Source organism: Neophocaena asiaeorientalis, unplaced genomic scaffold (genome assembly GCF_003031525.2).
Source record: "Neophocaena asiaeorientalis asiaeorientalis breed wild unplaced genomic scaffold, Neophocaena_asiaeorientalis_V1.1 scaffold116, whole genome shotgun sequence".
NCBI lineage: Eukaryota > Metazoa > Chordata > Mammalia > Artiodactyla > Phocoenidae > Neophocaena > Neophocaena asiaeorientalis.
In genome coordinates, this window is record NW_020174561.1 from 11,025,852 (window position 1) to 11,097,940 (window position 72,089).

The window sequence follows — 72,089 nt, forward strand, 5'->3', positions numbered from 1 at the left end:
CAAGCTGATTCCACTTAAAAGAAAATATATTTCTCACTTCCTTATATGTTTGACAACTTTTAGTTACATAATTTAAAATATATACATTAAACTACTGAGTTAAGCAATACATTAAATTACGCCTAGATTTTTTTAATATTCTTAACAAAAACCTAAAATAATCTAGTGACAGTTGACTGCTCTATTGGTCAAAGATGTTTTGCCATGGGAAAATTTAGGATGTTGCTAACTATATCTATTCACTGTACCAGGACTGCCTTATGAAAAATTAAGCAAGTTCTATTTATTGCTCACCTAAATAGTCAGATTAGATACGCATAATGTGTGTATGTGTTGATATAAACACCATCGTGTATTTTTCACACTACATAGCAAAGAGATATTTATATTGGATACTGATTCAGTTTGGGCTGAACTTTAGGTGCATGAAAGGCAGAGACTGGCACATATTCTACTTTTAATTCATAGGACCAACTCCTCCTGGTTGTCAAATAATTATTTGCAGATATCAATAATTCTTAAATTTTTTGGTTCAGGACCTGGAATAAAAATTGTGTATGGTCAACACAGTAAAATGTAGACATAAATAAATTTAAAATATAATTTTAGAGACTTTTCACCCTTTGTTTTCTACCCACATATCTGGCAGTGTCCTGTACACATATATCACAGGTCCTGGCCTGGTTAACTAAAATAATGTATAGTTGGCACAAACACTGACAATGTTGCTGGCTTTGTTATAATATTAAACACTATTAGGCATCCTACCCTGCATGGTAAATTCAGTTTGAGATTCTTTAAGTTGTTGTGGAAGCATTAAGTATTTATCATCACCCAAAATTGCGCCAAGCATTGGATAAAGCATTTACCTGTCTTTGAAATTTTCAGAGAAATCCACAGTTAATTCTGAATTTTTGCCTATATTAACCAACTCAAATGACATAAGACATAAAAATGTAAGTCACATATATTACAATACTACCCTGTAAGTAGACTGGAAAAAAATGTAGTTACCTACATGCTTACTTCTGTAGCTCCCATAGTAAAAGCCCAGAAACTCTTAATTTCCTTCCATGCCCTATGTTGTTTCATTCTATCTTAAACAATTTATTGAATTCAATGACTACAAGGAAGGACTAGTATGAAGTGGAGAAGAAGGCAAAAGTCTTCTAGTGGTTTGAACCTATGGTGACTCAGTGGAAAGAAAATATATACCTCTAAAATAATGTAGTAGAAAATGAATCTGAAACAACTAATGCAATTCTTTCTTCTGCTTTTATCTGGATGTGCACATAATAAAACGTCACCAACCGCATCGCATGCATTGGTATTTACATTCTGTTTACTATGGGAAGTATCCAGCCTGAACAAAGAATAGAGTACTCTGCTTAACAAATTATTTTGGCAGATGGAGAACTGCCACGTATTCCACATATGAATAATTATTTTTAATAATTTAGAAGTTACTTCAGGATCTTACATTATAAACATTGATTTTTACTATATTGCAAAAGTACAGAAATAGTAATAAAAGGTATACTTGAATTCCAGGAAGATGATGGCTTATGTTGAAGTCATTCATTCTGCCTACCACTCATCCACCCATCCATCCAGCTATCCATCTATCTTTCTATCCATCCATGCATACACCCACTCATCCATTTTACATAATATGGGATATATGGAAATACAGTGGTACACAAAATGGATAATTTTTCTCATGAAACTGTCATGAATAAAAATGTAAGGAAAATACACAATGACTATACTAGATGATTGGATTTTTAAAAATTTAGTGAGATATAATTGACATACAACATTGTTCAAGTTTAAGGTGTACATGTTGATTTGATAAATTTATATTTTGCAATATGATTACCACCATAGCGTTAGCTAACACTTATATCATGTCACATAATTTAGATGATGAGATTTCAAGTGACCTTTTTCCTTGTAAATTTTAACCACCATAATTGTATATTTTTTATTGCGTCATAAGCGTTCCATTCATTAACTATTTGATCCTTGTAACAACTCTTGGAGGTAGGAACTATTAGTATTACTTATTGCACAGATGCAGAAATAAAAGCACAGAAAGGTAAATAATTACCTAAAGTCACTCAGCTAATAAATAGAAGCAGGATTTGAACATATGCAGTGCATCTCCATACACTGTGTTCTCAAATCCCACAGGTGTATTATCTCTCAAGAATGGAGGTATGTTAATATGATCAACAATATTGCAATATTAGCATCAGCAAGAATAACAATAATGATATACACAATTTTTATTGTTTTATAGACTTGTCACTGTTGACAACTGCTTAGACACAAGTTCTAGTTTAATCTTTACAACAACCCAATGACTTAAGCGTTATTGTGCTCCATTCATAGAATGAAAAATGAGGCACAGAGTAGTTAAACATCCTGCCCCAAAGCAAAAAGCTTATAAGAAAAACAGCAGGCATTTGAACCAGGTTTGTTTGACTCCAAAACTTACTCTTAACCACTTTATTAAACTTCCACCATTAAATATGTTTAATGAAATAAACATTTGTGTCTGAAAAATACGACAAACGTGTCAGAGTGAATCTAGATAAACATTATCTAAAATTTAACTACTAGAATTTATAATTTTAAGTATTAGGTTAATATTTAAAATAATTTTTGATAATTCATATTAATATAATTAGGGGGAAAAAACCCTTGAATTTGCTTTTCTTAATTGTGTAAAGCAGCAATTCTAGGCTAGGGCTATCTATATCATACCAAGGGATATTGCGCTCTCAGGTGGACTCCTAAGTATTTCTTAGCTGATTCCCTCACCTACAGGAAAAATGTGGGGTGAAAATTGAGCAGAGCAGGTTTGGTTAACATTCTAACACTAGAGTCTCTGAAAAAATAGTCAATAAAATTAACAAAGTAAATAGCAGCCACAAGAATCAGTATTTTGTAGGATGTGGAGTCTAAACTTCTTTTAAAAAAGGGATAGATCGGTCCTGGCTGCAGATGAAAGAATTTAAAAACCTGTCTACGAGACAAGAGTCCAATTCTAACACAATATACTTCTAACACAATAAAGAGAAGAATATTGTAAGCCAAGTTCCCCAAATTTTCCAATCAATGACTAAGGATGTTAGGGCAAGAAAGTGAGCTATATTATGATGAAGGGTATCTATTGTTGCCTATCTCTCCACCAGATGCTAGGCTATTGAGAAAAGATTGCATATTTTATATTTAACTTTGTAGCCTTAGGTTCTAGCACAGTATGTGGCACAGAGAAGGAAGTCAGTGTATGTTTGTTTCACATACAAATGGCAACTTGCAAAATAAAAGGCTCAAGGGTTTGCAGATGCCCAAGTTTTGAGGAGATCTTAAATAAATGTCCAGGTATTTATACAAAGCAGGTAAATAATTTCCAATGTTATACAATTTCCTAGTGATAAACGTGACTCCAGAATTCAGGCCTACTTAATCCTAGTGCAGTGTGCCTAGCTGTACTTTTTAATATCAAAACACATACACTATGAGCATGCTTTTTATGGGTCAATCAGCAATTTACTAAGATATTATCAGATGGTATCTGTCTTTCAGAAGTTTACAATATGATTTCCTTCTAAGGTTAATGCTGAAATCACCCACAACCCAAGGTAAGAATCCAGTTGACCACTTAGATTTCAATTTTCTTATATGTAAAATGAAGGGGGTAGCCCTGATGCTTGCTTGCTAACTGTCCTTAAAACTCTAGATTTCTATAACTACTCTATACTTACATGCCTTTATTTTGATCAAAGGAGGTTAAAGCATATTATACAATACATATAAAATAAGCACTTGGTGCTTGAGTATGTTACTAGTTTTTCTTTTATAAATTAAGCTAAAGAATCTAGATGCTGCCTTTGGTGGCAAACCCTTCTGTTGTAACATGATCAATTACGTATACTGAATTATTCACCTCTCCACGGAATAAATGACACACCCCTTTAAACATTTACCTTCATATGGCAAAGTTTTCATTTTCTGCTGACTTATCTGGGTATGCTTTATTGGTAGATGTGTACATTTTCAAAGGATTTTTTTTCCAGTGACTGGGATCTGATGAACAAATCTGCGTCTCAAGCTATGTTTGAAGTAGGACCCTTTAACAGTCCTTTAAAATAATAAATATCAATATTAGTTCTAAAGGGATCATATAATTCATTTTTATAACTGAGACCAGTAATTACCAAATAGGAGTACAGCAAAGTCTCTGAGGGAGCAAGAGAAAACAGTGTAAGATATTATATTTACCAAAGGAGCATAGGTTAAAAAAGGTTGAGAGACTCTGCCACAAATAAAAACTATCTGGACACCTCTAGAGATATTTCAACAAATGGAAAAAAGAAAGTTCACAAAAGTTAATTGATTAAAAAAATAAACTAGATCTAGAACAAAACAAATTTTAATGACTATTTTTCAAAGAATGATTAATTTGTTAATTATGAATTGGTGTATGGATGGTATAATGTGGAGAATACAGGACTGAAAGCAAGAGAGAGCTGAGTTCAAGTCCCAGCTCTGTTATCAAATGATGGGGTCCTTCATTGCTCTGGATTTCAGTTTCCTTATGTGAAAATGAAGGGACTAGACTAGATGATTGATAAATGCCTTAAAGTTCTGATACTCTGAAACTCAACTAAATTTTTATGTCATTTTTTTTGTAAAAGTATTTTATAGCCTCTGTATTAAAAAAAGCATGTGGTACTTGAGGTATGATAGCTACATCTCTTTCTAACTAGAACCTAAGTCCTGGACCCTATGGGGACCATGCCTTGTAACCAGTCTGTATACCAGAATCACTTGTGGGGCATCATCAACCTGGAAGCTCACATTCAGTAGACCTGATAGTGCACCTGAGCCTGTGGAGTCTGAACATCTCACTCAGTGATTTTTACTATGTAACTCTTGTTAAGAATCACTGTTCCAGGTTCTCTTTTGACAAAATTTTCTTGAGTTTAGGTTGCAGACAAAGACATGCTAACAAGGGAAACAAATGCAACGTTATAATTAAACTCAAAAAGATCATTTCTTTCTTAGTCATCCATGGATAAGCTCAATACTTCTTATGTGGCTTCCACTGGATCAGAGCTTAAAGATCTTAGATATTTGAACTTTTTTTGCTCGGATAATAAAAGATCAGATAATAGAAACTCAGTTGGCATTGAGATGGAATATGTATGAAGAAAGAGCAACACATACATATGCTTAAATATTACGTATAAGCAGATAAAGATAAGTAAATACAAAATCTTGGTCTCCAGTATCTTTTGTTTGCTCTTCCAAACCCACTCACCACTTTTTTCACCCTTTTCCACCCTGCTCTCTGCTCTGGGAGACTGACCTGAATGAACTGTAATAGAACCCATAGCCTCTGGCCAATGGGTAGCCCAGGCAGGATAGTGTAGGAAAGAAGAGTGAATTCAGTGTATTTTTGCCCATGGATCACTCCTGGCAAGGTCATCTTCAGCTGGCTGTGTCCCTTGACCAAAGATCACTGATCCCCTTCAGGCTGGTATATAGTTTATGGCACTCTGTGCTTTCAAGTTTTGATGATTGTCCCCTTTCCTCTTCCCTTGAGGAATGTAACAGCTCTGATGAGATTGGCCCCAGTTTACTGCACTAACCCTTGTGGCTTTTCTGCATTTACACGTTATAAATAGACCCTTGTAAATAAGCCCTCCTGGAATTATCTTATTTTGAGCATGACATCTACTTCCTGTTTACAGGGATCCTTATTGAAAGAGCCTTTTATGTTAAAGGTAACGTTGAGAATGTTTGATTAATACAAAGGAAGTGGAATGTGTGGAAACTTGAGCTGCCGTTTGGTAAATGAACAAATAAATAAATTTTTTAAAAAGTCATAACTCTGATAAAACCGGTATACCTAAGGTATTGAGGAAGAGTGTGGTAAAAGTCACGTTAAAACTGAGGTAGTAGTGAGTATGAGAAAATGAGATGTTGGTTTGATCTATGATATGGAAAAAAAGCAAGGAGATGTGAATTTTAACTGATACAAACACCAAATCACAAGGCTGAAATTGGCAGAGTTTCTTTACATGCCCCAGAGACACTCGATCTGTGCTACTGCATTCATCTGGGGGCAGCTCATTAACAGAAAAATATAGGCAAGCTGGAAGGAGTTCACAGAGGAGTAACAAAACGATAAGAAGTGCCAAAGGACTGACATGTGAGAAGAGACTGAAAAGATGAAATCACTCTGCTTTAGCTAAGTGGTGACTGAGGGGGAACATGTCAACCGTCTACAATTACGCAAAGGTTATACACTCCAAAAGATAGGCAGTGATTATTACAAATCAAGGGAGTATTGCTCTGTGGGAAGAGAAATTAAGAACAGGAAAGTTAAGCTCAAATACAGGATCATTTTCTAATGTAGAGCTATTTTATGTCTTGTAAAGCTAAATGTTATATACTATAGCCTTTAAAAAAAGACAAAAATGACGCAAATGATAAACCATTACTTAATATTGTATAGGTAGATTCTCTATGTCTGTCCGTCTATCTATCTATCTATCTATCTATCTGATCTACCGGTGTATCTTAAAATCAACCTTTCACAAACATACATAGAAATAAAAATAATGATTGCTTCTATTACTATAAGTTTTGTGCTAAACATTTTAGCAAGCATCTCATTTAATTGTTAACATTGCATTTTAGCAATCAGGGAAACTTAGGGTAAGAAAATTTGAGCAACATTTGAAGGTCACCCAGCTAGTAAGTGTCACAGCCAGTGTACAAACCCAGGGGTCTTTATCTCCATGTCTTTGCTTATAATCCCTGGATGTACTACTTTAGTACATTATTCTATCTGCAAAAATTTTATTATTCTATTGTTTATATGACTGTATGGATTATTTACAAATTCTATGGAGTGCTTTGTTATGAATTTCCTTGACTAGCTAATGATATATTTTAGGTACCTTGGAATATGGCTACTCATGGCTCATGGTCATTACATTTGCAAGGGACAGTCATTTCCACAGCCATTTTCCATTCTTGAACAATCCACGTGGTCATCACCCATTCTAGCTATGTGGTAAAGCCTAAATAATTTTATTCCCTCATCCTAGACACTACTTATTTTTAATTTCAAAAATAATTTCTTGATCCACTACTGTATCCAATTCAAACTATTCAGTAAGTTATAATGTATTTATAAAGCTGTAATTTTAAAGAAATTATGCTATTGAGTTCTCTTTTTTTAAAAAAATAATCATCTCACACTTATTAATTTGAGTTGAAGATATATTGAAAGAAAACCTTTCTCATGGCTAATATTTCAAACAGTACAGAGACCATAAACTGAAATGAATGAGTCCTTTTCCCTTAGGACCTTCAACCTCTGTGGTTAGAGATAACCACTGCTAATAGTTTCTTTTGTGTCTTTCCAGAAATTTTCTATGCACATATTTGTTCACACTTTCCTTTCTTCACTTAGCCATTTATTTTGGTTGCCTTTCCATATCAACACATAAAGTGGTACTTTATCCTTTGTAGTGACTATAAAACATTCTACTGAATGGGTGTAACATTATTTGTTCATTTCCCTGTTGATGGATAATTTAGATAGTTTCTAGAATTTTAAAAATAATCCAATCCTATTATGAACATATATCTACATTTATCTTTGCATACTTATCCCTACTGATAGGGCAAATTCATAGCTGGAGCATTTTCTGGGTCAAAGCATATGTATGTTTAAATCTTTTAAGGTTTTTCCCAATTGCCAATTCTAAAGTGGGTTTTACATTAATACAAAAAAATATGAGAGTCTAAACAGGCTGCTCACACTTTAAAACTCACACAGAACCCCAACATGTCATGGTATTAACTTCTGCTCTGTGGGCATAAAATGGCAATTTGCCAAAGAAGAACATTTTATTCTACATAAATATTTTACTCCTGGGCCAGGTTTACCATTGCCCACTTATATTTTCAAGTTAATTAAACATTACTTGTTTGTATTTTTCCATGGCTTAATTGAAAGAAACAATAATGTTTAAAATAACAGATTTGACTAATTATTTGTTCTAGGCCTTGGCTTAGGCTATTTCTTCCACCTGGAAAATCCACCTCATTCCAACCCTGGATGTATATATTCTACCTGCCCTTCATGGTTTATTTCAAATGATACCTTCTCCACCTAAATCATGTTTATTTCCTCAGAACTCCCAGCACCTCTATTTAACCTTTTAGAGTTCACATTATATATAAGTCCATGATAAATGGTAGCTATCATTATTATTAGACACTGGATCTTTCCAGGTCTATAAATGTTCTCATTCTCTCCTGTCTTCCCTTGCCTGCTCCAATGGATGGATTTAGCTCAAACTACATATTTAGTATTGTGATACTAATTTTATTGTCTTTTAAAATAAATGGTTCAAGTTTTCATTTTTAATATCAACTGGTTAAAATAATATTTTTATTCTAAAGTTTCAGATTGTTGAACACAGCAGAAAATGATTTAACATGTCTCTTTGGAACTCATAAACATATGCAACTTTAAAAACAGAGAGTTAAACCTGAAACATGCTGGTGAGAGTAACATGGATGCTATCATATTAAAGGCCTTTGGAGGCAAGTGAGCATAGTTTACACGCCATCAGACCTATTTATAGAGCTGACTCCTTTCTGCAATGTCAACTGTAACCTTATACTTATTTTAAGCCTCAGTGTCTCAAGTATCAGCCTCTACTAGTTGTACAGTTCGCTCTTATTTGATATCAGAGAGCCCAATGGAGCCTTCTGAAGAACCTAGTCAGATTAGCAAAGATAACTTTTTAGAAGTTCCTAATTTATCTGATTCTCTTTCTGAAGATGAAGAAGTTAAAGCTACCTTCAGACCTGGTTTCTCCCCTCAACCTAGCAGACGAGGTTCTGATTCATCTGAAGACATTGACCTGGACAATCCACCTTCAGGTGCAAGAAGAGTTTCATTTGCTGACAACTTTGGGTTCAATCTTGTGTCTGTTAAAGAATTTGATTCCTGGGAATTTCCGAGTGGTTCAACTGATTTTGACTTAATGAAGGACATTTTCCACACAGAAGAATATGTTTTATCTCCACTATTTGACTTGCCTTCTTCAAAAGAAGACCTTATGCAACAACTTCAAGTACAGAAAGCAATACTGGAATCAACTGAGTATCTTCATGGATCTACAAGTATGAAGGGCATTATTCGAGTTTTGAATATTTCTTTTGAGAAGTTAGTATATGTGAGAATGTCCTTAGATGACTGGCAGACATATTATGACATATTAGCAGAATATGTCCCAAATTCATGTGATGGTGAAACTGACCAATTCTCCTTTAAAATTTTATTGGTTCCTCCTTATCAAAAAGATGGCAGTAAAGTTGAGTTTTGTATACGTTATGAAACTTCTGTTGGTACATTTTGGTCAAATAATAATGGCACAAATTATATACTGGTTTGTCAAAAGAAAGAACAAGAGCTGGAGCCTGGAAAACTACAGGAAGAAGTTCCTAACAGACAAATAAAAGGCTGCTTAAAGGTAAAATCAAGGTGAGGATATATCTTACATTCCTTACTTTTTTATAATCTTAAGGTTATTTAAGGTCATTCTTTATTTCACTGGTTGTAAGAAATAGCCATTCTGTTTAAAAATATATTTTTGTTATGTATAAAACAATGGTGCTAGGCTTTAATAAGGTCAGTGCTATTCAAATAAAAGCACTGTGTTATCTATCCTCCAAATGTAAGGAAAATATGGGTATAATGTAACAGATGGCAGGGGGACTGCAATGTGTATGTTGCCTACCTAGCGAGTTATAAATTGCTTAAATTCAAACCACAGAGTCTAGATTCTTAACATATAAAAAAAAAAAAAAAAACATATAAAACTATTTATTTTGTCATTTAATGTATATTTATTTTCAGTGGTTTTTAAGTACTTTTGCCGTACTTCAAAACATTTCTGATTAACATAAAACTGTATTTCAGTATGTATCTAGTGCTCAGAAATTCACAGACTTCCCCCCAAAGCTGTAACGAACTTTTTAACGACTGATTGAGTCATACAGGGATGTTTGGAGTGATACAAATTAAGTTAATTCGGAAGAGCTATGACTTTAATGATAAGCTAAGAGAAAGACAGAAGTATATGAGTGATGGATGAATTACACATAAAAGTTTATAATTATAACCAAATGTAACATTATAGAACACAAAGTAGTATAATTTAGTAAAAGTAAATGGAGCAGAATAAAAAAATGACCCAAATAGAAATAAGGATATTAGCTTTATAGATTAGAGATTTGGGATTTGACCCCTCATTAGTAACCTTGCTCTCTTGTTAATGTAAAAAATAAAGAAAACTGAGTCTTCAATTCTATCTCTTGTAGAGTTGGCTAATTTCCATGACAGTAGGCGAGTAGATAAAACATCCAAGAGGAGACAGATGTCTCCTGTTCCTCCGAATCCACATGCTCTACCAGCCACAGGCAAATGTTTGATTATCCTCTGGATGGTCCACCATAACTGTCACTGGACCCAAGGACTCTAGTAACTGCACCAGAAATAGTGTAAGATGATGAAAAGGGAACTGTATTAAGAATCAAGACACCCAGATTCTAAGTGGAATTAAATAAAAACATAAAGAATTACATTGGGAAGGTTCTAACCTCTTATGCTTTAATGCCTTGATCTCTTATACAGCAATAAATAATAACTACTAAATGTGTTATTCTAATGCATTAATGAACTAAATATAATGTAGGTGAAGCAATTCAATCATATAAAATATTTCTGTTTTCATTATCCTCTAAAGTCATTTGAAAGATTGGTTTATCTGACTTTGTGAGATATGCTACATTTCTTAGTCCAAACAAAAGTTTCCCAGTTTTAACTGATGCTATTGAGAGATAATATAATCATAATCTCTATGTGCTAAAGTAATAGTTTATTAGTTTATGAAATTATTCAGCAACATGTTAGCTATATAGATAAAATAAGTTCAACACTATTTAATAAACTATTTATATACATAAACATACACATATTAAATACTTTACAAATAAGATCATCATCTGTGAATATCTAATATACATGCTGCAAGTTGCCCTATATATTAGAGAAAAGTGAAACTTAAAAAAGGCGTAGCCTTATTGTCAAAGACCTCATAAAAGAAGCAGCATTTAACTCTGGATTTTTCTGCAAGTTAAGAAATGCAGCTTTAAAATTACAAGCATTACATGCTGAACTATGGTAAAGATAGAGGATTCCTTTGATAGAGCAAACTTGACTTGATAGCAAGAACAAAAAAAGGATAACTGCTAGGCCTAATCTATCCCAGTCATGATATTATTGAAACTTCTCCTAGTCTAAGATATGTATAACTGGATATATATCAATACCCACATTTGTATTCAGAACAGTAACCATTGGATTCATAGCGGACACCATTCAAGTTTTAATATTGCTTTGGGGAAAAACTTGAGAAGAGCTAAACCACAAAATGGTCTAAAGGCCTGTAAAGTTTCCTAATGAGTTATAAAAATGGAAAAAATCTCTCTCCTTCAAAACCACAAATACATTTTCTGCACTTCTATAACTTAAAAATGACCAACATAATTCAAACCACATTTTGAAAACAAGCATTTGCCTCTGGAGGAGGCCTTTTGTGCTGAATTTCAGTCCAACGTGAATTTTTACATCTGATTTATATACCACTCAAAATGGAGTGTATAAAGGAAATCCTGACAGATCCTTAGAACAGCATGTGCCATAATAGAATATTTATACAGCTTTTCCATGATATAATTTATATGCAATGGGGTTTCAAATATTCCTAAAACTCACACAAGAGAGCATTATCAAATTTCTAAATGAATATTGCAGTTGGATTTCATTGTGAAGAATTTGGTTAGGGAAAAACGGCACACCTTATTAGTGTTCTTTTACAAAATGTGTACTTGGCTAAAGCAAAAATGGACTAATACTTATTTGATCAAAAAGTTATAGCTTCTAAAATATCTTCCTCCCATCAAAAGTTACAGAATCTAAATGGGTCTGTTTTGAGCATTTCCACACTTCCTATGTAACTTAATTTGGAGGTCACTTCTTTGAGAAGGTAAATGCAGAAGAGAAATGTATGTGAATTTTTACTTCATACATGCAAGTAGATTAATAGTAGTGTGTAACAAAAGTCAGAGTTAAACTGAAAATAAGTCTGTCTTAATGTAGAGAGTAACAACTAACTTGAATTCCTCTTGATACCAAAGTTAATTTGCTATCAGGGTCTCAGAGATTGTATCTTCTAGAAGTGTCAATAATCCCTTCTAATAAGTACAGAATGAACTGTGGGAACACACTGAGTGAGGTAGGATTTCTGTTATGTTTTCTCTATGGAGATTTTTTTTCAGGTCAGAGTTTGCAAACCTCCACATCGATGTAGTTGTCTGTTTTCTTTGATTCTTATTCATCTATCCACTTTGGACAGAAAGAAATATCTAGAGGGAGAGGGAAACAGTTTGTAACACATAGGCATATGACTGAGAGTGACCCAAAGGTATTTAATTGCACTGAAAGGCATGCATCATGAAATACTTGGTAAGTGTCACCACATATGTGGCACTGGTGTATGTGTTAGCAAACAAACTAAGTAGATTTCTGATCTACATCTCAGGGCCATCATTTCAAAATAAACGACCAGGGGCTTCCCTGGTGGCGCGGTGGTTGGGAGTCCGCCTGCCGATGCAGGGGACACGCGTTCATGCCCCGGTCCGGGGGGATCCCACATGCCGCGGAGCGGCTGGGCCCGTGAGCCATGGTCGCTGAGCCTGCGCGTCTGGAGCCTGTGCTCCGCGACGGGAGAGGCCACAGCAGTGAGAGGGCTGCGTACCAAAAAAAAAAAAAAAAAGGACCAAAAGAATTAAATGACATTGATATAAATAATATTAAATGTACATAGATAAATAAACTAAAAATAGCATGCATACGTAGTATAACTTCAAAGTTAAAATTTGGGGCTTCAGAATTAAACATGTCTGGGTTTGAGTCCAAGATGCACCACATGCTAGCTGTGTGACTTTATGCAAGTTAAACTTGGTACTCCTTCTGTTAATTGTGAATAACAATAGTACTATCTCATAGACATTGTTAGAGATTTCCATAAAATAATACATATAAAGTTTTGGCATAGTGTCTGGAACATAGTAAGTTATCAGTAAATAATAACTCCTGCAAAAAGACAAGGCTAACTCTAGCTTTAGGTGGATCTGAAAAACCCTAGAAAAGCCCAAACTGCCCCAAAGTTCCTTTTCTCTTTCCTCTCACGGGTTCTAAATTTTTACCTTTAGAGAGCCATTTCTTTGTCTTTTGCAGGATTTTAATCAACAAGGGAAACTCACTGAATTCTAAATTCTCTTGAGATGTAGTCACCTGATATCTAGAACATCTTAAAGTTGGAAGAGATCTTAATGACTATTAAAATTTCCATGTTCAATAGATGAAAAAATGGAGGACCAGATCAAAAGGGTTAAAAAAGGCATTGATTATGGCATTGAACAGACACATATATTAATCCCAGGTAATATACATTTAACTATGTGGCCATGGACATATTACTTTACATCTCAAAGCCTCAGTTTATTCATATGTAAATAGGGGTAATAGTGCCTGCCTAATGTTGTGATGATTAAGCTAAAATAAAATGAGATTATATTTTAAAAACTTCTAGTAAAGTGTTGGGCACATATAAAGTAGTCATTAAAACCCAAATACAATTGCCGTCATTATTATCAAATTGTGTTCAGCTAACTAATTTCTTGGTTCTTGGGCTTGTGTTTTTTCTCCTGACATCATAGTCTTCCTTGTTCAGGTTTCAAAATTCATTCCAAAGGTGTTTATTAAGGGCCTGTGTGTCAGGTACTGTGTTGTTAGGCATATGGCTGGAAACATGACCCCGTGAAGACCAGAGGCCCCAAGGGAACAGGGCTCACAGGGGCTGAGGGCAGTTGGGGTGGGGGGGAAAGAACACCAAAACAAAGCTCAGATTCTTTGGGTATACCAGGGAAGCCATGGATGAAAAAGAACTACTTACATTACATTTCAGGTGTTCTTGGATCTGTGATCTATAACTGATCTTGTGTTCTGGACAGCGGACTGACCTTTTCAGCATCTCTTTTTTCCTCCCAACAGCTGCTAAATGTTCCTAACCATTGGGTACACAGACTGACTTCATATGGCTTTGTATTTTGTTAAGTGAAATCAACTTATTATTTTAAGTAATGAAATGGCATGATATAGGTGTTGGATGGTATTTATAACTTGGCCAAGTGAATGCAAATAAATGCCCGAAAGATTTCAATGCCAAAGGAAAAAAATTGATCAGTCTTCAATTTTTGTCCTTGAGGAACAGAACCAGGTACATTCAAGAATGGGAAAGAGAGAGATACTTTCTAAAGCATGACTTTAAGATTAGAGAGAGTTTATCTTTCAGGGTGGGAAAATCATTAAAATGAAGCCAAGAAAAGCACTGGAAAATGGTGCCTAAGACATGGTCCTGTTGCATGTTCCAGTCAGAGCTTTAGGATTGTGAGACTTCCTCAGTTTTCACTTACAGTATAACCTGGGGTCCTGGAAGTAGTGCAAAGAAGTGTCAATAGCCCCATGAGGCCTTTAGGACTTAATGTATTCCATAACTAACCTGTTTTGAGTGCACGCTAATTGTGGAAGCCGGGTCTGTTTAAGGGAGGGACCTCTGGCAGGGCCATATGGAAACCCAGAACACAGCTGCACAGGACCCATCAGGAGGACTGTTTGGAAGCTGCCAGATGGTTGACAGCAAGGAACCAACTAGTTTAGAGTTTCCTTGGAGATCTACCAGGGCTTTGTGGCTTCCTGGTCTTGTGGGAAATCCATACCCCTATAAGCCTAGACTTTCCCTAGAGTAGTTTTGAATCTTTTCTGAGAGCAGAGGAAGAAGAGGGTCTCACCACTCAGGGTTTCTCTCAAGCCCTAGCTGAAGGGAATCACTATGGATGCCAGGCCTCACATGGATCCTCTGGGATCTCTACAAGCCTAACTTCCCACCTGAAGCCCATGTGCAGCCTGTAAAAATGGAGCAGGGCCCAAGAACTCTGAGCCAATAATGCTCCAGGCAAAAGATGACTGTGAAGTGGGACACTTAAGTGTTTCACCTTCTTCCAATTCTGCTCACTGTGACTCTTGTCCTTGTTCCAAGGTTTTACCCCAGCACCCCAACAGGAATAGTATAAAAGAAGTAACCTCAGGGGCAGTCACCTGAAGTGGGCCTGATTGTCTACTGCATTGTCAGACTTAAAAGATCATACATACATAAGTGTGTGTGTGTGTGTGTGTGTGTGTGTTTATATGTGTAAGCACATATTTATATAATACACACACACATAAAAATTCCTTTCCTTAAATGCAGACCTCTAGGCTGGCAGGGACTATCTCTATCTTACATCCAATTAACGTCAGCTGCACAAATGGGCTTTGAGTTTGGATTGAGACAGTGGAAATGGATAATTTTAGAGCTGGGAGCACTATGGGGTACAAGGCAGATTTGAATACAGAGTTTTGGTAGGAGATCCACAAAAGCAGGAGGACCCTGGGGGTCTGGAGTGTGTGTGTGTATTTGGGAGGGAAGGAGGATTCCAAAAACAACAAGGCATATTGGAAACAGCATGGGCTTTAAAGTAGGGCAGATTTGGGCTTTCATTCTAACTAATTAGTAGCTGTATGAACTTGGATAAATTACGCTTTGTATCCATTTTATTCAGGTATAAAATAGGGATAATAATCTCCACTTGGAAGAGTTGCTATGACAAATACATTAGCTAACATATATAAACATCTATCCCAGTTGCTGACACTTAGTAGATACTCAAAATGGCATTGGTGATAAATTCCATATTTTAAAATCTTGTACATGGGCTAGTCCTATGCCCAAGATTAACGGAGAGATGATTTTTCCCCTCAGTATCATTCCTGCTGCCTGGATCCACGTTAGTACAAATACATAGTTTCAAAATTATGGGTTCAATAAGCTTTTGGGCACTAACCAGGGAAGCTAATATTTTATGGTATTGCTACTATGGGGAAAAATGATTCCTAAATTCCAGCAACTTCTGGGTTACAAAAAAATTTTGAAACATCGACTGGATTTTTTAGGTATTTTTTTAATGAAGTACAACATTTTTTTTCTTAAGGTAGTTCTTCTTAAGATGGTTCTTTTGGAGTAAAAAACTGAGTTGGCTATACACAGTTTCACCTTATCATCCCTGTATACATATGAATAGAAATTGAATTTTTTTATTATATCTCTATTGGAGTATAATTACTGTACAATGTTGTGTTAGTTACTGCTGTGTAACAAAGTAAATCAGCTATAAGTATACATATATGCCCATATCCCCTCCATCTTGAGCCTCCCTCCCACCCTCCATACCCCACCCCTCTAGGTCGTCACAAAGCATTGAGCTGATCTCCCTGTGCTATGCAGCAACTTCCCACTAGCCATCCATTTTACATTTGGTAGTGCATATATGTCAATGCTACACTCTTACTTCGTCTCAGCTTCCCCTTCCCCTTCTGTGTCCTCAAGTCCGTTCTCTACGTCTGTGTCTTTATTCCTGCCCTGCCCCTAGGTTCATCAGTACTGATTGTTTAGATTCCATATATGTGTGTTAGCATATAGTATTTGTTTTTCTCTTTCTGGCTTACTTCACTCTGTATGACAGACTCTAAGTCCACCTACCTCATTACAAATAACTGAGTTAATGAAACTGAATTTGATATAATTATTTCCTCTAAGAAGATCTATTATACACCATTGAATTTTGGTCATTTCTCTGCTTTTGAAGCATTTTCTGTACCCCACCACTATATAAAAAGAAAAAACTCCTCAGGGCATAACTCTCAAATCTTTTCTGGTTTTTATTCTGCTTCCCTAATAGCTTTACTTGGGTAACTGGCATGGTAGTGTTATTATCTATTATATAAATAATAACTGGTTTTTAACCTCAGTTTATAACCTCAGTCATACTATCCTGCTGTTTAGAGATTTTATGACAAAGAGAAATAGATTGCCAAATTGGACTGTTATACAGCATTGTTTAGTGACAGAGACCAATTGTACATTAAACAAACCTGTTCTAGGAAATTTTACTGTTCCCTCCCCCTCTAGTTATTCTGAAAATGGTCTGTCTGTGCTGTACATCAGTGTTATTCAAGTCACAACTACAAATGGGATTCTAATATCATAAGACAATGATTGTCCTGGGTGCGGTTGTAGATTTGAATTTCATTCACCCCTTTTGAAGTTTGCAGTAGTAAAAAAGATCAAAATATTCCCCAAATTTAAATCTGTAAAGCATGCCAAATTGTAGATGCTTTTCCTAATTATGTGAAACAGATTTTATACCCATTTAACACTGATGGTACTCTGCTTGTTTTACAGAATTAAACCATGATACAAAGCTAACCTATTGACTCTAAAGCTGTGATAAAAACCCTAAGCTGATTTTCATTCTTAAAAATTACTGTGGATGTATTCACACAATTACAAATTACACAGAACTGCTCAGGTAACTTTCAGCTTCATAAGCCACATATGATATAAAGCTGAGTATTTTCACATTTTACTAATATCTCCTTCTGAGGATTAATGTTTATAAATAATTTTATAATAATATATTGTTACAACTTAAATCTCTTGAGTATTTGCCAATGGAAAAATCTCACCGAATTTTAAAATCACATTCAGGTACAAGCAGAAGAAAATATGATCTTCCCATATAATCTTGAGTAAGTGTATAAGACTACTGTGCTTAGTGTAAATAAAGTTATAATCATTTTTTTCCAATGCTAATACAGCACTTGATTTCTGAACAATCTTCCTTGAATTGTATTGTAGGAGAGACCATCTAATTCTATCCTTTGCTTTCAGGCAGAATTATTCTGAAAACTACCCAAGCCAAATGCTTATAATATTCTCTTTTTAAACATCTCCTGGGAAGACTGTGTTCTTTAGTAAAGTATTCGATCAGGAACGTCTATGTTTTTCATGTAGCCATTCATGTTGTTATATACCTTTAATCTTGTCATTTGTTTACGCCGATTCTCAACTGAATTAAATGTTGGAGTTCCTATACTTATACTTTAAAATTAAAGTATTTAATTTCTATTTTCCATATCAAATAAGCTCAACAACATTAGATTTCCCCCCTGAGTTCCTAATGATCAAACTAATAAACTAGTTTGTAGTATTTCAATGCAAAAGTCAGAGAAGAAAAAAACCATCAACAACCAGTGAATGAAGCACTGTTACAAGGACCGTGCACTGCCGGAACCAAGGTATCAGGGCAGCTGGATAGGTTAATAGGCTAGCTAAGAAGCTTTCCCAATCCTGCCCTCTTTAGCTCTGAGTCCTGAGTATTGGACTCCTGTGGGAGTCAGAGAAGGGAAAGAGGCTTTATTTTACTAAATCACAAAATTAAAAGTACTTCAGAAGATCATGTCATTTATTTCTCAATCCTACCTAAAAAGATAGCTGCATTAGAATTGTTGAAACTCTCTTAGACAAATAATGAATAATTTTGAATGATGGCTACACCCTTTTCTAGAAATCTCATTTTTAATACAATTTCATTCAATAATATAATTTTATAAGTACATTGAAAAGAAATTTTGAATAGATTTGTAAAAACCAAATGTAACACTGACCAGCTGAAATTTAAACTGTTGTAAGTGTACCTTTTTGTAGAAAGGTTAATACTGTGTTCACAAGCAGAAGTCATTTGAATATATGTTAAAATTATTGATTCTGTGTGTATGCGTCTATGTGTGTGTACAATTTTAACTAAAAGGCATTGTTTGAAGCAATGAATATGTACAGAGGACCGGTACAGTCAATCGAGCTGATAATTTATTTAGTAAATTGAACATAGGGAGCAGTATAAGTAATATTGCCCACCTCCATTCAAGTTATCCTTGATGCATTGCTTTTTTGTGCGGAAAGCACATACGCATATGTATATATAAGCTTTTCGCTTTTCACAAAGATAGTTCATAATTTTCTAGTATTTTATATTGTTTGTATTAGTAATACCTCATTCAAAGTTACCTTTGGCAAACCAAGTTAAGCTTTAGACAATGGCAGTTATGTGAACATTCAAGGCATTTGTTTACAAATCTCATAAAACTCGTGTAGTTCACCAGGGCTACTCCTACTGTCGATTTATCCATGTTATGGAACTTGCTTTTGCCCTTTCATAGCTTCACTATACTGCCTTAAAATTACCAGTTTCCGGCAATATTTTCCCATGGAGTAGCTACTCCTATGATGCAAAATAAAACAACTTTCCTTAAATAAAAGGCCTGCTGTTTGCCATGCTTGCATCTGATGCAATTTATAGGCAAAGAAATTAACGTTCAGTGAAACTTACTGTTTATCAGATCTTTTTATTTGGAAGAAGAGGACTTTTGTCATATGTCCCTCTATATCTGTTTAGCCAGAATTCTTCCAATGGTGGCCTTTCAAATGGTGGCCTTTTCCTGCACTTTTAAAAACTTTTATGTGTGTGCCATCTTCTCAAATGGATTGCAAGATCCTTGAGGTCAGCAGTGGTATATTAGTTTAAGCATTACTCCCCACTGTGACTAACAAAGGGTTTTGTGTGGAAAAGCTCTGAAAAAATATTGATTAAACCTGATAAGCGTAGAGCCTGGTAAAATCCTAAAGTATCCATTCTGAATACTTAAAGAATGAATTATACTTTTTATAATTTTAATGATGAGTGCTTTTATTGTTTTCACAATCTTTAAAAATCAGGGTCCTACTGGTCATCTCCATCTGGATATCCATGTGGCAAATTAATTCCCTTACATCCCAAACCAAAGTTACATTTCCCTTTCAATCCTAATCCTTCTTCCTCTATCCTGTACTTTGTTTAAAGTCATAATCATCATTCCAGTCATGCAAATAAGAAACGTCAACATAAGAACTTATTTCTCTTTTGCCAACTCCTATTAATTCTACACTCATATTCGATTCCATTGCCACATAAGTAATGATTGTTCATTTGAATAAAAATAAACATTGTTTCTGGGGCTTCCCTGCTGGCGCAGTGGTTAAGAATCCACCTGCCAATGAAGGGGACATGGGTTCGAGCCCTGGTCCAGGAAGATCCCACATGCCACAGAGCAACTGAGCCCTTGTGCCACAACTACTGAGCCTGCGTTCCAGAGCCCTCGAGCCACAACTACTGAGCCCGCATGCCACAACTACTGAAGCCCGCGTGCCTAGAGCCCATCTCCTGCAACAAGAGAAGCCACCACAATGAGAAGTCCATGCACCGCAACAAAGAGTAGCCCCTGCTCGCTGCAACTAGAGAAAGCCCGCACGTAGCAAGGAAGACCCAACGTAGCCAAAAATAAATAAGTTAAATAAAAAAATTTATTTTAAAAAACACATTATTTTAAAAATAAAGAACAGAGTATACAAAAAACATACTTACACATTATAAAATCAACAGCTAAGAGGGAAATTTATTTCTTCAATAACCACATATTTGTTGTCTAAATTGACTCAAAATTAAATATAGAATTGAACATATTAACCATATTAACATCTTGTAGTAGTCTAAATTTACTTGCAGTTACCAGGGTATCAAAGAAAGATCAAATTGAGAAATAAGTTAATATAGTCTACTATAGGACACTTTATTTAGTCTTTCCTTCTTTCCTGTCTTCTAAAGAGCTGATTCATTGAGTCAGTACAATGTTACTATTCTGTAATGTCAAGTAATCTTAACATCCCAAATAAAAGAAATACTCATTGGTCAGCTTTTGGCTTCCTTCATATCACAATCCAGACCAGTGGGACAAGAGAAAAATCCAACAGGCTGAATAATAAAAGACCAAAGGCAGATATTGAATGTCCACTGATCAGAATTGAGTCATTCATTCTTTCTCTTTGCCAGGGCCAGGACCAGGGCCAGTACTCATGTTAGTTCTGCTGCCGCTGCTTGTGGCACTCACTGATTCTGACACCTGTGGATTCTGGGTCTGGCTGTTGTTCTGCCTGCTTTTCTTTACCTTAATGACTTCCTTTGACTGGGCCTTTTGCCTCTACCAGATTCCTCCCCTGTACCTAAAGCTAAACACCTAAACCACGTCCTCTCTGTCTTGAGATTGCAGATTCTTCACCTTTGCTTATATGAAACCATAAAAACAAAAACAATTAAAGAGAAAAAATGCAGTGCATGTAAATGTTTAACCTTAAAACCTACAAAAAGGTAGTATGATGAATCTGCTACATTCTGTTGAGTACTTTTTAAAAAATATATTTCTTTATTTAGCTGTGCTGGGTCTTAGTTGTGGCATGTGGGATCTAGTTCCCTGACCAGGGATTGAACCTGGGCCCCCTGCATTGGGAGCGCAGAGTCCTAGCCACTGCAGGGAACTCCCTATTGAGTACTTTTTTAAAAAATTACTTTAATATAATTTTAGATTTTAAAAAAATTATAGGAATAATATGAAGACTTCCCATATTCTTGTATATAAATGTTTTAAAACTATATAAGAGGAGTCCAGTTACATTGATTCTTATAGGCAAAAGCTTTTACCTTTGAAAACCATAAGCAATGGTGACTTTCTAGTTTGTAGCTAACTGCTGATTTTTGCAGAATATAAACTACAATTAAAATGTTTTGTGAAAATATTAACAAACTCAGATGGAAATAGTACTGTTATTATATTATAATGCTTTAATTTTAAAATTATATTTTTCTTTTTATGATATAAGAATTGGGAAACAAATATATGTTTTAGGAAATTAGCATAAATAATTATATATTTTATATGGCAAATAATAATATACCCTGTCTATAATGACACATCAATTAACTCTTACATCACTACCCTCAACTATCATCTCATAGTTTTCATTAAGAGTTTTACTGTAATTTTCCTAATATCCTAAAGAGCTTTATTGTATAAAACCTGAAGTTTCCACCCAAAGTATAAATGTATTATTGAGGTAGGTAATGCATAGCATTTGTAAATAGTTATGTTTCACTTTCTCAGAAGATGTGTTTTAATGAAACTTGCTGAAAATTAAAGTTTTATCATTTACGTTTGTTGTTGTCCAATTAACTTTTAGTATACAAATATGGATGGGTTCCTATGGAAAATGGCATTTTTGAGACTGAGTTAAACAATTTCTGGGGAAAGCTTAGCTGTTGACTGAGCATCCTGGAGGGGTATTCTTATTAGTACAACAGAATACTCCTGTCTGTGACTAATTGAGGCAATTATTTTTTTTGAAAACCCTCAAAATTATGTTGGTGTGATTATAAGATTCTTTTTTTTCTGTGTTATTCTTCAATTCCTGGGGAATTCCTTGACCACTTATGGTAATTTTGGACCAGTTTGCTTTCATTCTTTTAATTTTTATCTGAGCATCTGTAACATTTATCAGAACTTGTCTACAAAACCAGGTGGGACTCTCATCTTGTGCATGGATTGTAGTCCACTGACAACTTTAAATTTATGATATTTTACTGCTTCAACAAGTTATCTTGTTCTTTGGTTTAGAAATTTCTAATTATATAAACTTAAGGAATACATACTTTAAATGTCTCTATCATTATTTCTTAAGTGATATAAAATTACCTCCTACTAGATCACTTTTATACATTGTAGTCAACAGGCCAGTCCTATTTACATAAGAAGAAATTTAGGCAAAAGGGATTTATTTGATCAAGACCAGGAAATATATAAGAGGAAAAGCTCTTTTTGTGATTTAAGATCTCTAATTCCCTGTGGCTTTGAACCATAGTGCCCCAATCAGCCAATTAACCATAAAGAAATTACAGAGTCCTTAATTTATGTAGGATTCTTCTAGTTAGCTTCTATTTTCAAGCATTAATTTGATAAATGGATAACATTTATGCACATGAGAAGTTAGTTATCAACATAAGTGGAATGACACAGACTTAGAGGAGAGCATAGGAGATGCAGGGCAACAGGCTTTAGAGAAATGATTTACTGCAGGCGGACCTGATCAGAAACAGCATCACAGAGGAATTGAACTTGATCTGGAAATGGTAAAACTTGGGTAGGTGGAGAAGAGTTAGGAGACTGTTTACATAGAATAAAAAATACTTGTGGACACGGCAGCAAAAAAGATAAGTCGGAGATTTTGTTGTCAATTTGACTGCCTGGAATGGAAAGAATTGTGAGAGTCAAACTTGAAGAAAAAGGTTGAAAAAGAATTGCACAGTCTTGCTAGACCAAGGATTTTGAACTTTAGTTCCTATGCTCAAGGATAAAGTATTATTTTAGTTATATCAATCCAGAAAGCATATGCAGAATAGAGTGAAAAGTATGAACTAGGTCACTGTCCATAAGAAGGGATATTGATTTTCTATGTTCATAACTGTTTTTTACTTACTGTTTCTGTATGTTAGAATGTTTAAAACATAGGTTTTACCCTTTTCTCATTATCAATATTAACTGAATTCTGCTATAGGTCATCTTTAACGTAAATAAACACATATATATATTATGGCACTAATTTTTAGGTATTTCTATACTATTTCATGGGTGATTTATTTTACTACTCTGGTGACACTTAGGGGAAATTTATTTCTATAATTGTTTCTCACCCAAATTCTTCCTTCAAAATCTAAGGTTTATGTTTTAATTTAGTGAAAAAGATTAGTCCAGGCATCTCAGTCTTTATCTTCTTGGATGGATACATGGAAATTACACCAGTATATTTTTTTCTATAGTACCAATGACCTCAAGATTAAGAGGGTATGAATCTTGGTTCACATGAAAAAAAATAATCAAAATATTAGTATCAAAGTTCTAACTATGCTTTTCAGCTTGTGTATTAAAAGAGAGTAAAAAAAAAGATCGATGACTAGAAGAAATGAATACAGGATCTTCATACATTCAACAAATCTTTGTTGAACACATACTATGTGTCAGGTACTGTTCTCAGTACTAGAGATACATCATGAAAGAAATGACAATCCCTGTCCTCATGTAGCTTACATTCTAATGGAAGGAAAACTAATAAGTAATAAACATAAAGAATAAGTAAGTTATTTTAGAAGATGACATATGCAATTGAGAATATAAAAAACAGAGCAGCATAAAAAGAATAAGGAATAAAGACTACTTCATTGAGAAGATGACAATTGATCAGAGACTTGAAGAAAGTCAGTCATGAAGAAATCTGGGGGAAGCGAGTTCCATGCAGAGCAAAGCAACCAGTGCAAATATTCTAAGCAAGTTCAAGTGATGGATCTCCCCTTCTGTTTACATTAGGTTCTCATGCTCTTTAGGTCGCCTGTACATTCTTGGGCTTATTTCCCAAAGGACCCATCACTACCCACAGGGTCTCTGAGAGAAAGGGGCAGGGTAGCAAAGGTACAGATGAAAATATGTCAGCAGCAGTTTGTCTTTGACTCTAAAGTCTTTTAGGGTCCCTTTCTGCTTTCTCTGGCTGCCCAAATCCCTATATCCAATCTTTTAGATTCATCTTTGCAACTGAAGGACTGAGTTGCAATTTTGTCTTGGTGAAGGTGCAGTTGTGTTACAGGTAATCTAATCAAAGAAGAAATTCCACATTTGAGTTATCTTAAAAAGCACTGAAAAATTCTATCTATTATTATTTTATTTCAAATTTTTTCGATTATCCTGACAATAGACTATAAGTATTGTAGATACTGGATAAGTTTATGTAAATTGATACCTGTAAGAAGAAAACATTTTTCATAAATTAACACTGTATATGTATAATAAATCAAGCAAACCATTGTAAAATGATGATTTGGAAAGAGCAAGTGTAATCTTGCAAGTGCCTTTACTTATGTAGCAAATGAGGAAAAAAGAAGACCGGAATATAAGCAGTTTTCAACTTTTTATATGAAACATTATTTTACGTATTATAAACTCCAAACACATTAAACTATCAGCATTATCCACAACTTACATTTAAGCCACTACATTGCGTGTTCTGCTTTTTTAATAACTGTCACCTCATTGCTACCATTTTCATCTCAAGACTAATTGTCTCTTTTATGGGATCTAACCAACTAGTGTCCTTGGCAGTACACTTTACGGTGCTTGCATTTACAATAATTGTTTGGGCAATTTGCCATAGTACAACTGGAAAACATTTTACCATCCCAGGTCTAAATCTTAACAAACATGATCAGTGTTAGGGTAGAAAAGATTAATGTCTCTTACCCTAAACAGCATCTAGATTTCATTTCAGTTAAAAAAAATCAGTAAATTTAAATTCACTGTTGTATGGATTGGTAATTCCCATGATGAATAAAAATTAATTGTGGGCTTCCCTAGTGGCTCAGTGGTTGAGAGTCCACCTGCTGATGCAGGGGACACAGGTTTGTGCCCTGGTCCGGGAAGATCCCACATGCCGTGGAGCGGCTAGGCCCCTGAGCCATGGCCACTGAGCCTGCACGTCCGGAGCCTGTGCTCCACAACGGGAGAGGCCACAACAGTGAGAGGCCCGCGTATGGCAAAAAAAAAAAAAAAAAAAAAAATTAATTGTTTAATAGACCTAACAGTAGCAGAAGTAAAATCCCTAAAGAATTTACGTTATTGCTAACCTGCTTGATTATGTATACCCTCTCCTCCCACCCCACAGAAAATCTTAAGAGCAGAGTATTTTCACTGAAGGATTTATTTTCCCACTAACCATACTTTGATATAGTAAAAGCCAGGGTAGAATAGTAGTGTAAACCAGTGTTTCTTAAACTTGGGTGCACATAGGAAGGGGAAAAATAAGGCACCCACACCTAGATCCTCCTATAAGACCCCAATTTCATTGGTTAGGGGCAGGTTGCAGGCACTGGTATTTTTAAAAAGCTTCCCAGCTGATTCTGATATGCACCAAGGTTGAGAATGATCTAAACAAAAGACTAAACACATGTGTTTTGAGTTGTAACTTTTTTTTAAATTTGAAAATCAATTAGTCTCAGTATCCACTAAAAGAATAATGCTATTAAACAAAGAAAAATTAGCAAATAAAATAATGCTTTTGCAAATATGGCCTGAGGGATTTTTAAGCATTAATAGCAACATTAAGTACTGTGGGAATTACGATACAAAAGATAAGCTTTTTAAATAGGGCATCTATTAAAGAAATTTTGCCCCATCATTTGTGATGACTTGGGGAAGGCGAAAAAGACACTTTAAATAGCATGGTAAAGTTAATTTCCATTTAGAATGAAGTAAACTTTCAGAAAGTATTTACTTTTCTTTTTGAAAAGTATATACTTTACAGTTCAGAAAAGTCAAACTTTTAAATATGATTTGTAATCACATTAAAGGATATGATCTTCCTTCAGTCTTCTCTCTTTACAAGCCCATGTATATACACAGTTGCTACTGCCTTCCCTGAGTTTGACTTATGGATTTTATTACAATTGACCCTGTATGGATCCTGTATGGACCCTGTTATGGATCTTATTACAACGGGGATATCAGGGGTGCTGACCCTCTTTGTAGTTGAAAATCTGAGTATAACTTATAGTTGGTCCTCCATATACTCAGTTCCTCTGTATCCATGGTTCTGCATCATCAGATTTAACCAACTGCAGGCCACGTAGTACTGTGGCATTTACTATTGAAAAAAAATCTGCATATAAGTGGACCCACACAGTTCAAACCTGTGTTTTTCAAGAGTCGACTGTATTTTCTTCTATAGCACTCCATGCTTCCCCAATCATGAAATGTACAGCTGTGATTTTATACTGCCAGTTTTCATTTATCATTCTTTAGACTGTAAGCTCTATGAAGTCAGAGTTGGTTCAATCTCAGCTTGTGCTAGTAGTTTAACGTCTAGCATGACGCCTGGCACAGATTAACTACTTGCTGAATGAATACATACTAAATTTTGTCCAACGTTATTCTGACTTAGCATGATGTCCAGTAGAAGGACTGAATCATTTTAAAGCCACTTGATAGCTGTATTCTTCAGAATGTTGACTGTAAAGTCTTGTGCTGCCTTGTTAAAAGTGTGGCAGAGATCCCCATCTATGGCAACATAACTGCATCCCTTCAGGATTCAGCCCTTGCATTTGACTCGTTCAGCAATCCCAGCCTGTGGCCCAACTTCTTCAGTCGCTTGTTCCTTGCCTTTTAGTTCATACTGGTTCTCAACTTGTCCTTCCCAGCATCGTATTGCTCTTCTATTAATCTCTAACCATAGTCTGTCTTAGTGAGACCTTCACACTTCATCTTCTTAGGTTTGCTGGCAATGAATTTTGCTTTACTTAATCAGGGATCCAAAAGCCTTCAACTGGGAGAGCCATCTTGGCAGTGATGAGCTCCTCCTACCTATTCCATCTCTTCCAGTGAAAGGCACCAACCAGAGGAGTAAGGTGGTGTTTGTACTGTAAGCTTCTTAAATCAGTTAGACTTCTTTTCTTGACTCTGTAGGTTCATTTTCATCATCCCTGAATCTGCTTACATCTTCTCCAGTCTAGAACTTGGCTAGGACCAATAACTGGTGGACATTTTCTAGCATTTTAGTATTGAAATTAACATGAGCAAGAATATGAAATGTAGTTGGTTGCATGTGATAACTACACTAATAAAGATTATTTATATTAAAAATAATATTGCCTCTTATTTAAAGAGTTTTAATCAAATAGATTCTATGAAGGATCTCTGCAAGTTAGCAAAGACCTTAAAGCTAATTTAAAAATTCTATTACTTGGACATCATCCAGATTAAGAACTCTTGCACTCAAAGACACAGTCAAGACAGTGAAAATGGGAGAAAACATTTACAAATATATCTAATAAGTGACTAATCCAGAAGAACTCTTACAACTCAATAATAAAAAGACAGCCTAATTTTAAAATGAGCAAAGGATTTAAATAGATATTTCTCCAGAGAAGATATATTAATGACCAATAAGCACGTGAAGAAGTATTCAATATCATTAGTTACTATGAAAATGCTAATCAAAACCACAATGTGATGTCACTTCACACCCACTATAATGACAACAATCAATAAGACAGATAATAACAAGTGTCGGTGAGGATGTGGAGAAACAAATTATAGGATTATCATAAACCCAGCAATTTCACTTCTAGGTATCTACCCAGGGGAAATGAAAACATGTCCACGCAAACACTGGTATGTAAATGTTCACAGAAGCACTGTCCACAAGAGCCAAAAGGTGGAAACAACTCAAATACCCATCAACTGGGAAATGTGTAAAGTGAGTGCATCTATACAATGGAATACTATTCATCAATAAAAATGAAATATTGATACATCCTACAACACTGATGAACCTCAGAAACATTTTCCTCCATGAAAGAGGCCAGACACAAAGAATGCATATTGTGTGATTCTCCTAATATGAAATATCTAGAATAGGCAAATATCTCAAAACAGAAAGAAGATTAGTGGTTGCCTAGGACTGGGGATGGGAGTAAAGAGTGACTCTAACAGGCTTATTCTTTTGGGGGTGCTGGAAATGTTCTAAAATTAGATTTGGTGATAATTGAACAACTCTGTAATTATGTTAAATATACTAAATGTCACTGAATTGAACACTTAAAATGGGTGGATTTTGTGGTATGTAAATGATACCTCAGTAAAGCTGTTAACTTAAAAAATTATTTTACTAGTTTTGTATGGGGATACTAATATTTTATGATAAACAGATATAGATTTCTATAGACGGACTGTAGAATTTAGGGTTTATAAGTTTAGAAATAAGGGTCTGAAATTTCTCCTGAAATTTAGTAGAGAAATAGTAGTAAAAGATTGTTTTGTATTTTAGATGAGGCTAGAATAAAATGGCAAGAAAATGAATATAGGTTGCATACATAGTCCCAGATGAAAAATTATATTTCCCATACATGGTATGTGTATAAGCTTTGAAAGATACTTGAGTACCTTTCCATGAATTCTGTAGATAATTCTGCTGCAGGAATAAGGACTATAAGTTTGATCCCCTTCTTCAGAGTATGTTAATTCAAGGACTGAACAACTTTCACTCCATAACATTTTTCTTATTGTTTCAACAGGGAATGTGGATATTAATTTTATCTTTTTGCAAAGTGTCGATGTAATAATAATAGGTAATGTTTATTGATTGCTTGCTGTATGCCAGACACTGAGCAGTTTAAATCCATTTCCTCATTTAATGTGTTACATTGGTACGAACACTTACTCTTCTTAGTTTAATTGCACTTTTCTTTCTTGTGTCCTCTTTCATGGCCTTTCTCTGCTCTCATTTTCTTTTTTCTATTCCACTACTCTTTCCCTACCCACCTTCAGAGCAAATTATTCAACTGCTGGTTACACTATTCATGTTTCAGAATCTCATTTTTTAAAAACAAGTGATTCGTTCACATTGTTCTGCCTTTAGCCAAAAAGCAATTTGACATTGCAGAAAAATATCAAATCAAATTTTGTGCTGAATTTTGACTGATTTAGTCAAAATGTTCAAGTGGTTTGTATATATAAACCTGCCTTAAATCAAAGAAATGTGGGCTGAAGGGGAGGAGGTCTTTGAATATGAAGTGGTAGATTCCACAGGAGTGCAGAATCTTTTGTGAAGAAATCCGCAAGAGGACAGAAAGAAAATACTAATTCACAAAAGGTGTGGGTGAAGGGCTGGCAAAGAAAACCTGTAACACAAGATGTGGACATTTGTGAGTATGCCTCAGTGCATTGCATTAATAATTTGCATATTAAGAAGTCACGAGTCTTCACGTTAATGAATCCCTAACTAGTCTCTGACACAATAGAATGAGTGTCCCTGGAGGAGTCATTATGGCCTATCATGTCAATGATCCGCATATTAATGACTCTCTTACAGGCTCATCAACAGGTAGCCTAATAGGCTTCCATTGAGTTCTTTTTCATTTGCTTTTTAAATGTATCCTCTCCTCCCTTCCTTTTGTAATCCTATTGTGAAGATTCGACAAAAAGGTGCATTAAGATGATTTTAATGTGTGACGTAAGTTCACAAAAGCATTAAATTTAGAAATAATGCTTTAAGACTTCCTGAGTCTGCCTAGAAAACTTTTCAGATGCAGTTAAATACAAATCCAGTTTGATAATAGGGTTCTTATTTGGAATTTAACACAAACCATCCAACCCAATTTACCATATTTCTCTTTTCCCTGATATATCAATTTATGCTGTGATTAGCATAAGTAGAGTAGGTAGTTTAAAAATGTTTGTGAAACTGAATTTCTTGAAAATGGAAATGAATTCCACTGGATTTCATATGATAGAGGTTACTAAACACTTATTAAAACTAAAAGGCAGTAGCTGATAATATTAAAAAATTTTAAATATAAAAGAATTTTAAATTTAGAGAAAATACGTTTATTAATTGCATAGCCATAAATAAAAGGTCCTAGGATTTTGAAAAAATGATTTCATAACTTTTAATTTTAACATTTAATTACAAGCAATAACAGGAAGGCAGTACTTTAACATTTCTAACTTGATTTGGCATGCCCTGACTTTTGTTGGCCCTAATTATTATATTTAAGATACTTGGTGATTTTTCTTATGAACATAAAACCTACCATCTCCTATACGAAATACTGAAGAACTGCTTTACCAATATTTTACTGAATTATACATCATTTCATCTGATTTACTCTCCAGATAAGGGGAAGAGTATTGATACATGCTTGAAATTCTCTGTCAAGAGCCAGGAAGAGGAGAAAAGCTGCGGAAAGAGTTGGAGAAGTTTGGCACTTTGTTCCCCATTAAAGAAAAAACAAAACGAACAACCCCATGTAAACTTTACTATCTTGGGGAACAATAGAGGGCATAGGTGCTCAGGGGAGTGGCTGCCACCCTCAGCTGGGCAACAGATCCTTTTGAGAAGTGTCACTTCCGAATGATTTGATTTCAGTTTGTAAGTCTCATGCTCCTTTGTTTTCCTTCCCGCTCCTAGCCCTTCCAAATACAACCTTTCCACACATACACTGGGAATATCAATTTACATTTTAAATTACCCTTTCTTAAAACAGTTTTCAAAACAATATTTAATACAAATTCTGTAGAGCTTGGATGTCAAATCTCAGTATTTAACAGACCAAATATCTTAGGTGATACTTACATGTAGATTTCACAGAGAAAACATGCTTAATCAGGATTTCCTTAATTGCAGTTAGTTAGCTCATAGTCATGATTTTGTGATAATGACTTTTTACACGAACACAAACAAATCAATATCTTTATGAAGGAAATAATGCCTGAAAATTAGTATCCTTAGGAAAAAATAGATATTAACAATTCTCTGATAATTTTCAAAAGATGGATGCTGTATAAAGTTCTTGGAAATCACTTTGTAGGGGAATTGTGGAGAATCAGAATGTCAGAATTCTGAAGTAGTAAGAGTCTCAGCTGGACAATGACTAATTTTTCTGTCACCCACATGCTCCACGGATAACAATTACTTCCATTAAGAACTCAGGTAAAATAAGGACTTTAGACCAATAAAGTTAAGAATTCTTTTCTGATATCTGTCTGATGTACATTCTTTAGTTTTTCCAGTATCCATCACTTAAAAACATTTACATTTCTCTCTTGGTAGAATATAATTGGCAGATTGTGGCAGAGAAGTCCTTTGGGCCAGGTTTACCTATAACTCTTCTTTCACTGAAAATTCACGGATTCTGCTTGTAATTATGTCTCTCCTAAAGCAACCTGCAATTTTTGTTGTTGTTCATACGTGAACCTCCAAGGTTTGACTTAATTAAGCACGAGATTCTCACAATTTAGTACTCCTTTAGAAGACACTCTAAGGAGATCCCATCTCTACAAAATTGCACATGATGCCCAGATTCAATCACAGAATTAAATCCAAATAATGTTTTCTCCCTGATTTCTGTGGGGTGGGTGAGCAAGAAAATATCGCACCCACTGCTTTGACATGACAAAGCAGATTTGAAAACAGCAATCCTTGGCAGAAGACAAAGAGTTAGGAAATGAAGCAACTTTGGAAAAGAAACTTACCAAAGAATTCTTCAACAAGGTTATGCTTTTTTTTTTTTTTTTTTTTTTTTTTTTTTTTTTTGTGCGGTACGCGGGCCTCTCACTGTCATGGCCTCTCCTGTTGCGGAGCACAGGCTCCGGATGCGCAGGCTCAGCGGCCATGGCTCACAGGCCCAGCCGCTCTGCGGCATGTGGGATCTTCCCGGACCGGGGCACGAACCCGTGTCCCCTGCATCGGCAGGCGGTCTATCAACCACTGCGCCACCAGGGAAGCCCAGGTTATGCTTTTTAGTTGCTTCTTTCTCTGCTATTGAAATTTCCTGCATCAAGAAGGCATCATACAATCGTTTTCAATATATTTTCAAGATCAAGCACTGAGGCAATAGGGAATGTTCTAATTTAGTAAAAGAAGTAGAGAAGATTTTTAGGAACATAGCAATTCAGGTTTGTGGAAAACAGGAAAGTGACTCAATAAAACCATCTGGTCACTAATGTGGTGATATGTTCTTAGTTACTGGAATACTTGAGCAGTTCACTAGACTTTACTCAAGGGGCTTGTGGTTTGCTGTGGTTTATGCTTACATTTTAAAAGTAATAAATTAACTTATATCATATGTATTATCCAATATATTCATTTATCCCAATCATTTGTAGATATTGATAATGTTCCACTATATGAAAGGTTTTACCTGGACACAGTAAAATAATTTGGGAATAAATCATTGTATAATCTGCATTATAAATAATGTAAGTCTAGCTCACAAATTGTGTGGGTAGGATTTCTGTAGGTATTAAATTTGAAATGCTGACCATAAGATTTAATTGAGAATTTATCTTTGTATTGCAAAGTTAATGGTTATTTCTATTGATCCTACTAGCATTTATATCTTTTGAAAACAAATTTAAGAAACTTCCAAATTACATTTCAAAATTATATTTATGGAATATTATTAGTTACATAAATATGGAACTCCTAAAACTGGAAAGCATGTGATTTAATGTCAAAATTGAGAAAGGCAAATTGTTTCCATTTTGAGCAATAAAGGGGTTGAGAAATAAAGGGGTAGTAGCTGCCTGGTTGTATAGAGAAGGATCACAGCGCTCAATCTGGTCTCAGCTAGGAAGTCCCTTGATCTGTTATCAGTGCTTGCCATGGGTGCGAGAGAAAGAGGCCAGCATGAGAGTATTGTATTTGATATCCCTAATCTAATCCAGAGCTTTCACTTTGAAGATGAGGAATCCCACAAAAACCATGTTCTTTACCATATTAGTTCTTAGTCTCCAGATTCAGCATCTAAAGGAAATAGAAGCCATTTAAAATATTTGATGTTTTTTCTTTGAGATTATTTCTTGCTTCTTTCAATCCCCGTTATTAATGCAGAACTGTCTTCATTTTGTTTTCCTCTGTGGAATTATTATCAAGGAACTGAATTTTAATTCATCTTTTCATCCTAGATTCCTTCTTGCATTATGCCTTTAAACTTTTTCCTTAGACACTTCTGTTCACAATTAGACATTTAGTGCTCTAATTGTCTCTCTTTTGATCAAATATTTCTCTTCTGTTCGGTTTTATTCCTGATCAAAAGAAGACTATGGGTACTGTAACACCAAAGGAATAGATACTAAGCCCTAGTAGTTGGTTAATGTATTATGAACTTTACCTTTCATTAAGTACAAGTTTCTGCTTTCCTCCCTCCTCCAATTCATGGCTATGAAATGTCAGAATACTAGAAAGTCCATTTTTAGAGAAATATCATCATAAAATTATGAAAATAAACAGTACACAATATGTAATTATTTATTCCAGGAAAACCTTTTCAGTATTTCTGTAAGTATCCACTTAGCAATGCCAATCCTGATATATTCTTCTTAAGTGTCTTTAAAAAAATTTCAAGTGAGGTACATAATATTTTTAACTTAAGATCTCTCCATTCATTTAGGGAGAGTGGGTAGAGGAAATCAAATGAGAGCACAAGCTTCGAAGTAAGAAGGCACACTTAACGTCTTCTTGAAGAGTTCAATATTGACTTTTTAGCTGTTTATCAGAGTGAGAGGTGATGCCTAAGAATTCCAAGTTGGTTTTCTTTAGGCAATGCTGAGTACTTTCAAGCAGTGTTAAAGAGACACAAATGCAATATTCATGACTCATTTTGGAAATGATCCTTTTTTTATGCCAACTTTTTGATTCCTCTTGGAACAGAGTTACATTTCTGCCACCTACAACCTAATCCTCACATTTACCCTGACTAGTTGGGTAATTCCATCACTTCAGACTTAGACTGGGTGGAAAAGGTTTTACTCATATTTTAAGAGACATATGGGCTTTTTGCACAATGGCATTACAGAAACCCAGGAAAAATGATATTATTACTTATATTAAAACTACTATATTTTGACAGTGTTAAAATTAACCATAACTCCAAAAGCATAAGTGCCACATACCCAGAAACTGCAAGAATATTAACAGGGCGCCTAAATTCTGACAGTGAATAAATCAATTGGGTAATAGCAGAAAGTGTGAATTTGCATTCAAATGCACACTGTATTTGTATTTTAAATAAAAAGTTACTTTCACTGATGATCTAGTGATCTTTCTTTGGAGGGTGGTCCTGATAATAAGAGTATACTTTAGAAAGACTAATAAGCTAGTATGTCATCATGGGCTGCAAATTTTACTCCTGAAAGTAACTTGTGGAAAAATAAGTAATTTGTGAATTAAAGATATGAGAGAATGGAGTAAACTTTAAAAAATATACATAATTCCAAGTAAAAGGAGAAACACGGGAATCGGGTACTGTGGCAGCATAGAACTAATGATCAGTGCGGTATTTACTACATGTCACTAATAATAATGGTAATAACAGTAGTGATAATACATTTATTAAACACTTCTGCATATTGAAAATTATGATAAATAATTGCCCTGTGTAAGGACTAGGCAATATTTTGGAGAAAAATGAGATACAGAGAGGTTAAGTACCTTGTTGGAGGTTGCATGGCTAGTAAGTGACTTAGTAAGGTAAATAACAGGAAAGACTGTGATTTGAATCCAGGTCTTTCTGCTCTTTTTCGCTATGAATTGACTAGAATAAAAGCCAGGAAACTAGGTATAACTTGCCGATGCACTGTCCAGGCACACGTACCAGAGATTAGAGAAAAAGGCTGAAAGGTGTCTACATGGGCACCTGAGAAGCAGATTACCCAGTGTGCAAGACATCAGAAACCAGCCAGCAGACTAATTCAAGACCTTACCGACTTAACAGTGAAGGAGCCGTGGTTAACCACCAGACTTAACTCTCTCTTGCTTAGGTCTTGGAAAGGGCAATACTTGATTTCTAAATCTCACGAACACAGCCAAGGTCAGGCAGAAAGAAGGCATTTTTAAAATCTACATTCAGGGAATTGATCAACAAATCGCATTGATGCTACATCAAAAGTTTAACTCAAACTTGATTCCTTTTCTCTTTCCTCATTGCCATCACCTTTAACAGTCATTATTTGTGCCTGAAATATTGAAGGAGCCTCCTGACTTGTCTTCCTGCTTCACTATGGCTCATCCCATCCAGGCTCTCCTAAAATAGATCCTTAAATGTACTTCCAGAGATTGGTCCCTAAATGTAAATCTGATGGTATCTCTCTCCCATTTAACTCCTCCACTCCCCTCCCCCGCAACGGGAGCACTGGTTTAAAAGTACAGAAAGAATTCAGTCCCACATTTCCTGGCATGCTAAGCCGTTTAAACCTGGCTCAAACCAACCCCAGTTCTATTCTTTGGCATTCTTTCCTCAAAACACAGTCCAAACCCTCTGAACATCTCATTGTTCCTGGATGGTTCTCTTCTTTTTGTGCTTTCTTACCTGTACTTCTTTGAGCACTTCTTATTCTCTCTGCCTGAAATGACCTTACCATTTTTCTCTATTTGAGGAACTCCTATTTCCCCTAAAACCTAATTAGAATGTTACTTCCTTCGTGAAAACTTCCCTGATTCTTCCAACTGAGTGCTCTCCTCATTTGTTATTTTTTCTCTAGAGAATATCATATCCCATTATTTATTATAATATTTATCACATTATAATAATTGCCTGTTGATGTGTCTATTTCCATCATTACATTATAGCTTCCTTGAGGTAAGAGGCTACATATATATTATTCATCTTTGATTTCCCAGTGTTTATTAGAACTTATGGCATATAGTGGATATTCAAAATATCTATTAGAAGAATGAGTGACCCCTCTTATGATTAAATAATACTAGTGACTATATTATATGATTTAAGGTGCACTAGAAATGAACTACCCCTCCACAAACTACATACCTTTTTGACTTTTTAATTTCTAACTTTATATTAGAAGATTTAAAAATTTTTGTTTAGCTATTTAAACCCATAATTAAAAGCACTGCTTTTAGCTTTAGAGTGGGAGGTAAACATAAGACACACAAAAACATGCACATTTTAATTTATTAGAATCTTTTATGAAAATAAATTTTAATGAGGAAAGAAGAATAATGTTATGATAATTTTTTTTTTTTTTTTTTTTTTGGGTAGGCCTCTCCCATTGTGGAGCGCAGGCTCCGGACGCGCAGGCTCAGCGGCCATGGCTCACGGGCCCAGCCGCTCCGCGGCACTTGGGATCTTCCCGGACCGGGGCACGAACCCACGTCCCCTGCATCGGCAGGTGGACTCTCAACCACTGCTCCACCAGGGAAGCCCTGTTATGATAATTTTGACAAGAGGTGGACAGAAGGGAAGAGTAGAAAGGACACTGCATTTATTCAGCAGCATTTATTATGCCACTATTATGTGTCAGGTAATGTATTAGCCACTGGGAATACAGATCAATAAGAAACTCCCCTACTCCAAAAGGACTCAGGGAATATAAAGGGGACACTAGAAATATTCACTAACATATTTCACTTATACCACAACTGTATATAGTTGTGGGTCCTATCTTCATCAACCATCAAGTTCTTTGCCTTTTTCCTCAAATTTTCTGAAGTGGTTTTAATTAAACCCTTTAAATGTAATTGGTCATATAACAGACACTTTGGATTTTGGAGTGGGATTTTATCTATAAACATTATGTAATTTTGGCCAGACAGCAACCCATCTGTCTTAATAAATTATCTAAAACTAGAATTTAACCATTTAGATATTTTAAATAATAAACACCTGCAAAACTACCACTCAAAACAATCGATTTCTCACCATTTCCTTTGCTCATTCCTTTCCTCTGACACACCCCACTTGATGTAACCATAATCTTGAAAATCAACCTTTCTTGTTATATTCTATATATTATATTATATGTATTCCTTGATAAATATATTTAAATTATTTTAGTAGGTTTTAGCTCAATAAAAAAGAACCTCCTCTGATGTAATGTTTCAGCACTGTTCATTCAACATTATGTTGCTAAGATTTATCCATATTGTTGTATGTTTCTGTAGTTTATTAATTTTTAGTGCTTTATAATATTTCTTTTGTGGTATTCCAAGTTTTGTATCTACTCTTCTGCTGATAGGCATTTGGATTGGTTCAATTTATGCAGTTGACAGCAATTTTTACCAATTAAATAAGTATAAGATAGCATCTCCTTGTGATCTTGATTTGCATTTCTCTGTTTTCTAATAATGCTGACCATCCTTTATGTGCTTATGGGCCATATGTATTTTCTCTTCTGTGAAATGTCTGCTCCTCTCCCCTGATTCTATTGAAATGTTTGTGCTTTCTTACTGATTTGTAGAAGTTCTTTATATATTCTTGATATTTACTTTGTGTTGATTTTGTATAACATAAGCATCTTCTCCCAGTTTATTTATATTTTTCTATTATAAAGATGTCTTTCAATGAACAAAACTTTTTAATTTTAATAGAGCTAAACTGACAATCTTTTTTATAGTCACTTTTTTTTTCTTATTTAAGAAAACATTTTCTACTCTGAGGTCTGAAAGATATTTACATATTCTACTAAGAATTTCAAGGTTTTTGACATTTAAGATCTTAATCCATGTGGAATTGATTATCAAATATATGTTTTACCTATTTCATATTTTTTCCACGAGGGTAGCCACTTTCCCCATCTCCATTTACTGAAAAGTCCCTTATTTCCCTGATTGGTGACATGCTATATTTGTCATATACCAAAGTTCTATATAAGTAGGGATCTGTTACTAAGCTCTCAATACTTGCCTGTCTCTGTACCAATATAACTGTCCTAATAACTATATCCTCATAAGAACTATTGAAACAGAGCAGTTTCCTCTACCCTTCTATTTCTCAGTAGTCTAGCTATTTTCAGTCCTTTATTCTTCTCTTTAGAATCATATTTTCAACCTTTGTGAAAACATGTTTTGAAATTTTGATTAGAATTGAATTGAATCTGTAGATCAAATTGGGAGATAATATCTTCACAATCTTCTTCCTATCTATGAACATGGTATATCTCTCAATAATTTCTAGGTCTTTAATATTTATTGATACAATTTTATTCTTTTCCCTGTAGAAGTCTTACACATTTTCTATTCATTTTTTAATATATATTTGATATAACATTTAAATATCATCTATTTCAGGTTCTCTTTCTTGTATTTACCCCTGAATCTAAGATTTCCTTCCTATATTTCTGTATTTATATGTTTTTGTAAGAAGTCAATATAATAATACATGGTTTGATACCAAATTATTTATCCCCAAAGTGAGCTAAAAGCAGGTTTCTTTCCTTTTGATGCAATCACTTTAAAAATTAAAGCATTTTAGGGAATTTAATAAGAAAAATGGTTAATAGCATTTTGCTTAGGCAAAAACAAAAAGCTTTAAATGGTTATGATCTTTCCCTCTACAAATGAGATTTTCAGCATTGCTATGGGACTAAAGATAAAGAAGGGATAATTAAATGCTGTTTAATGGTTTATATATTTTTAAGAGTACACAGATTTTCTATGTACTCTATGAAAGAAAAATGTGTCAGCTTGCAGTTGGATTCCACAAAAATTGAATCTTTGCATAATTATAGGCCTCATAAACAATATAGATTTATAGATTAAAGCAGTATCACTTATTGGAAGTACAATATTTTTCTAATAAAATTATACTTAGGTAAAAACATTATTTTCATTTCTGGGCCCACTTCAAGGTATCAAATAGTACCTTAGTAAAGCTAAAATTAAGCATCATAAAATGTACACAAAGCTGAATTACTTCTTACATGGTCAAGATGGAAGAATTTGCAATTTTCTTGTGATTTGCTGAAACAAGATTAGCCTTCCAGGGATTTGAATCAACATTGTCCATGCAACGAAAACTAGGCTCTATTACACAAATTTATCAGCCCTTGTGAACTCTCTGTATTTCTTTTATTGCAGAAAAAAGTCATTGAGAAAAGTCACTAGGAGAAAATTCAGCTGAGACAGTACAAGAAAATGGGGAGACTGGGCCAATCATTTCTGATAGACTGACTTGTGACATAACTATACACAAAGTGAGCTCTTCACTAACTCTTTTCTTGCTGAGTGTCATGGACAAATCTAAATTCTTATAATTCCACAAATACACCTACAAACAGATTATATTTGAAAGGAAATAGTATTTATCTTTCTCAATAAGCATGCAGAATATGAGAGAAAAGCTAGTATAACCTGAATTATTTTAAAGAAAGAAAATGTATGCTTCCATATGAAAGATCTAAAGCCTTGGTTGTAAAATTGGCCTTTGGCGATACATGAATTCTTTAAACTGGATATAAATTTAGCTGCCTTTCAGTTTCTAGTAAGTTTGTTTTTTTTCTCCTTTTCTAGAGAGAGAGAGTTAATAATATGTCAGTTCAACTGGAAGAATTTTGAGTAAAATGGAACACAAAAAAATAGCTGGAACGTTAGAAAGTAATTTCAATGACCACAAATGGACTGTCAGTTCATAAAACTTCATAAGTTAAAAGAAGAGAAAATTTTTTTCACTTGCAAAGATTAAATTCATGAATGATGGAATAATCTACACTTACATATATTTTTCCTTTGGTTATGTGTTTTAATATGAGTAAAATAATTTTATTTAGAATTATGGAATTGTGTAAATAATTTTTACATTTTTCTACAACTAATATATATTATTGCATCATTCTAAGAGATCTATTTAATTTAAAAATATACAAAGTAATGTAAGAAAATGTGAAAGGTTATATAATATTTGTTTGGCTTGTAATTGGTTTGAATTTCCTCCTCTATAAAAATACTTAGAAATATAGTCCCAGAAAAAAGTATAACATTTTGTTTTAAACTTAACAGTAAAGAAGAATCATTGGTAACATCAGATGAGAATAACTCTGAGAATTCAAAGATTACAGGTAATATTTCTTTAATTTTTAAACAGAATATATTTATTTTGTTAAAGCCTACAATTATAACAATCTTACATAGGTGCAATTATCTTAACTTTTCAGACACCTATATCCCAACAATTGTTTTTTCTCATGAGGACAAGCAAGACTTGGAAACCAGTAATCAGAATGTAAAAGATGTAAACACAGAACATGATGAACATAATGAAAAAGAATTAGATTTGATGGTAAGTGTTCTGTTTGCCTCGGTATTAGAGAAGATGAATCCATTTATGCTTCAAAGATGCTGCAATGCCTGCCTTTCAATAGCTTCAACTAATAAATAATTTGCAAATGTGAAAGTGCAGCCTATTCTGTCCTTGCATCTCTAGTTTGATCAACAAGGCACTTTGATTTCAGTATGTTGCTTCCGGTCTCTGCAATGGTAAATTAATGACATTCATTTCTTACCTATTTACCAGTGGCTCTGAGTAATAGTTTGTAGGAATTACAGAAGAGGTAGTACTATCCTGATGTGCATTTCTAATCTTTGTGACAAGTGTACACTTATCATAAACTCGTCTATAAAATGAGAGGGCTGGACTAGATGATTGTTAGGGTTCTGTACAGCTCTACAAGTCTGATTCTTGCATTTAGCAGCATTTTTTTTTTTTTTTTACTTACTTACATCTGTGAGAATCTCTAAGCTCTATATCACTGGAAAGTATTAAATTACCAAATGAGGATAAAATAGCCTGTGCCATATTTTTCAAACAGGAAACAAATTCAGAACTGTACAATTTAGTATTAAATTTGTTATCATAAATTTCACACTTGGTGAACATTCAATCTATTTGGGATTTTTAGGGGGATGGTTTAGATAGCATTTTTATCACAAAGGAAGAAATAGATGTAAATGAGTCACATAATGCAATTTATCCTTTACTGTATTTGGTTGGAGCTCATATCATTAGGATACATGGATTCATAATCATCTAAGATTAAAATGACATTTGCCTCTTCAAGTGTCAGTGCTGAAACAGAAAAGAAATGGAGCTCACCTCTTTCCCCACACATTCCACCCTTTCTATAGTGATATGGAAGCTGCATCACTAAAGTATGCAATTTACTTTGCTCCAACTTTAAGAAACTACAAAGTTGTCATCCATTGTGAGAATTCTCACCAGCTGAAAGTTAACATCGCCATCTTTTTCAAACCACAGAATATAATGAAAGGGCCCTGAAAAATCACATACTTCACCAATATACCTCATTACAATCAGCAGGCTCAAATATAAAAGTTTGTTTAGAAGTTACTGAGATTGTACATCCAATAAATGAATAGGGAGCTGTAATTTAGATGCTAATTTGCTCCATGCTGATGTTAATGCATAAAACAATGAAGCTCTATAATAGATGGAAATACAACCAAATCTGTGGAACCCACAGGCATTGGCTTACAAGACAGCTGTGCAGTTGACAAGTAACATGAGCCTTATGTGAGAAGAAGGGGAAAACGTAAGATTTGCATATAATTATTGAGATCATGCAAATGTCAGTTATGAGGAAAAAAAAAAAAAACACAGGCATCTCACTGTTAAATCCTGACAGTTGGCATCACTGAAGAGCTCAAATACATTTGAGCACCAGTTGGCAGAGGGTCATTAAAACAGAATTTGCAGAGACATTAACTCCCTCACTTTTCTTTGAGTGACGTTTTGCTATTAATAGTTTGCAGAGGCTTTGCAGAAAACATATTAATAAGAGAAACTGTAATAGGGGCACCTACAGCAAGTGTAAATGCAGAAAGGGGCATCTAGGAAGCTGCTCTCTAATTGATTAGCATGGAGCTATCAATGTGTATATCCTAAGTGAGGAGAAAGTGCAATGACAAGCAAGAATAGTTGAATAATACAATGTGATATTTGGAAGCTAGGAAAGAGAGTGATTAATTTTGGCCCCTTTTCTGATTAATCTCATTCCCAAGTCATAGCCTACATGGATCCCCCCAAAACATCCAGCTTCCACAATTTGTGCAAAATCCACAAATGAAATGAATCAAGGATATATACCAGATAATTACTAGCCAAGTTAATGAAACCTATCTAATTTGCTTTGTATATTTAAAATCATTTGATCATTATTTTTTGTGTTTTTATCCCTTAAGATAAATCAACATTTAATAAGAAGTACTGCTTCCAGAGATGAAAAGAATACAGTCAATTTCCCAAATAAAGCTGAGGGGTTACAGAAGAAGCAAATCCATGATGAAGTATACACTGACTTGTTTAAAAGGCCTTTGTCTTCAAGTTCATCAGCAGAAAGATCCTTAAAGGGAGAGTTTTACCACAATGAAAAATATTCCTCAGGAAATAAGTGTAGTTATCAACCTTCAGAGGAAATTACTTCAGATATGGGAGAAATCAAGCCATCATTGGGAAATACTAGTAGTGATGAATTAGTGCAAGTACATATTGGTAGCAAAGAAGTACTGGATAATAATGCTAATCCAGCCCAAGGGAGAGGCAGAGTGCAAATATCTTGTCCCTCTGCAGATCAACTAATGGCAGACAACCTTAATCAAAAACTTGAAGAAGAAGCTAAACAAACTGAAGTAAAAGATTGGGAATGTTTAAGAAGTGATTTCCGTTTGGATTTCCATTCAGAAGAGTCTATAGAAAAAGGATCTTCCAAGAAAGCTTATGGCAATGGTAAGAATGAGGAGGGGCAAAGAATATGTTTAGGTGTTAATGAAAAACACAGCAAAGATTTACAGTCAATCTTACATGACCAAGAGAGGAAGATAAGCCACTCTGAAATAAGTGGGGAAGGGATGGGAGCCAGTAACAGAGACCTAACTGCTCTGCCGAGTAAGGATACCCCAATTCATGACCAGTCAATCAGAGCAGATATATTTCATTCACCGAGAACAAATCTAAGCTGGGAGGAAGCTGTGTTAACAACCTCAGACCTTGATCTCTCGACTAGTGAAGGCACTATTTTAGGAGGGATGCCTGGTCAAGCTTGTTTACCAAGAAATAGAAATGTTTTAAGGAATGAGTATCTTTTCCAAGTTGAAGAAGAAAAATCAGCTTGGATTAATCCCGAAGATCAAAATAAGAACACCCAGCATAAACAAAGTTGGAATGTTCTGGAAAGTCAGGGAAGAGCAAGAGAGAGTAAGACAAATATAACAGAGCAGACCAAAGAACAAGCAGATTGTGGAGACATGTGGGAAAAAAGAGATAATACAAGGAATTTGAAAGCTAATCCTACAGAAGAATTGTTTACCTGCCAAGAAACAGCAAGCTGTGAACTGTCTTCTCTAGCTGATCATGGTATTACTGAGAAAGCAGAAGCAGGTACAGCTTATATAATTAAGACAACATCAGAAAGTACTCTAGAAAGCATGTCTGCTAGAGAAAAAGCAATAATTGCTAAGCTACCTCAAGAGACAGCACGAAGTGACAGGCCCATCGAGGTAAAGGAAACAGCGTTTGATCCACATGAAGGGAGAAATGATGATTCACATGATACCCTTTGTCAACGAGATACAGTAGGTGTAATCTATGACAATGATTTTGAAAAGGAATCATGTTTAGGTATTTGTAATGTACATGTAGATGAAATGGAGAAGGAAGAAACCATATCTATTTACAATCCTGGGGAGACAAATGACAGGAAGAAATGTGTCATTGGAAATACAGCATCTGTAGAAGAATCCTCACAGGTCATTACAGACTATCAAAAGGCAGCCTCAAAACTAGATTTACATTTGGGAATGTTACCAACAGACAAAAAAATATTTCCAGAAAATAGAGATCATGGGCAGATCCAAGAATTATCAAAGAAAACGAATATAGATGCCATTATTCATTCTGCTTTAAACTCGGGCACTAATAGAGCTTCTCAGAATGGCTCTCACATTTCTAATCACCATGTTAAAACTTCACTGCCATCTCATGAACAGGCCACTGCTATAGAGAATGCAATTACTACCATGACTCTCCAATCTATTTCTTCTAAATCAAAATATAATTGTAATCCAACAAGTGAAATCCAGGGTGCTGAGAATCTCCATCATCCTGCGTCTACACCTGAAGAAGTTTCCAAAAGTTCAAGAATAGTGACATCAGGTAGTAGGAGGGAAAGATGTATAGGCCGGATTGTCCAGCAAGGAGAATGCAGTGTGGAGAAATCTCTAGGGCCAACAATTTTAATCAGTGAAGCTTTTGAGAACATGGAAGAGGCAAGGAATGAAAAAGAAGGATTAATAAACTCTGGACAATCACTGTGCTCTTCAGGAGACAAGGAATCTGAGAGCCCTGATTCTGACAATCTCCCTGCCCAGGAAAGTCAAGCTCAAAGGGAATCTCTGCTTTCGAAATACACCAACTCTAAAATACCTTATTTCCTTTTGTTTCTGATATTTCTTGTAACCACCTACCAGTATGACTTAATGACCGGCTTGGCATTCTACGTTTTTTCATTGTACTGGCTGTGCTGGGAAGGGGGAAGACAGAAAGAGTCTGTCAAAAAGAAGTAACCTCAGCACTATTATTATTCTCTCTTGAAAGATAAGCTATTTAGCCCCAAACATTTGGATTGGTGAGAGACTATTCGTTGTTCAAAGAGCCAGTGCAGTTTTTCTCTTGAAGGATCATTTAGAAAGGAATGCGTATGAAGTTTGCTCCTTCATATAAGTAATTATTCTATATAGGACCATTATGTTTGGATCATTAAATACCTATATGAATATGAGATCTGAAGCACGTCAAGTTGAAATTAGGTACAGCTGTTGCTCCTTAGCAGGCTATGAAGTTTCAATGCTTCATGTCTCTTCACTACTTAAAGTGCCATTTCTTGCATTCATTTCTTTTGCAGTAAAGCTTCATTTTTTTTTTCCTGAGTGTATTTTCCCCTCTACTGTTTCTAAAAATAGATAAAACATGGACAATGGCAGAGGACTTTTTTTTTGTCTTTTAATACTGACCATGAAATTTGCATTTACCACTGTATCATTTATCAGCACATTTTGATAAATCGAATCTTTCAACTTTGATTACATATTTTTAAGAACAACACCGATGCATATTGAAATGTGTAGATTTAACCTGAAGAAACACATTGTGTTCTGGAATAACACTTAATACACATACACATGTTTTATATCCTGCATACCTACAAAGTCAGGGCATTCGTAACCCAAATTTGACAAAGACTGAAACAATCAAGAGATGATCTTTCAGTTCTACAAAATTTGGGGGATGGCCTGTCTTTAAGCAATATTTTTCTCCTTTACAGGGAGACTGTATAACACAGCTGAACAATTTTGATGCCAACTATTATTCAGTTGGAAATTTAAATTAAAAGTTCCAGAAGCATTGCTTCAGAATGAATTTGTACCTATAAAGCATAAAGCATTAAATGATAAAAATAATTAAAAAAAGATTTCCTAATGAACTATTTTACTTGGTAGTATTTTTTGTCTTCAAACAAATTTTTAACTTTTCTCATTATAAAACAATAAATTATTCCCCAAGGTGCATTTAGAGAACAAACAACTAATCATTGGTGATATTTATTATATAGTTATCAGGTTGTTAAATGATAACTCAAATTTTTAAGGAGACAAATAGGTAGACATGGAGATCTACTGAGAGAGAAATGAATATCCAGTATAGCAGTGACTTCAGTTACTGTTATTATCTATGGCTAAGTATATGAAATAATGGAACTAATCATTTTAGCCACATAGTGGTAATGCAAATAATCTTACACAATTGATTTCAACAACTATTTATTGTATGACTAATATATGCAAAACCTTGTGCTCTGTTCTATGGCAGAGCACTTGCTTTGATACCCTGAATGGCTAGTCCTCAGGGAGGAGGCATCGATATGTATTTTGATGCTTTTGACTTGGCCAGAAATATGGGAGAAAGTCACATTGAGGGAGCCCACTTGGGTGATTTCTTTTTAACAGGAACTTCTTTTATGGAGAATATAACATTGATCTTCAGAGAGAAAAGTAATCTATTTATTAACCTGTAAAGGTAAATTCAATGACTAACACTTGTATATATTATCCTACACTCCTAAGAAACATGCATGCATGGGAAGACAACATGAGAATGAAGCATTTAAACTGACTTTCATGTGGTAGTAAATGATTTCCTTAATTTTCATTAGGTACACAACTATTTCCAAATCCCCTAATTGCATGCTTGTCTTAAGTCCCATTGAAATTGAATGCTTGACTTTAACTTTTTAGTTGAACAAATACAAACATCCTGAAGTAGAACTTAGGGCAAATATTTGATTGTTTGAGAGAGCATATTTTCATTAAATACAAGTGGGATACTGTAGGCTGTACCTAGAATATTATCTCTAAAATTGCTATCTTGATAATTTTGTTGACAGGTCTAGATTACAACGAAGTTAGGGTTAGCATTTCTTCAGTTCCTAATGGCTTGGTTTTTGCATTCTACCTTTAAGAGTTTCAGTCAATATGCCATATCTTATTAATGCAAAGAACACTATATTACTTTATGAACACAGGTGCCCAAACTGTAATTGTTCCCTTATACGTAAAAGAATGTAACTTTTTTTATCTCTTTTATTTGACTTTTGGTAACATTAACTTACTATACCTTCTCATGCATATTTGTAATGTGACAATAGAAGTTTCAAAGGATTTAAAATACTCCATTGCGTACTTTTCTGCAGGCAAAGAAGAAATAATTGGTGATTTAACTGACTTTCCAAACATTACTTATGAAGAATTAGAAATAAAGTCATAAGAGCTATGAAACTATTGCCAGGTGGAGAGGTAGATTTTTGCAACCTGTTTTGGTCACATCACTATGTTGGACAAGAAAAGTGGATCTCAGAAAGAACTGGCAGCCCCTGGTTAATAAAGATTTGACTGTGAATCATCATGACAAGGGTCAACTTTATAAGCAAAGCTGCCTTCATCGTGTCCCCTCACTATTTGGTTGGTTAAGGGCTAAAAGGGTGTGGCATAAGAATAAACAAAAAGAAGTGTATTGTACATCTGCTTCTATAGTGGGTAAGAAATGTGATGTAATAACCATCACCTTTTTATCTTGCTGGGCTTCTGACTATTAGAAACAAAGTTCTAAAAATTAATTGATGAGTCAAGCAAGTGTAGGTAGTAAAATCAACTATCTCAAAAAATCACACCTGTATAAGCCACCAATATCTCAACAGATTTTTCAATGTAAGAGTAAATAGGTCAATGAGATGACATTCACCTCTCAATATTCAAGAACATTGGCTTAATGCAATTGTGTTTCCCTGCTGAGTTCCAATATTTTGATAGTGAATTTTTTCAAAGAATATATATATATATATATATATATATATATATTCTGCACCATTTTGTGAGAGAAACAGGATCATCTTTTGTCATCTTAAACCAGTCTTCTGGTTAAATGGAAAACTTAAAAATATCCAGACCAAATTTGGGGAAATAAGTATTTTTCACAAATAGCATTCATGATACTTTCTTAATAATGTTTTCAGTCATGAATATTATTTTATCTCACTAGACCTGTTGTCTTCTTTATTAGTCTCAATTTTTACATATAAATTTTTGCAAAAAAGCAAAACAAAAAACTAGCAGGAAAACTAGTAAAGATGCAGGCAGGAAAGCTGTCATCCCCAGAGCCAGTACATCTACTGATTTCTGATGTTATGATCTCTGACTTTTTAAAATTTCACTGAGTGAATACAGAAATTGAACGATGCAATAAAGATCGTGGTTTGTTAATTTAAGTCCTGTCTTAGCCAATTCCGTGGAACTGAGGAATAGGACTGACTCTGATTCTGAAACAAGGTATGAAAGGACTATGACAGGCCATGCTCCTCCAGCATCTCCACAGTTGTACTCCTACACAAAGAGAACAACTAAAAAAGTTACTTTTATTTATTGGATTAAATTAATTTGCTTAATTTTTTTCTACTTAATTTTTTTCTACTTTCAGAAATAATTCATAATAAAACTCATGGCAACATAAGTTACTTTTCATCTTTTAAAAATAGATTCAGTCATTAATACATTTCCATAATTTTACCCAAACCTCTTTAAATAGCTAATCAAATTTTCACTAGAATTTCAGCCTAGTTTGAACATGTTTTATAAGAAATATTATTACAGTGTGTTAAAACCTTATTAAACAAACAACTCTTTAAAAAGTTCAGCATTTTTATTTTGTGTCATTTCTATATTTGTTAGATGCATACATACTACCTTCATTCATCAAATATGAAGCAATGTAGTATGTGAAAATTTAAGGAAAAATTCCCTAAGTCTTTTCTTAATATATTCGGCTCTTTGTATTCATAATAGTAAAGTAAAGAGTATCATGGGTAAATCAATAGTGGATCACCAAGAAATCACTTTTATTTGTCTGAGACGATGCAAAGATCTGATTTTGCAGCATATTTCAATGTCTAATTAAGTTACTGGTCTTGGTTGGAATCAGTGCATCGTCATTCTTATCACCCCATCTGAACCACGCAGCCCTAATTCCCACTGCTCTTTGCTTCAAGTCCTGTCAGTCAAGCAAGTCACGCTGTCCCTAGAACATGCCATGCTCATCCATTCCTCTGTGACTGCTCGTGTACGCCCCTCTGTCTAGAAATCACTTTCAGTTATCTTTCCTCCTCTCTTCCTACCCAACTCTGTACATTTTTCTATGTACTGTTTTAGTCCCCATCCTTTTGAAGTCTCCTAATATTTCTGTTGGTGGGATCTCTTCGTTTTCAGGTCTCTTATGACACTAACCATCTTGCATGTGCTAGGTATTTGACTGATTATACTAACTGGACCATCTGCTTGTTCAAGACAGGAATGTGGCTTCTTCCCTCCAATCACCTCACAAGGTCTAGTTTATAGGAATCCTCAGTCAATACTTGTGGATAGAATTGAATTGCAGTGATGTCTCCTTCCTATGCTGTCCCTGAAACGTGGACAGGGTACTTTGAGGTCTGATTTTAAAATGAATAAACTTAATCAAAGCAAAGCTGGAATGTTTTCATAAACTACCAAAGACAATGTAGAAAAACGCAAAGAGAATGTAGCTACAAGACAGAGTGGTGCAGTGGATCTGGGATGCGGGAAAGAAAGAAAAAAATCCTTCCTCTCCATTCTTTTTAACAATTAAATTAGCTTTCTATATATATTAATTCTTCCTAGCACAGGCATCATTCCCTTCATTCTATTTCATGGGAAATACTATACAGATTATATATTAAAAGAAGAATAACGCATAACTTAATTTGTTGGCTAATGTGAAAATTAAGAGAACAAGGCATGTCTTCAGATAAAGAAGTTTAGTAGATTAAAAACCAACAAACATCACAAGATATGAAGTGTAAGAAACTCAATCTTCCCAACTGCTGCCATGCCCTTTGAAAATGGCTGATCTCTGAATTTCACACCTGTTCTGCATGTCAACTTTTAGGATAAGCAAACAGAACGACTAGCAAAAATAGTAAGTGGATTTTTAAAAAGGAAACATTTGCCTGATTAGCCTATATATACTGAAACACACACACATATACATGCACACATACACACAAAGGCACACACATACATACATGTATTCCAAGATCTGATAAATGACAATATGGCAGTAAACAGTCTACTAATACTATGCATAATGAATATATATAATGTAATATATAAAGGGTTTATCCTTTCTTTGAAGAGATTCATTCTATCATATTTAGATATGAAATTAAAATGATAACACAAAGATATGCCTGTTTGCGGGGGCAGAGTCTAAACAAAAGCAGTATATGGCCTAGAGATGTAGTAGCATGCCATATAACAGCTTAAGACCATTAGCAATTAGTCTCTTAAGACTTAAAGAAAAGCCAGATACATGTCTAGTCTATTGTAGAATTCATCAGTATCATGCATCGGTTGAGTTGGTTCTGGGTGGAAACATTTAAAATTTCCTAAAGACACACTCTATAAAACATAATAGCAGAGAGAGAGTTTAAAAATCACTATACGAGGTTAGAGATTCTCTTTGTAAACACTTAAATAACCCATAACCTACTTTTAATAATTAATTCTATGTAGGTTTTAATGTACAGTTTATAAAATTTTTTAGTGTTGGGTATTTATGAATATATCCCACATGTAAATCATTTTTACACATACATTCTACAAATGATATTTTGTTACTACACATTAAGTGACTCTTCCCAGTTAATCCATAAATCTTTGGGAAAATTCAATTGTCATTTTTTATTATGCACATAAACTTTCCCTGTGTTTCTCACTTCTCAGTCCTGCCTAAGAAAGAGAATAAAGGTTAAAGAAAGGATAATTTATTTCCTACCTTCACAGATATGAGTGGGTATATTTTAAATACATTTCTACACTTTGAAAGTTGGAAAGGAAAATGACATAAGAGATTATAAATGTCCTTCATATTTATTTCATAGTCTTTAATATTTGGGATCAGGCATATAGACTTCAATTTAAGTCAGTTGTCTTCTCCCATATAAATTCTTTGGCTTACATGATCTTACTCCCATGCTTAAATTAATATTTAAGTGCAACATGTTGATTTTTCATTATGTGAATAAGTAAGGAAACCAGTTGCAGCCTGAATCTTTGAGTATAACAGCTACATCTGTATCTTTATTGATCTATGCATGTGAGGTTCAACCTTTAATAATAATAATAGTAGTTGTAATAATTATTATTGTTATAAAAACACAATTGCCAACTTTTGAGTGTTTACAATAACTGGGCACTGTTTTAAACTCTTTATGTGAAAAACTCGTTTATGTTTTATGACTTCATGAGAGAAGTGTTATTACTTTCCCATTTTACAGATAGATGCACAAAGGCTGGTTTTCCCAAGGTCACATGCTAGTCTAGATTCAGACTCCACCAGTCTTTCCCCAGAGCTGATCCTCTTAAACTCTGTACCATGTTGTTCCTTCAGTTCAGATATACTAAGTTATCTTACAAATTGCAGTTATATGTTAGCATGCTGCATGGTGCTATACTAATATATAAGTACATTACATACTATGAGATATGAGTATACCACTATATCTTGCACAGATAATCCTATCTTTATTAATGCTCCTAAAAAAAGAAAGCTCCTAAAAGTATTCTGTTCTTTTCAATTTATTCAAATGACCTCAAAAAATACACTTTGACTTCCTTCCAGGACACAAACATTGCACTAGTCCCAAATCTTGCCTAGCTTGAGTATAGCGAAGGAGTTAGAGACCAGTAATTGCAATATCTTGTGACCAGTTCAACAATAGAGGTAAGATCTAAGCACAGAAGTGGCACAAAGAAAGGAATGTTTGGTCCTGTAAGCACTTTGCTTCTTATATTTCATAAATGTGCCATCTTTTTAGCACAATAATTTTAGGTATCAAGGAAATCAGAATAAAACCCTCCAAATGCCTCATTACAACTGGTGTTTTACAGACATAATAACTACAATGAGAATACATCTTGATGTGACTGGTATAGTATTTATTTATGCCTGATGTCACTTTCAAAAGTAAAATGATTTGGATGAAAAATGCTAAGGTCAGCCTAAAAGTCCAAGAAAATATCTTAGCCAGCAGGTGTATATCACTCTGTGTCACAAGAATAAAAGGGGAAACTTCCAATATGAATGCCATCTATAACTTACCGGCAGAATTCTTGTCCTTAGGGTTGTAGAATATAGCTCAGATGTACCAGTCCCTGGTCAGCCTAAGTAAAGAAGAGCAACGTTTTTGCAGATTCAGTATTGCAGAGGGCAATGATTTTTTTTAAAAAGTAGGGACATTTTGTAAAGAATGTGCTGGTCAAAATCCATTAGAAAGAAGTCATTTACATTACTGACACTGGATAACCGTAACTTTGTGGAACCTGATACTATAGCCTATAGCCTATTCAGAGGGCACAGGACATGATACTTCCACCATCCAGGATAGTCAAAGTGGAACAAGATGGAAGAAACTTTAGCAAAAGTTGTGGAAGCCACTGTGTGTTACTCAAAATTATAATGGCGTTATGTTTCTGGAAGCTGTATTATGAGTGTACATGCTGCTCATCATTTGTAAGAGAAACAAATATTTTTGGAAATTAAGCTACATATTACTGGCATTTAACAATCATGAGACAAGCTAATAGTATTTCAGTAGCAAAAATAAATTAAAATATAAACAAATGACCCAAGATTTCAATAAGAGACAAGGACATTTTAAGGCAGAACCAGTGTCACTCCATCTAGTTTTGGCCTTTGCAATAACCATTACTTTTGGCCTCACTTCACACAGGTGTGCTGTGCTGACACTGTGAATGACAATGGATCAGCATTCCTTTCACTTCTGCTTAAGGGATATGTGCACTGGAACCTTATCCAAAGAACTACTACCATAATTTAAGACCACAAAATATGTTCATACTGAATGAATGACAAAAGGCTAGCATTGTTGCCCTAAAAGTGTTGTGCCTCTGGTGACTTCAATCCAGCCTTACACTTACAGGGCGTAGAAGAACAGTTTTTAAATAGTGGTCTTTCTCTATGTATTCTTTGTTCATTTAAAAAATGTCACTGGGGTCACTTTTATGTACCTATAAAGCTGTCCTATCACTGAAGGTGTAGAGCTCATGATATTTTATGAAGTTGCATATTATCATTTTTAATTGTTAGGGACAAGGGAATTTTGATAATAGTCAATGTGCATTACTCAAAGCCCTTTGGTTGGAAATAACCAAAACCTTTCAAAGTAGTTTAAGCAAAACAAAACAAAACACACAGAAAAAATCATATCTTAAGGAAACAAGACCACTACACCAGGACTAGATGTGAAAACAGGCATCAGTAGGGACAGAAGCCGGGTCATGAAAAGCCATCAGAAATGGAATCTCTCCCGACTTTCCTGTTTTCCCATCTTTTTTTCCCTTTTCTGAGTCTACTTTATTTTTCTGTCTTTTGCCAGTGGATTTTCTCTTTCAACTTACTCTTCAAGATGCATGGTCCCTAAAGTAGAATTTTCCAATGGCAATCTTGCATCCTGATTATATATGTCCAAAGGTTACCTGCTTAGAGCTACCTGGATCTCAGTTCTAAACTCCTAGAAGACAGAAATTTATTCAGTTGTTCGTTCTACATGCAATCCATTGTTTCCCCGTAACTGGAGGCACAGGGTGATAGAGGGACTCACTGTAACGGAAATGCTTGTAGGTTCTCGAAGGGTAGGTAGGAATATGGAATTTTCGTATCTCTAACGTGCCAATTGTCATATATTTATGGATTTATTTCTGCTTCTCTTTTTCCTTTTGTAGATCTACATGGCCCAAATTTCTGTAGATTTATAGTAGATCTTGATATTAGGTGAGGCAAGTTCCTATACATTTTTCTTTAAAACTCTGTAACTCTTGGCCCCTTGCTGTTCCATATGAATTGTAGGATCAGCTTACCAAGTTTCATGAAAAACTTGATTTTTAATGGAATTTTACTGAATGTGTACATTAATTTGAGGAGAATTGACATTTAAAAATATTGAGTCTTTCCACCCATAAGAATAGTATATTTCTTATTCATTTTTTGCTCCTTCAATTATGATTTATAATATTCTCCATGAATACATTGCATATTTACTATCAGATATACTCCTAAGTACCTCATGGATTTTCTTACTATTGAATGAATCACTTTTTCCTATTATATTTTCTTTAGGGAAATTATTGATATTTCATAACATTTGATTTTTATTTGTCACTTATTCAACTATTTTGCCAAGGTTTCTCATTAGTCCTACTAGTTATTAGTTTGATATTTTGGTCATTATGCCAATAATGTATAAGAACAGTATTGATTTTTGTATGTTCTTTTAAGCATCTTGCCAAATTCTATCATTAATACAACTAGTTGGTATTATTTTTAATTCACTTGCTTCTATTTTCTTTTTCTTGTCTTCTTGAGGTAAATGTATGTCTTATTTATTTTTAATCCTTTCCCTTAAAAAAGTTCATATAATACTATAAAATAAACCAAGTATTTTTAACTGCATTGAATTGATTTTGAGATAATTACCTGTAACTCAAAAATATATGTGTGAATACATATATATAACATTTTAAACATTTTTATTCCCTTTTATTTCCTGTTTCCCTCTATAATTCCCACTGTAATTTAACACATGAGTTATTTAACAGGACATTTAATTTTTTATGATCTTTAATAATAGGTACAAATTACATTAGACTATTGTCATAGAATGTGGTTGATGTGCAATTATTTGAAATGGGATAATACTTCCTTTGTGATCTACTGCACTGTCAATGTAATTATTATTCTATGTATTCATTCTTTTGGGGGGTACAGAGTTCTTTATATATTTATTAGGTCATGCTTCATAAGTCTGTTGTTCAAAACTATATTCTAAGTCCAGAGATAATCCCACGCACCTGTGGTCACCTACTCTATGGCAAAGGAGGCAAGAATATACAATGGAGGAAAGACAGTCTCTTCAATAAGTGGTGCTGGGAAAACTAGACAGCTACATGTAAAAGAATGAAATTAGAACACTCCCTAACACCATACACAAAAATAAACTCAAAATGGATTAAAGACCTAAATGTAAGACTGGACACTATAAAACTCTTAGAGGAAAACGAAGGAAGAACACTCTTTGACATAAATCACAGCAAGATCCTTTTTGACCCATCTCCTAGAGAAATGGAAATAAAAACAAAAATAAACAAATGGGACCTAACAAAAAGTAAAAGCTTTTGCACAGCAAAGGAAACCATAAACAGAATGAAAAGACAACCCACAGAATGGGAGAAAATATTTGCAAAAGAAGCAACCGACAAGGGATTAATCTCCAAAATATACAAACAGCTCATGCAGCTCAATATCAAAAAAACAAACAACCCAATCCAAAAATGGGCAGAAGACCTAAATAGACATTTCTCCAAAAAGGACATATAGATGGACAACAGGCACATGAAAAGCTACTCAACATCATTAATTATTAAAGAAATGCAAATCAAAACTACAATGAGGTATCACCTCACATCAGTCAGAATGGCCATCATCAAAAAGCTACAAACAATAAATGCTGGAGAGGGTGTGGAGAAAGGGAACCCTCCTGCACTGTTAGTGGGAATGTAAATTGGTACAGCTACTATGGAGAACAGTATGGAGTTTCCACAAAAACCTAAAAATAGAGCTACCATATGATCCAACAATCCCACTCCTGGGCATATATCCAGAGAAAACCATAATTTGAAAAGACACATGTACCCCAATGTTCATTGTAGCATTATTTACAATAGCCAGGACATGGAAGCAAACTAAATGTCCATTGACAGAGGAATGGATAAAGAAGATGTGGTACATATATATGATGGAATATTACTCAGCCATAAAAAGAATGAAATAATTCCATTTGCAGTGACATGGATGAACCTAGAAATTGTCATACTGAGTGAAGTAAGTTAGACAGAGAGAGACAAATATCATATGATATTGCTTACCTGTGAAATCTATAAAAATACGTTCATTTAACCTATTTACAAAACAGAAATCGAGTCACAGATGTAGAAAACAAACTTATGGTTACCAAGGGGGAAAAGGTGGGGAGGGATAAATTGGGAGATTGGGATTGACATATACACACTACTATATATATAAAATAGATAACTAATAAGAACCTACTTTATAGCACAGGGAATTCTACTCAATACTCTGTAATGATCTAAATGCGAAAAGAATCTAAAAAAGAGTGGATATATGTATAACAGATTCACTTTGCTGTTCAGCAGAAACTAACACAACACTGTAAATCAACTATACTCCAATAAAAATTAGTTAATAAAAAACCTGTATTCTAACTAATATTTAGTGTGCTTTGACTACCATTACTTGAAATCTCCTAATATTATGAAAGTATCCATTTCTTCTTGTAATTGTGTCAGTTTTGCTTTAAATATTTAAGACTCTTAATTCTTAGTTGCAAATAAGCTCATTGTTACCATTTCTTAGTGAATTTGTCCTTTATTACTGTACATGATATTCTTATTAATATTCACCTTAAATTATATGCCGTCAGATATTAATATTGCTGCACTAGTTTTCTTATGATTAATATTGACATAACATAGCTTTCCTCATAACTTTATCATATCTCTTGCCAGAAACTTATAGCTATATTTTAAAAAATTCAAAAAAAAAAAAAAATTCAACCTATAGTCTGTCCTTTAATAGAGGAGTTTGAGCCATTCATGGTATTTCGATAAGCTAATACATTTGGACTTATTTTTACCATGTTATTTTGAGTTTCTATTTTATATTGTTCTCTCCTTGTTCTCTGTCCTTCAATCTTAATTTCTTGAATTATTTTTCTAATTTACTAGTTCTCTCTTCTACTTTGTCTAATATAGAATTATTTTTCATTTCAATAACCATGACTTTTATTTAAATATATAGAATTTGTTCTTTTTCATACCTAGCCATTTTTTTCTTCTTTAAAAAAATAATTCCATACACCTGAAACTAACACAATATTGTAAATCAAGTATACTTCAATAAAAAAATAATTCCTTCCCATTTAAAAAATAAAAGTTATTCCTCTATTTATCACTTTGAGTATCTTAAATGTAGATATTTAAAAACTTTAGTGGAATATCCCATTAGTTTGAAGTGAATGTGCCAATTCTTGATTTGGTTTTAGCTGTATTTGGTATTTGATTCCTTCACGTGTTTTAGAATTTTTATTTATAAATTCATTGTCTCTCTCCTTCTCTGAGTTTATTTCTCCCTGTCTCAACTCTGTTCATCATTGTCTTCACCTGGCTTCTTGATCCTCACATGTGGAGCCTAATAATATTACCAGAAGTGGGGGCTTCCGTACTATGGGGAAAATAGAAATACTGCAAATTCTGTCAATTGCAAAGTCAGCTGGTTGTTTTGTGCTATTCTTAGTAGGGAGGATATGATATGTCTGTATTCTCCTTAGGTCTGGAGCTTGTTAAAGTTACATTTTAGGTTTTAGTTTATTCATGAAAAGGAGAGACCACTTTAATCCATGGTTTCAAATTGAACATGCCTTCTGTACAGCAGAAACTAACACAACACTGTAAAGCAAATATACTCCAATAAAAATTAATTTAAAAAAATTAACATGCCTTGAGTCACACTGTCAAATGCTTTCAGCTATTGTAATTTTGTATGTGTCATATCCTAGGAAATGGCAGGAGTGAGAATTAGGAGGGAGAGAAATTCAGCCCTGTGTATAAGCTAAAAAGGATGTTAAAGGGATATGAAGACATTAGGTACACTGGCTGTCTCTGTTTCAATACTGTATATTTAGGATTACCTTATAGCCCAGTTTACTCCAAAGAAAGAATCTGTTTATAAGGCTTAATTGATCAATGCCAATTTTAACAGTAGTAAGAGATAGTGGTTGAGTGTGTTGTCTCTTATTCTCTTTGACAGGTGCTAAGAGTATCCTAAAATTAATAAGAATTTAGAATTAGATCAAAGATGATATGTGAAATTAACTTCTCAAATATTTATGATGTATCCATAAATCATACCACTACATGTCCTTTTATGGATTGCAAAACATGTAGACCTTATATTTGAAAATCATTATGTTTGAAAGAGAAGGAAATGACCTATTATTAGGGGCTCTTAGACACTTGATAAAACGCTTGTTTCATTGTGATCCAAGGATTCTCTAGGGCTTGAAAGGTGTATGTCTGAATTACTGGTGGAATCAAACACCCTTTTGTCATGAAATCCAGGTACATGAATTTGAAGTAATTGACATTATTTTTCTCATATTCCTCACACGTGTAGCAGGGAAACTGAAAGTGGCCTGTGCAAGAGAAAACAATTTCATTGAGAAATCTGAGAGAAAACTCAGCTTTTGGATTTTTAGGCTTTATCTTTTCCACTTTCATTTTACATCCAACTCTCCTCTTTTTTCTTTCTATCTTTGCCACTATGAGTATTTTACAAGTCAAGATGATCTCAGACATTAAATATATATATGTGTATATGTATACACACAAATATATATATATATATATACACAGTCTCACAAGATTTAGGACTGAGTCAAGGAAGATTTGTGTTTGCTATGGTGCAACTAAAGTATGATCTCACTAAAATATGAAATAATACCTAATATTATATAGATTATTCTCATTAAATAACTAGAGAAAAGAGATGAAAAATTATTTCAGTGCTAAAAACCACATTAGCCAATGATTGACTTAGATTACTCTTATGTTTCAGTTTCAAAAGGCATCACCAAATCTGGCAACATCAAAATACTTCATTGCAACCTCACTGCTGATTATTTGTGCCACTCTCCTGAACCACATCATGGAGTATGGCTGAAATAATAAGCTATCGAGTCCTGACAATTGTAAAATCCCTTTCACCTTATTCAGGGAAAATGCCTGGTATATATTTACTTTTCATTATAGGAAAATACATTTTTATGGATTACCTCATCAAAAACATGCCTTAATATTACCTAGAAAATTGAGTATGGTTCCTCAGATACCAAAACAATTCCTGCATGGGAAAAGATTGAATTAAATTGGGATTTTACTAGAGTATTGAGTAAACACTTCATCTTTGATATGTTAATGCTATCTGGGTACCTTGAGAGATTTTTTTCCTTCCAATTTATAAATTAAAATTCTGCTGTAGTTGTGACAAAGTATAGAGTTTTGTATATTCCCACTCAGGTTTTTCAGAGTATCCTACCTACCACAAGAACAGTTTTTAGAATAACTTAGGCAAGTCAGTAGAAAGATTGAATTCAAAACACAAGAGTTTAGACAATAATGTTTTTTATAATGAGAAAAAGTTGATAACTCTATAGCAATTTCTTACATTATTGCAACTATAGTTGACTATAACTATTTCCTGAAGTAACTTTTTTTTTTTTTTTTTTGCGGTACATGGGTCTCTAACTGTTGTGGCCTTTCCCGTTGCAGAGCACAGGCTCCAGACGTGCAGGCTCAGTGGCCATGGCTCACAGGCCTAGCCGCTCCGCGGCATGTGGGATCTTCCCGGACCGGAGCATGAACCCGTGTCCCCTGCATCGGCAGGCGGACTCTCAACCACTGTGCCACCAGGGAAGCCCCCGGAAGTAACTTTATAGTCAGCTGCTATATAAGGTTACAAGTGTACAGCTCTGTGAAAATAATCCTGGTGGCATTGGGAATGATTTCACAGAGAAGTTAGCTCACAGACAGGTTCTTAAAGCTAGAACAGGATTTTGATAGGAGGTGAGAAAGTAAGAAGTGATTTACCTAAGAGGGTTGAATTAATTTAACTCAACAAATACTTAGAACAAACTTGATAACATGAATTATCTAATTTAAAACAAACCTTGATAACATGAATTATCTAATTTAATCTATTAATTAATTAATTTAATCTATTAAAAAACCCATGAGTTAGATGTTATCAATATTTTCATTTTATAGATAAATCCCTGAGGCACAGAGAGATCACTCAGCTGTTAAGTGGTAGAATCAGGATTCAATCCTGAGCAGCTGACCCCAGAGCCCACACTTCTAAAAACAAGGATCAACTGCCTGCCCTCAAATTCTGACTTCATCTATAACACTTAGGTTAGTGCCTACCCCCACTGGGTAAGTGCCTAATAAATGTTAACTATTTTAAATATGTTTATTGTTATTACTAGTGAACTGCTCTGTCATTGCTACTTCTCTGTGGCTATGTGTAAGTTATTCAATGTATTGCAGATGATGCAAATATGCTAGATTGAAGGTCTCAGTCTTCAATGAACTTTCAGTTTTTTGGGAGCAATAGATATATACCCCAGAGGTATAATAGGCTAAATATGGGGGAGATTAATTTCAACTGGAAGAGATGAAGGAAAACCCCAGAGGTGGTTTTTGAGCTGAACATAGAATGGATATGCTTGCACTTGAAGAGATAAGAGGGAAGGCTTACAGGGTGAAAGGACCATGTGCACAAAGGCACAATGTTCAGAATGTGTTTGGAGAATAGGTTAGCTTATATTTACTTTGTATAAGAGAGGGAAGAGCAGTGAGAGGAAAGGCAGGAAGGCAGCCTTAAGTTCATATCTCATGGAGCCTTGAAGAGGTCTTTAAACAAATCAGTGACAGTTCAAAGGCATTTTTGGAACACATTTTATTAACAAGGCACAGAGTGGAGGAAAGGAGGGCAGGGCTATCACTATAGACATGAAAAAATTCAGGTTTGCTGCCACCGTTTTCTTCTACCTTCATAATTCTAACAGCACACTCTATTATTAATTTTTTGTGTGTGCTGGACAAGTCACTTACTATTTCGGTCCTCTGTTTCCTCACTTACAGAATAAGGGAGCTGAACTGATAAGTATATGATCAACAGTTTTGAGAAGTCATGGACTCTCTGGCTTGACTTTGTGCCTATATATTTTCACATGTAATTTTTGTTCATGATGGTGGTCACAAATATGAATATCTTCCATCTCTTAGTAAATACCTATTTTTATTTAATATTTCTATTCATTTAGCACATACTATATTATTATTTTTCCCTTATGTTCATTTCTTCTCAACTGTTAGTTCATTGAGAAAAAGACCATATTTTATACTTTTATATATGCTTTATGTTCCTTTACCAGTGAGGTGAAAAATTTACCAAATCCAGCTTTTAGAACAAATTTTATATGTGAAATTAAAAGGATAATTTATTTTACCATCACTGTTTATGTAAACTAAAAAATTGATATTAATTTCCATTGTGTGTATTTTTATATCTCATATCCAAAACCAGAAAACATACTACAAAAAAGAGTGGAAGAGGATATGTTTTCTTTTTCTCAAAATAAATATACAAATCCATAGCATAAGAAACAATTATACAAAGATTACTTTTAAGATTATGAAAAGTCTAAATATATTATCTATTCCAAGTAAGGAGAACTAACGTCAAGTTAAATAGCTTCTATTTGGGAACTTTTTCTATGATTTTTACAGTATGAGCATATTTTCACATAGCTTTTTGGACTAGAGTAAGACATAATATCCCTTGATATTTGAAGCCTGAATGTCCCCTAGATACTTTAAGATGTTATAGCAAACAAAGTCCCGTTGGTCTGAGAAGCCACTAGAAGTAAATCTTAAAACTAATTATGGTTCTCCTGCTGAGAGTTTCTTCAAGAGCCACTTTCCAATTTCTGTCAAACATTTGCAGTTCCAGTACAAATACATTTATTTTTTTTTCAGAATTAATTCACTTGCATTTCAACTTCAAGATAGTGTTTGCCTTTCATTGTGAAACAGAGAAAGGTTATGAAGAAATTTCCAAGGAATTAAAAAATTAACTCTTAAAATCCTATTTTAATTTTGCAAAAACCTAATAGGCCCAGTCCTAACCATAATAGAGTTACACAATTATCTGATAGATTTAGAATGGTCTCATTGCCAATTTGGGCTTTGAAGAAAACAAAATCAGGTTCATAAAAAATTCTCTGAACTGACTGTATTGCCAATCTAAACTTTAGTGGAAAATTACTAAACATCCTTTATTCTTTTGGTTACATTTATTATTTCCCCCCACCGAAGACAAACATAGCAGCAATGGATTCCCTGTACTGTTCTCTGACCAACACAGCTGAGATAGAATTGCCTGTGAATGACACATCTCCCCAGTCAGGAGTTGGGTGGAGACTTTCTACATTTAAGGTGTCTCTGGCTGACATCATTTTTTTGTTCTAGAAGAGGAAGAAAATTGGACTTAGTTCAATTTGTCTCTAACGTCGGTATCTTAACATTTGGTCAAAGAAAAGAAGCAGAATCAATAATAAGTCTAATTGGGCCATTTTCACCAACTAGAAACTTGTTATTCAAAAATCAACATTTGATACTTAGGTAAATACCATATATATAAGAATTATATGAATACAAAAATTTAGTTTGTGTTAGACTGTGAAATGCAAAGGTTTATTGTCACCATCTCAACTAAATAATTCATGGAAAGCATCTCTTGTGGCCACTAATATATTAACTACCTGAATGAAATGAAGGCTACTATTTAGAATTTACTAACATATCCAGTAAAATGTGTAAAGTTAGTTCTATTAACTAGGTTTACATAATGCATTTTTCTTATGACAATCATACCTCTTATGACATTCAAAGATATATGTGTTTAATAAATTTTAAATGAATTTTTAAAATAATTTTTAAATTTTAAATAAATTTTTTCTTGGTTCATTGTCATTTGACTGAACCCCACAGTTATATCCAATAAGAACTAAGTTAAAAATGAAGTTTCTGTCAACTATTTTCCACTAGCAAACATAGTGACTCACCTTCCAAATAAAAGCATATCAACATGAAAGTTTCCCAAGGGTATATTCTAGGTCATAGTCTTTATGTTAATGAATTCCTTACTGAATAGTAAATTGTAAGAATATATTACCTTATTCCTCTAACACATTACCTGTCAGCAGGTAATTACCCATCAAAACCTAAACAGAGAGGAAGATTGCCCTGTGACACCAGTGACCCCTACAGGTAAAATTAAGGAAAAAAGTACACTGTAATTGGACAAAAGATACCACTGCATATCTGAATGTAGCTAGATAATGCCAAAGCATAACATTTATCAGTAAGTCCCCATAAGACTTATTATTATTTTCTAATTGCCATTGGAGATTTTGTAAACTGTGGAATAAACCAGGCATATCTTTTTGGATTTTATTAGCTATTATTGAACTCATTCACATTTTGCATATCACTATAGTTTCTAGAGAACGTTGTCCAGATAGGGCCTTTAAAAAGCCATTTAGAGTTACCTGGTTAAGGTTCTGGAAGAGATCAAATGACCATCTGGTTTATCGGCATGCCTGATAATTAGTTTCATAACCAGCTTATGGGTGCTTATGATACAAAGTATTGCATATGCAGTCTGAAGAATTCCCAGTGAGATAAATAATATTATTCACACATTATAGAAAAAGGTGGCTAAGTGGCAATAAGTTGCAAAGCTGGAAAACATCCCCCAAGTATCTGCTCCTGAGCATTATACTACAGGGACAGGGTGAAGGTCAGGTTTAGGAAAGGTCACACAGACACTACGTATACTTCAATTCTCAACTTAATAGCATACATTCAATGGCCACTCATTTATTTAACATGTAGGGAATGCTTACTTATTATGTCATTATGGACTGTGTGCTGAAGAGGTATGAAAAATAGCCAAAATTAAGCATGGGGGATTTTTTTTAAACAATAATCTATCACATTCATAGTTTAAATAAATGCAGTTTGATACTCTAACTGATGGTAATAAAGAGAGTAGACACCAGTCCAACCATTTCATATACATAATTGAGTCATTATTTGTAGTACTTATATCATTAAAATTCCCCAGCAACCTATGAAAGGTATGAACAATTTTTATAGCTACACATATTTTTCACCTGATTCCTTGTATTATTTTCAGAAAATATAAAGAGCTATCTTTTTAAAAAATATGTGCTTTGGAGTTTACTATTAAGTATATTTTTCTCTTTTATGTTACTTCATGTAAAATGTAATGCACACACAGAAGGATGATTATTTTTGTTATTTTTAGAAAATACTGATGGAGGGGTGTGGTCAAATATTGTTTTTAAAAGAGCTATCAATCAACTATAAAACTCCTAAAATCTTAATGTTGTTACTTAACCACATAACAAGAAATAAAAGCAGAACATTCAGTGTCTTGGTATTTCTTTGACTTCTGTCACACAGTAGTAAGCAGATTGACAAAAACATAAATAGTATTAAAAATGCACCAGGGTTTCACAAGGAAACCAAGTATTATATATCTATTTATTTTTCCACAAATATTTAATAAACACCTAATATATGCCAGCCAATGACTTAGAAACTGGGTGTACTGTGGTCCAAAAAAACAGACATATTCTCTGTATTCACAAAGCTTACAGTCTAAAGAGTGAACTGATAATAACAGGTAAACAAATGAATAGTAAAAGGTGTTAAGTGTTCTTAAGGAAATAAACAGTGCAAAATGTTAGAGAATGACATGGCTGGAATCTATATACAAAGAATAAGCCAGGAGGGCATCCGTGAAGAAGTGTTGCAATTTGAGCTGAGGCCTGTAAATAGAAGGAACAGCCCTGGAAGAGCAGAGGGAACAGCGTGAGTGGAGGATCCAGGAAGGAAAAGAACTTGCTCTTGTTAAGGAACTAACTACAGGGTGGCTGGTGTGGCAGTGTGGTGTGTGCTGGACAGCAGGACAAAAGAACTGAGTTAAGACCAGGCAGTATCTCATGAACCATGATGGGGAGTTTGAATCTCATTTAATGTGTAATGGGCTTCAGGTAGAGACTAACAGAAACTTCCCTTGCTGCTGTGTAGTAATAATTTATGGATGGAGATGATTGGAATAGGGAGAGAAGAAAGAGGATAATACAGTAGGCAAAAGCTAAATCTTACCATTACAACAAATTATTTATTCAGGTTCCTGTAAATGGACCAGATCTATTTTTACTCTCTTAAAAATATCAGATTGACATGTTAATTCTAAAAGCAAAGGTTTGTATAGCTTGAATTGATTCGATATTGGTTATACCAGGTAAACAAATGCATTGACATAGTATAATGGTTTTAAATGCTGAGTGTGTGCTCTACAATCAAGTAAAATAAAATTATATCCCTTTTATCTTTAAAAAAAGCAGAAAAATATTTTACCAGTCTTCTGAAAGACTAGTGGGGAAATAAATCTTCCAAAAGGTAAATTAAGGATGAATTTTACCTTCTATAATAAACATAGCCCAAACATAAAACAGTAATGAGTCAGTCTGCACATAATGCCAAAAAACCACTCAAGTCAGTAAGGAAAAATTAGGGAAGCCATTTATTTAGCTTCAGGGAGAATTCAAAAGGGTGGGTTTTCTGCATTTAACACTTTATAAGAAGCAGTTGGCCTCATGTAACTATGATTACTTTGTTCAATTATATGTAAGATGGATAGAATAATGCCAGTATAATGGGATTTTAGGGAGAACTGTATGAAAAGCTTCTTTCCCAGAGCCTGGAACATAGTAGGCATTTGGTTTATAACCAGAGTTACAGGCCCATCTAAAGAGAATCTGAATGACAGAATTAGAGGTTATGGAAGCTCAGCTGATTCATTAATATTCCAATATAAAATAAAAAATTTTAAATATATATAAATAAAATTTAAAAACCTACTTTGTATGATATTAATATAACTACCAGCTTACTTTTGGCTAATCTTTTCTGTTATATCTATTTATACCTTTTTATATTTGATCTTTGTCTTTATCTCTTTTAAGCAGTACAGAATTAAGTTTGTGGGCTTCTTTTCTTTTGTTTTTTCATTGAAGTATAATTGTCATACAATGTTAAAAAAATTTCAGGTTATTTAAAAAATTCCATCAAACAAATCATAAACTAAGAAACTCTGTTCTTCAAATATTCTATAATTTTTAAAATATAACAATGTGAGAAGAATGCTGTAATTAGATTGAGAAGGTAAGAGAGGTGGTGAAATTCAAACATAACTTCAAGTACTCCTACAATTTTGTTCCTTACTGAAATGTACTTCTCATCTAAATATATGATTCAAAGTGTATCAGGTTTAGGAGAAAAATAATTGAGAATTGTATGGGTTAAACTGTGTCCTTCAAAAAGATATGTTGAAGTCCTAACCCCCTAGTAATTCAGAATGTGAACTTACTTGGAAATAGGGTCTTTGCAGATGTAGCTAAGATGAGTTCATTCTGGAATAGAATGGGCCTTTAGTACAATATTACTGGTGTCCTTATAAGAAGTGGAGAACACAGAGACAGAGACACTTAGGGAAAAGATGGCCATGTGACAACAGAGATAGAGACTGGAGTAATATGTCTACAAGCCAAGGAATGCCAAGGCCCGCTGGCAAATAGCAGCAGCTGGAATAGGCAAGGATGAATCGATTCTCCCCTATAGATTTCAGGGGAAGGATGGCCCTGCTGGCACCCTGATTTCAGACTTCCAGTTTCCAGAACTGTAGGACAATACATTTCATTTATTTTAAGCCACCCAATTTGTGGTACTTTGTCACCGGTGCCCTAGGAAACTAACATAAGAGTAGAGCCACACAGAGACCTAGCTGACTGTAACCTTCAATGGGTAGTTTTTGCTCAATCAAACAAGATAAGCTAAAAACCACATGGAATGAGAGGGTACCAATACCATTTTATTCTTAACCTTGATTTTGGTCTGGCCAACAGCATGTTAGCAAAATCAAAACAAATCCCAGCAATAAAGCAAGGCAAACAAACACCCCTCCACATACACATTAATTGGATCTTCCCTGCTGAGTCATTTATGCCTCATTTAAGCGACAAATGTTTATCACTGCTAGACTTCCAGAGCCTCCCCAGCTGTAGAGAAATAAGGTCTATTCCATTGACTTCATGCATCTTTAACAAAGGTGCCATTGCGGTCCAACCCCAGAAATCTCTTTTATTGGTGATGATGTACGCAAGTAAAAGAACACAATCTGATTTTTTTTTCAGACCCAGGTACATGAAATTGAGCTTCCAGTGCTGCAAGTTAGGAGAACCTTGTTTTTAAGGCTGTAAACTGCATATAACTTTGTGAATGTATTCATAAGCATGATATTAAAATAGCTTATCTGTGCCTAAAATCCTAGATTATAAAAATAGCATCTAGCTAAGAACTGGATTTTTTTAGTTGATACTCTTTCTGTGACCATTATAGTTTTCTGTGTCCTGTCTTTCCTGCACAGTCTTATTTGCCATCAGTCTTAATTCATTTTCACAAACAAATTAAGGCAGAGAGCCAGATGAGGTATGCAACTCTACTCTCTATCATCCACTTCCCTATGCTTCTGTCAGAATCAATAAATACTCATTCAAAGGAAGGGGGCTAAGCAACTCATTAATTCTCCTGCTCACTGCTTCCAAAATATGGGTGGCTTGTTAGGTGCCCTCTGAAATCCACAGTGCAAAGTGCAACTCTTGAGTCCTGTTAAAGAGCCAGCAATACAGGCGCAGAGCATGAGGAGAGGGACTTAGCAGTGATAATTAGACTGGTGCATGCGTGTTCTGTGATTTACCCACTCACAGCATTTTCCAAATAATACTTTTTTCTTCATAAAAGATATAGGTTGTCTTTGTTTTCAAAGACTCTTCCAAGCCTGATGTCACCTCATTGTTTAAATCTGTCCTTGAACATAAACAACTCCCTGGAAATTTCCAATTTTATACAACATTTTTCAAAGCACATAAAAAGAAAGTTCTTCAAACTTAACAGAGTGAATAGTGATTGCTGATTTGTTTGCAGTGAATACAGAAGGAGAGATGCTGTGTAGAAACTCCTTTAGCAATTCATGTGAGGAATGTGGCTATCCAACACCACAGAAATTCACAGGTAATACTGGGGGTTAAAGGAAGCCAGACAAATAAGACTTTGAATGGATCTACATCCTTAGGTTTCTCTCTCTCCTTGACCTTAAAGTTAGAAGTGTGATATCTTGGGTTTACTCTGCTAATTCTTTTGTTGCCTCCAGTTTGGGGGATTTTATTGTTATTCCTCATGGATTTTCTAACTCTAAGAGAAGTGACATGAAAAATAACATCAGTCTGAACTCAGTAACCTCTACTTTATTTTTTTTAGTTTGACTTGGCTAAAAGCCATTGTAGCTGCTGTTTATTAGTTCAAAACACCATGAATACTTACTATGTGATTCACTTCCATGTAAATTTTTCATTTAGAGATCTTTGATTTAGAGCAATGTATGCATTAGCAGGAAAACATCATATAATTATTTACTCAAAAAACAAGAGAGAGGAGGGTTGAAGAAGGCATATCCCAGGAGATTTAAGACTGACAGATTAGCAGCAGAAAACCTTTTGTCTGAAAAGTACGAAAATGATCATAAGAACTAAGAACAATATACCTCTCATCTTATCAAAACCAAAGAAGGTGCTTTACATGTGCAAAATGTCCAATTCTGTATTCTCAATACACAACTAACTTGGAAATTCATCTGACTTGGAACATAACCAAGTTGAAAATAAAACCTGCAATCATAAACACAATATTTTTATAGATTAAAAACAAACAACCATTGGATTTTTTTCAGAAGTAGGATTTTGCTGCTCTATACCTTTAAATATTTATTCTAGTATATCAACTTATTGGTAAAGTATAACAAGGTGATAGTTTACAGTTAGAGAATATAGAGCATCAAAATTTTAAAGATAAGGAGGGGAAGATGGCGGAAGAGTAAGATGCGGAGATCACCTTCCTCCCCACAGACACACCAGAAATACATCTACACGGGGAGCAACTCCTACAGAGCACCTACTGAACCCTGGCAGAAGGCCTCAGACCTTCCAAAAGGCAAGAAAGTCCCCACATACCTGGGTAGGGCAAAAGAAAAAAGAATAAACAGAGACAAAAGGATAGGGACGGGACCGGCACCAGTGGGAGGGACCTGTAAAGGAGGAAAGGTTTCCACATACTAGGAAGCTCCTTCGCGGGCAGACACTGCGCAGCGGAAAAGCCTCAGATCACGGAGGAGAACACAGCAACAGGGGTGCGGGGGACAAAGCGGAGAGATTCCCACACAGAGGACCAGAGCCGACCGGCACTCACCAGCCCGAGAGGATTGTCTGCTCACCCGCCGGAGTGGGCAGGGCTGGGAGCTGAGGCTCGGGCTTCGGCCGGAGTGCAGGGATAGGACTGGGGTTGGCAGTGTGAACACAGCCTGCGGGGGTTAGTGCACCACGGCTAGCCAGGAGGGAGTACGGAGTAAAGTCTGGACCTGCCGAAGAGGCAAGAGACTTTTTCTTCCCTCTTTGTTTCCTGGTGCGCGAGGAGAGGGGATTAAGGGCGCTGCTTAAAGGAGCTCCAGAGACAGGCGCGAGCTGTAGCTAAAAGCGCAGACCCCAGAGACGGGCATGAGGCACTAAGGCTGCTGCTGCCGCCACCAAGAAGCCTGTGTGCAAGCACAGGTCACTATCCACACACCCCTTCCTCCGGGAGTCTGTGCAGCCTGCCACTGCCAGGGTCCAGGGATCCAGGGCCAACTCCCCTGGGAGAACGCCCAGCGCGCCTCAGGCTGGTGCAACGTTTTGCTGGCCTCTGCTGCTGCAGGCTCGCCCCGCACTCCGTACCCCTCCCTCCCCTCCTCCAACGACCTACACGCAGAGGTGGGGCCAAATCCAAAGCTGAAGACAGGGAGCTGTGTGAACAAAGAAGAGAAAGGGAAATCCCTCCCAGCAGCCTCAGAAGCAGCGGATTAAATCTCCACAATCAACTTGATGTACCCTGCATCTGTGGAATACATGAATAGACAACGAATCATCCCAAATTGAGGAGGTGGACTTTGAGAGCAAGATTTATGATTTTTTCCCGTTTTCCTTTTTGTGAGTGTGTATGTGTATGCTTCTGTGTGAGATTTTGTCTGTATAGCTTTGCTTCCACCATTTGTCATAGGGTTCTCTCTGTCCGTTTATTCAAAAAAATTTTTTTTCTTAATAATTATTTTTTATTTTAATAACTTCATTTTATTTTATCTTACTTTATTTTATCTTTCTTTCCTTCTTTCCTTTCTTTCTTTCAATCTTTCTTTCTTTCTTTCTCCCTTTTATTCTGAGCCGTGTGCATGAAAGGCTCTTGGTGCTGCAGCCAGGTGTCAGTGCTGTGCCTCTGAGGTGGGAGAGCCAACTTTAGTACACTGGTCCACAAGAGACCTCCCAGCTCCACATAATAACAAATGGTGAAAATCTCCCAGAGACCTCCATCTTAACACCAGCACCCAGCTTCACTCAACGACCAGCAAGCTACAATGCTGGACACCCTATGCCAAACAACTAGCAAGACATGAACACAGCCCCACCCATTAGCAGAGAGGCTCCTAAAATCATAATAAGGCCACAGACACCCCAAAACACACCACCAGACGTGGACCTGCCCACCAGAAAGACAAGATCCAGCCTCATCAACCAGAACACAGGCACTAGTCTCCTCCACCAGGAAGCCTATATAACCCACTAAACCAACATAAACCCCAAAAAAAAAGTTAAAAAAAAAAAAAAAAAAACAAATAAAAAAAAAAAAAAAAAAAATTTCCCTCTAATCCCCACAATAAGCCTATGGATTTAACAGTATCGTTTCCATTTAATAGATGAGGTTATCTTAGAATCAGCTAGCTTGCCCAGGATCACATAACTGAAAAGTGGCGGAACTGGGGGTCATATGCAGGTTCATCTACCCTGAAATACGTTTTCTGTCTACTGTGCCCAAGTAGCTGTGCTGACCAGATGTTAGAGATGACATGTCTTACCAATTCACTGGATTTTCCAAACTCAAAATGACCCCCCTTCTTATTTCTCTCCCTTTCTTTTTTCCTCCCTCTCTCTCTCCCTCCCACATTCTCTCTCTCCTTCCTCCCTCCCTCCCTTCTTTCATCCCTTTCATTCGACTCCAAAGATGATTAGAAGGAACTTACAATGAAATACATGTATAACTGGACAACTGAAAGCTCCCCCAAAGATTATATGTCCATAAGTGTGTGTGATAACAAAGATTAAGAAATAGAACTCCTTTTAAAACACAATATTAACAGAGCAGTACTGTTTACTCATTCGACACAATATATTGAGCTGCTCCTATGTTCTAGGGATTGTGATGAGTCCTGGGAATGTGAATATGAATATATGTAGGCCTTCCCTTCATGCTGTGTCCTGTATTATGACAGTACACACAGAGTAATGTACGAAAGTGGTGGATATAGAGGACCTAAGTAAAAGTGTTCAGGACAATTAATAAGGCTCGACAGGAGAGTGAGCATTTCAATGGTTCATAAAGAATAAGGAAAGACTTTCCAGGAGAGAGACAAGAAACATGTCTTCCTGGAAAAGGATTAGTGAAGGCTTAACCAGCTCTGAAGCTAAAACATGTGGTTATTGCCAGGGAAGTGGTAAGACGCAAGGTAAGATACAAAATTGGAAAGTCTGTGGATTCCATGCTAAACAACTTGGGTGTTTACTAAGCCTTGTATAATTCAGAAAATCAACATTGATACATTACTGTCATGTGATTTTCAGACTCCATCCAAGTTTTCTCATGGTCTTGATGATGCTCTTTACATCAAACACACCCAGTTCAGAATCACATGTTGCAGTTAGCCCTTCTGGTCAACTCCAGTCTGGAACAGTTCTTCAGTCTTTCCTTGACTTTAATGACTTTGACACTATTAAAGATTACAGGCCAGTTATTTTGTAACTGTCCCTTAATTTGGTGTCTGATGCTTCCTCATGATTTGTTTCAAGTTATGCATGTTTTGCAGGAACATCACAGGAGAGGGGCTATGTTTTTCTCACTGCATTCTGTCAGGTGGTGTGTAATTTTAATTTGTCCCATTAATGATGATGTTCACTTTTATCACTGGATTAAGACAGGGTCTTCCAGGATTCCTATCTGTGTAGTTCCTTTTCTACTTTTGTACATAATAAATATTTGCATGGGGAGGTAATTGGAAAGTGTGTATATATCCCATTCTTCACTAAAAGTTTTATTTATTTATTTATTTAATTCAATGGGTTATAACCAGTTACTTTCATTATTTTGATG

The 72,089-nt window shown here is 34.8% G+C and overlaps 1 protein-coding gene across 1 annotated transcript; it reads left to right on the forward strand.

Moving 5' to 3' along the window:
• The first annotated feature begins 8,798 nt into the window (after window positions 1-8,798).
• On the forward strand, window positions 8,799-45,328 carry PPP1R3A (protein phosphatase 1 regulatory subunit 3A). The gene is made up of 4 exons (XM_024757842.1): window positions 8,799-9,586; window positions 40,359-40,417; window positions 40,514-40,638; window positions 42,558-45,328. Exons 1-4 carry the CDS (start codon window positions 8,799-8,801, stop codon window positions 44,934-44,936), a joined length of 3,351 nt encoding a protein of 1,116 aa, XP_024613610.1. The 3' UTR covers window positions 44,937-45,328.
• Window positions 45,329-72,089: the final 26,761 nt, after the last annotated feature.

Bases quoted from the DNA above. Each gene is read 5' to 3' on its own strand.
- PPP1R3A (XM_024757842.1), top strand. From the start codon at position 8,799: ATGGAGCCTTCTGAAGAACCTAGTCAGATTAGCAAAGATAACTTTTTA. The intron at 9,587-40,358 runs GTGAGGATATAT...TAAACTTAACAG, and splicing joins TGCTTAAAGGTAAAATCAAG to TAAAGAAGAATCATTGGTAA. The intron at 40,639-42,557 runs GTAAGTGTTCTG...TTATCCCTTAAG, and splicing joins AAAAAGAATTAGATTTGATG to ATAAATCAACATTTAATAAG.